Genomic DNA, 72,089 nt, shown 5'->3' with positions numbered 1-72,089 from the left:
AGCTTAGCTCTGTTTGGGAAAATTTCCATAGGATTTATGAGCCACTGATGTAATAATACAATGGGTGGTTTTATTAATGTTCTCATAACATTTACAGCAAAATTAGAAGCCTATTGCTAGGGCAGCCGCTTCTTGACCTCCACATTACAGATCAAGGTAAATCTCTCTTGAATGATGATGTGGACTATGCCAAGTTAAAATAGTGTAGTAGATAGGAGCAAAAGCCTGAGAACCGAAATGTTTAGACAGTATTATCACACTCTGAATAATCAAGCTGCCATGGGTCATAGTCTTTTGGAATGCCTGTCAAAGATTGGGCAAAAGGGGGGGGGGAACACTGCAAGAGATATTTGAATTTCAGTAGGCCAGAGCAAATGAAATGTCAGGATATATCTCTTAAAAGACCAGTCAGTCTTGTTCTCCCACGCAAGTTTCAAAGGGAACAGAGGCTTCATTTATCTACCCATATGCCCCATTCTTGAGATCCTAATATTATTCTAGATTAGATCCTCAAAATGTGACACTACTGCATGTGCTTTTTTATTTAATGGTATTATATCATAACAATACCAGGAGTGTGAAAGCAAACATAGGATGACCCCTAGGAATCATAGAAGTTGCAACACTAGTTGTGTAGTGAGCATTTTGAGCACCAAGGTTTGGGGATATGCCTATCCACCCCATCTTTTTGCATTTAATTAACATTTCAAAGCATTTCATTGGGTATGGACTTAGAATAATACTTGTTATGCAGAGCTTATACAATACCGCAATTTTTCTCAATCTGGTATCCGTCAGATGTGTTGTGATGGTAATTCACAGAAAATTCAGGCAGCATACTATCTGCAAATTCTGGGAATTGTTTTCCCAATGCAGCTGGATGGCTCCAGATTGAGGAAGACTAAAAAAACAATTTCATGTAAACTCTGTGTAGAAATTATAATTAAAATATGTATATTGGGCTGAGTCCAGTAGCTCTGTACCTGACTCTTATGCAATATGTTAATTGAGTTTACCAAAGCATCTGCTTGGGGTTATTGCTAGCATCTTGCTCAATTTAAATAGAAACTTGTATCTCCTGCAATGGCGTTTATACTTCTGCATGGAAGTTGGGTCTACTGTAAACCTAGTATTCTAGGGAAAGACATTATTCATACTTTTTCCTTCATACCGTTTATCTCCTGTGTCTTGATGAAGAGAGGACTTTTCTCCTAAGCTTGTGCCATCAATTCTAATTTCATGATTGTGGATTGGGACATTCAGTATTCCAGGCTTGAATAAACTGTAGTTGAGATCCCTTTCAAGCTCACTGGAATTATATGCTACATAAGTAAAATCAGGATTTTCTCCTTTGTTTGAAAGAACACTGCAATAGATATTTGAATTTCAGTAGGATAGAGGATATGTCCCTTAAAAGAAAGTAAGTAAGTCTTGTTCTTCCACCCAAATTTCAAGGGGACTCCAATTGTTGATAGATGCCTCATTACAGTACTCTAATTATATCTCCATATAGAAATGATCGACCACAATTATGAAAAAAAACTATAGTTTATTTCTTTTTTCTTCCAGACTGCAAGTGGAAGAATGGTATAGATTAGACAGATCTTATCAGCAAAATCAATATTTTATATTTCATTACACAAAAATTGTGGCTGATGTATAAGGTCAAAGACTCAGTGACATATAGAAGAATATCATGCATCTCAGTCTCGGTCTTTCAAGCGAAATGAGAAACTTGTCTAATAAACAGCAAATCAACCGAAAATCAAAAGATTTGGCACTTTCGAATGAGGGCAAATATACATGTCCCAGGATAATGTTGCAGGATCCAATCTGGTTTTTATCATGGGGACTGACCCAGAATGAATTTGGCACTTTACCTCCTGCTATGATAGGGCACTTCAAAATGCAATTCAATTTCTTGGAAAAGAAATTCATTCTCAAGAAAGAAATATGTTCAGGGATAACAACTATTATGCTAGGAAGAAATAATAACCCACTTGCAAATTTTGATAGGTGTCTACTGAATAAACTATTCCTTACCCTTACTCCAGAAACAATACTTCTTCCGTTGATCTGAATTATCCCTGCTATTTGTATGACCAAAAAGTTTCTTTAGACTAGAGTTTTTCAAACTTGAAAACTTTAAGGCATGTGCACTACAAGTCCCAGAAATCTCCAGTCAGCCATCCTGACTAGGGAATTCTGGGAGTTGAGGTCCATCTAGCTTAAAATTCCCAAGTTTGAGAAACACTGCTTTAGAGTAAAGGCAAGCAGACTTATACATTTCTTTTTCCTTCTTTGGGAAGGAATTGCTTTTGGTTAGATTGGCCATGGATTGTCACAGTGATATCTGGAAACAGGAATAGTACTGTTTATTTCCTTTTTGAAAAAAATATAAAGTTGCAGTGTTTTTTTTAAAAAAATAAAAAATATTTGTGTTAAACACCCTAGAGGCATAATGAACCTCTTTTACAACTTTTTTTTAATGTGGAAAAACACACCACTGTAATTTGGCAGTTTGCCATTTATTCTTGGCAGTGCCTCAGCTTAAGACCCATGTGACTTACAGGGTGTTTTCCATACTTTTGCTTCAGGGTAATAGAAGTAGAATTGTCAGAAAGTTTTATTCCAGTCAGATATCTGCTCTAGACAGAGAAATATTATATAAAACCATCACTATAGCTGCATCAATTTTCATGCTATTTTTGTCCACTTTATGCCCTTGGATTGCTCTTGCTATTGTGTAAGCAAAATAATAAACGTAGTCCTAAATATGACAATGAAGACATGCTTAATGTATTTGTTATATGGCCAAGTAGAGTATGAGATCTTTTTAAGTAAGAAAGACAAAACTGTTTTTCTCCTTACCTCTCTATCTTGCTATCTTTGGAATATGGAAAAGCAACATCCAATATGTTTCAGCCAATAGCCTGGTTCAGCACCTCTATAGGTGCTGTGTGTTTTTAGACCCATTGCCATCTTCCACCTAGCCTGAGAGATAGCAGTTGCAGCAGAGATCCTTACAACATCGGTGTGGTTTCTCACTGTGGTTTTCTGCAGTTCTAAATAATCAGGAAGCAGTAAGTCTTCTTTCAGAGTGAATATAGCCAGGATGAGAATGTGCCATCAGTCACAGTAACACATTGGTCCCTCAGAAGTGGCAAAGCTCTCTCCATAAATGCACTTTGTTCTTTTTGTACTTTTTAGCCCGTTCTTCAGCCAAAACAGGCTCCCAAAGCAGTTCAACAACATCACGGAGGCAGTCCCCATCCTCAGGCTTATAATTTAAAAGATGTGACACAGAAGTTAAAGAAGAAAGGGAACAAAGGAAATTGAAGTGCTAATTCTTAAACTTTGGTGGCTTACAATGAGAGCTAGTGGCACCATCTAGCTAACCTTGGCTGACTTTGAAAAAAGCTAAACAGGATCAGACATGCTTAATACTTAGATGGGCAAGAACCAGGTAATCTTAGAGCCATGGGTCAAGTGGAAAGTTGAAGAAAACATCCTAGAAGGACAAAGTGGCAGGCCTTTTAATAATGTTTCCTGAAGCCTACATGGGCAAGTCAATGCCGTCAGCAGTGTCTTAGCTTGATGGAATGATTGTTGGCTGATTGCTAGTTGTGTGGAGTTCCCTCAGCAGCTGGTGGCTCAGCAGAAGCGATACTTCACTTCCTCTGCTGTGCTACCCCAGGTTGTTGGAAAGGCTGCAAAAGAGATTCAGGAGCAGCTGATCTCTCAGCAGAAGTGCTAGAATAGACCTACAGGTAGTCCTTGTTTATCAACCACAGTTGGGACTGACAACCTGGTTGTTCAGCAAAGTAGTTGCTAAGTACAATCACACCTGTTTTTATGGCCTTACTTCAGCTTTCCTTTGCTTTATAGACCTGCACAGGTCATAAATGTGAGGAATAGTCACAAAGTTACTTTTATCTCCTGGTCATAATTTAAAACAGCTTCTTATTTTTTGTCAAAATTTTTATCAAATTTAGATGCCACCTTTCTCTGACTCTGGGCAGTTAGTTGCTAAATGAGGCAGTTGATAAATCAAAACAATCTATTCAGTAGTCATTTTTCCCCCACTTTGCTTTGCAACTTGACACGATTCCATACACTTGGTTACCACCCTCACCATCATCTCAGATTATTCTCGTATGTTTAAAGATGAACATGCATATGGAGGGTGGCATCCTGGTGTCAAACTTTTCTCTCAAACCAAGTCTTTTGTCTGCGGCACATATGTAATGAAGAAGACAGGCAGGCTTACTGCCACAATGTCCTTCTCCATTTCACATAGTCATCATTTATAATAACATCTGTAAATGACCGGTTTATTTGATCTTATTATTTTATTTTACTTTGTTGTTTTATTTTACTTTTATTATTTTATTGCAAATATTTACGCCTAAAAGTATACATCATGAAAACATGCTGCACTAATTGCTATAGAGGCCAGTTCCAAGCATGTACACTTAGAATTATAGCCTAAAGGATGTCAGCTGGATTTCCTGTTTAATTTTTGTTTGATTGTTTGGTTTGCTCCCTGTTGGGCAATGAATCTATAGAGTGAGCAGGTAATGGGTCCTTTATAACCCCAGTAACTAATCTGTGTGTTCTCATTAGTGAGCTTTGGCAGAAATTTCTTTTCTGCAAATAAGGGAAGAAAATCAGAAAAGATTTGACTGCTGATAAACAGTTTGTCATAGAGACTTTGGTACACTGTGTACTAAGAACAGCACAGAGGGGAAAAACAGTCTAGACTAGTTTGAACATACAGACTTCTCAATATTTCTTTTAAGCTTCCTTGTCAGAGATTTAAGCATTGCAAAAGAGGATGGGTGTTTAGATTGCCGTCCTGGGGGTGTGAATTTGAAAGTATTTTTTTCAGTGAGAATAGTAAATCTTCTTAGGGAATCTAGCAGCAAGCTGACTTCTTTTGTCTCTAAGAGATCTGTGCAAATTGGTTTTTATTTTTACTTAAGAGTCAGCAATCCCCAGGAACAATAACAAAAACTAGGTAATCCTACAATTGGTCCTTGGCTCTGCTCCTTCACAACTTCAGTATCTCAGGGGCCATATTCTTATCTCTGTCTTGCAGTACATGTTGCCCTTGATGCTGTATAAGCTCTTCCAGGTACATGGTGCGGTGTTTTGGTTTATTCAGGATGACAGCTTAACCCATAAAGAACAATTTGGTCTTGTAAAAAGCAGGATAAACAAGAAGCTGAGGGGGAAGAAAGGACAGCAGGATACCAAGCATGTTGACTGATGTTTCATATCTCTAAAAATTGGGGTGTTCACAGAGTGTGGTAAAGAAAGTGAAGGTGGCAGCCACGATGTGTTTTTGGAAGCCCATCTATTTTTACATGTGCGATTCACATAAGAAAATATGCATGGCCTTGATTATGCCATCATGCCTTTTTTTTTTTTTTAATCATACCCTGCGGATACCCATGTACAGTATAGCACAGTTTCTTGGTGGCCTCAAGTATTAGCTTCCTTCAGAGATCTTTAAGCTCCTCTCAAATATAGTCTTAATGGAGTTGAATGGACATTCTATGCTCCTTTCCCAGGGAGCAGCTGATTAACACAAGCAAATGGCCAGTAGAAGCAAAATATTTACATATAGGACAATTATGAAGGATGGAAGAAAAAAGACCAAGAGATCACTTGTGGTCTTTGGTCTTAATATTTGAAGGTGCAGGAATGTTGCCCTTATTCATTGCAATAAAGACACCAATAAGCTAATGAAGCCCTTTGAAAGTTAATTTTTCTAGAGTCAAGAACATAAACTGAGGCCTCAGGATCTCCTGAGGGTTTTATATGGCACTCAGAATCCTCCTATAACCATTTTTTCCCCTCTTTTAACACTGAACGGAAAAATTATGACACACATGGATTTGCATAACTATGTTTAAAGTTAATAAGTGTCAATGAGATGAATTTTAGTCTTTAGCCTGACCTCAACCATTATATTTTGAATGGTAACCCCAAGCATTCCACTCAAAATGAAATGCTGTCTTGCATTGTGATGCTTAGATTAGCAACAGCAACACTTTACAATTAAACAAGTGTACTCAGGTGATCCAAATCAATGGCTCTTACTTTTCTGGCCAGTGGGATATTTTATATCTTATTTTCTCAGCCTTTGAAACATCATATGGAGTGTGCCTGGTGATCCAGCAAAAATTGCCAGGATACTTTGTGCATCTAGTTTCCATCGTGTGTGTGTGTGTGTGTGTGTACCTTTAAACCAATGTTGACTCCTGGTGACTGCCTGAACAAGTGCCTGCAGTTCTCTTGGCAAGGTTTGCCATTGTCTGTTCCTAAGGCTGAGACAGACTGATTGACTTAAGGGCACCCATCTGGCTTCTTACTTAAGGCAAGACTAGAACTCACAATCTCTGTACAAAATTGATAGATTTACAACTAAATTACCATGTACAGTCTTTGAGTGCTCAGAGAAACCAGCCATGAGAAAAGTACAGATTCATGAGCAAAATTATTTATATCTCTTTTTTTTCTTTTTCTCTTTACAAAAAACAAAATACAAAGTACATTTTTCTTTTTTCTTAACACCTATGAGATAATTTATGAGATGATCTTGTAGCTTGGCAATGTCAAGGTTCCAACAGATGAAACTCTTCAAAAGAACTTTGAGGCATTGTTTACCTTAAAGAATCTTTTATTCGAGAAACAAAGTATTGGCACTACATAACTGAAACCAGAAACTAAATTCCCTTTCCATGGATACAAAGTAACAAAGTGCAATTCTCTCCTCCAATAAACAGTCATAAATCACATTCCCCAATTAGCTTGAAGGGTGAGCTTTCCCCCAGCTCTCCAGCCAGCCAAAACATTATCAGCTCTGGGCCCAATGTCCTTGGGTTCCCACAACTAAGTTATTATTGTTATGACTAGCTGGACTCTCATCTCTATTCTCTATTCCCCCTCCCAGCAGCAACTAATTCTAAAAGCAATAGAGAAAATGGCTGCATTTCCATCTGGATGTTAGCAGCATTAACATCCAAAGTGTATAGTTGGCTTTAGGCTTCTGATGTAAACTATTAGGGAACTGCAGGGAGGCTGTCTGATCTCTATTTCTATCTCTGTTTCTGAATAAGTTGCATTAAAAATAAAAAGATAAGCAGTATTAACTAATCCATACACTTGATACAAGACCTAAAATCCAATTCCTTGCACCAAATGTATTATTTTTCATCCCAGCTTCTACTATGGAAGAAAACAAGTTTCCCAAAGATAGCAGTTTTTCTTCTTGTTATGGTCCTATATGTAGTCCCTTAATTCAGAGTTGGGGCAACTGAATGGAATTGAGTGTTTACTGACCAGATGCCCTTCCTGACGCCTACATAGAGTTTGCAGCAGATATTTTTTCTTTGCGCCCTAAGAAAGAAACATCTGCCACTACCTAGGATTGAACTCTCAACTTTCCAAGTGGAAGGCAAGCATCTTTACCATTAGCCATCATGCCACTGTAACTATTATAAAACATTTTGTCCCAAAACAGATTGGGACAAAATATCGCTTCTACATCAATAAATAATAAATAATTAAGGTGAGATCCCTAATATGGAGACTGATGAAAGTTACGATTGAAGTTAGAAAAAAATTGCTCCTTATATCACAAACTTACAAACAGAACTGGTTCATGGATTATAATACAATTTGTTTGGGTGTGACTTAACAGATTCAGCCAGCATGGTTTATTAATTAGGATTAATGGCTTAATATACTGCAAATCCAGCCAATCAATAAGCAAACTCCATCTTAGTGCAGTATGTGAACCCAAATACAAAATAAAACATAAAACCACCCATGTAGCTTTTACAAAATCTCACTATCAGGCCACGGTTCCAGATAAAGGGCTGGCACTGAAGATGCTGGGAGCCCTTCAGCATCAAACAGTTGAATCGAAGCCAACAACAACAGCCCTGCGCCAGAAAGCAGGCATTGCATCAGTGTTTATTCAGTTCTTTTAAAAGAGAGGTGGAGAGAGAGGGGGGGGAGGGAGGGAGGGAGGGAGAGAGAGAGAGAGGGAGAGAGGGAGAGAGAGAGAGAGATTGGGTCAAAGCCCATGCTGTAGGGAAGGTGGCTGAATTTTAGGGATTTTCAAATGGAACTTTGCTGCTCCAGGACCTCTTTCACCATTAATGCATGAAGTCTGTTGATTTGCATGTAAAATAATAGCCAGATTTAAATTTATTTGCATGCTAGCATCTCAATTTACATGGATGGTAATAGGCATGAATCAAGACAAGAATCTGTAATTTTGAAAATATCTGAAAGGACAATAAAACTCAAAAAGAACACATTTCTTTGAACGTACCAAGGCCATTGAGAATGGTGCAAAATACAAGTGCAATTGTATTTTGAAATATCACCAACCACCAAATGTTTCACAGAGTCACCAAAAACCTAGGTAGTGTAAATCACATTCCAAATACTGGGAAACTGAATAATTTCCCTTTTACAATTCTGTCTTTAGCCTTTAGCAACTAATCCTTGCACAACTTGGGTTGAGAAACCATGAGATCTAGATTTGTGTTTTAGGGGAAATACTTTATTTGTTTATTTAAAGCAAAGCTGTCATTGCAAAAGATATAATACCAATAAGTGGACAAAAAAAATCACTAAAGTTATACAATTAATGTGCAGTATAACATATAAAAAAGATGGACGTATACCAGACAAAGTACATTGAATTATTTTTATGGCTACCAAGGATTACAGAGGAACAGAGACAGATGATGAATAGAACTATAACAATAAGGGAAGTTTCTAAAGTTTCTAAGAAAAGTTAAATCAAGAAAGGTACCTTGACTAGATCAGTGTTTCTCAACCTTGACAATTTTAAGGCATGTGGGCTTCAACTCCCAGAAGTCCACAGCCAGCATTGGGGGAAAGATGCCAGAGAGTTGGAAAGAGCCCAATATAGCATTACCATCTAAAGAAAGACAAGGTTTTACTTTGACAAGAAGCTGTAAGCCAAAATTATTATTGAATAATGACTACAAGTTGTTCACAACAATTCTAGAATGATAGAATGACAATAATTTTGCAAGAATTTATTCATGCAGATTTTATCTAAAAGTTAAAGGACAATGTTAGAAATTGTGTTGGACATTTAGGAATGTTTGGAGCAACATGATGAAAAACAAGCCACACTGATTTTCTTAGATGCAGAGAAGCCTCTGACAATTTGAACTGGGCTTTCTTGTGCAACGTTTTAGAAGATATGCATTTTGAAGAGAACTTTATGAAATGGATAATATTGATTTACACTTCACAGAAGCACAAATAAGTGTTAATGGAGTTCTTAAAAAACCCTGTGTGATACAAAAGGAACAAGACAGGAATGTCTGCTCTGTCCTCTCTTGTTTATTTTGGTTCTTGAAATACTGAATAGACATATACAGCAAGATAAGAGGAGAGAGGATTTTGGAGTAAAAAGTAAAATAGAAACTTATAAGTTAAAGGTTTTTGTAGATGACTTGGTACTGGCTTTGGAAGATCCTCTAGAGCAGAGGTCCCCAACACCTGGGCCACGGATTGGCACCAGTCCACTGCTTGCTAGGAACCGGGTCGTGCAAGCGAGCAAAGCCCAATCCACTCATACATGGGATCCAGGCAACATGCAAAACCAAGCCTTCTCTAGTCCACGGAAAAACCACCAGCACTGGAACCAGTCCCTGATACCCAAAAGTTGGGGGCCGCTGCTTTAAAGAGAATTGAAATATTGCTGATGAAATAAAAAGAACATGGTGCATTAGTAATTTTCAAGATTAATAAACAAGATGGAAATGTTAACAAAAATATGAATATAGGCGATCAAACATAATTGATGAATAAGATGGGTTTTAAGATTGAGAATATACAGTAAAATATCTGGGTATCATTATGACAAATATAAACTTTATGTTGATTCAAAATAAGTACATTAAGACATGGAATAAAGTTTAAAAAAACACATTAATATGGGAGAAACCACAACTGTCAATGCCGGGGAAAATGTGTGTGATAAAAAAGGAATGTCTTGCCTAGAATGATGTTTTTATTTCAGACAATACCTATTTTGAGAATTGATGCACCATTTAAGCAGTGGCGGGAAGAATATGTCTAAACTTATGTGGCATGGAAAAAAACTTGAATTAAACATAAGATGTAACAAGATGCAAAAAAAAAAAAAAAAGAGGATTGGGGTTACCTGGTTTAAAATTGTATTTTGCAGTTCGGTGCTTAGTTTGCCCGAAAGAGTGGGTGCTATGAGAAAGAGGAGATTTTTGAAGTTAGAAGGACACAATTCGAGATTTGTGTGGCTTGGACATCTGTAGTGTGACAAAGTCAAGTTTAATATGTGGGCCCCAAAACCAGACCCATTCAGTCTTGCCTGGGGTCAGCTGAAGCTTGTTGTGCCCCATCTAGACCCTCATAGCCTCATAGACACTAGACTTGATGAATAGACAGAACAGATTATAGAAAGAAGAGAGTCATGTTGAAACCAGATAGTAAGAAATATATTTATAATTATAACTTATAACTGCAGTGAATAACATTGAAAGCTAGTTCTGCGTATCTTTTTTCTTTCTTTTCTATTTTTTTTACTTTTTAAACTTCTTTGTGCTTTTACCTTTCTCTTATTTTATATTAATTTGTATTAATTTTTATCTTCCATTTAAAAATCTTTAATAAAAATTATATACTAAAAAGAATTATTGTTATGATATAAACAAGAATACGATTTTCAAGCTTAGTGCCAAAATCTCTGTTGTACTGTTATTTGTAAATTCTAAAAAAAGAAGAAAAGGAAGAAAAAAATTAAGTAGAGCAAGAGAAAAAACTACTAAAAATAGTATAGATAAATATTTGGTTTCTGAGCTCTCTTCTTTGAACTCCAATTGGTTTACAGTGTTTATAAATATAAACTTTAGAAATCGTACTCTAAATATCTGTATTTGCCTTGTTTCATGAATCTGAAAGACATTCTAACTTCAATTTAGTTAAACTTTAACTTTAATATATCGTTTGTACTGTATCCTTTTTCCAATATTGTGCAAAGTTTGATCTGTTTGTTAGTGTTCTAATCCTTTCCCTTCAGTCTGCTGTTGCATGGAAGCAAACTATCTATTGCACTCACTACTCATTTTGTTCAAAACTATTTTCAAAACTTTCCTTCAAACAATAAATTGTAGAAACTTTGCACTGAGAATTCCTGTATAAAACCAAAAATTAAAAGGAACTGTGAGCACAAAGCACTTAATCTGGCACAACAATAAAGTAGGACAAGACGTATATTTTCCCAATTACATAAATGCATGTTTGTTTATTTCAGGGAAGGGGAATCTGCATTGCCCCTCCAAATTATTCTGAGTTATAATTTGCAGTAACTTCAATCCTTGGGAACATAGTATGTTGCTGTTAGGAGTTGTATAGTAGCAATAGTAGCTAGTAGAAGTTATTCTTACTGCGGCATTCAGGGCAGGTTATCTTTCTCTAATTAATATGAGTGTTTTAATCTTGTTCTTCATCTGAAAATTCTGCTAAAGTAGACTTTCTATTGGTAATGAAAATCAGATATTCTGAGCCATGCTTCCTACTTCTTCTGGGGCAGTCTCTACAAATAATACCTACTAGGTAGACGTGGAAGAGGGGAGAAGCCCAATGGAGCAATTTCAACACATCCATTGGCTGCTGGTAAAGTATTTAGCACTCTTTAGGTAAACATGTACCATGCTTAATAGTAACCATGTACCATGCTTAAAAGTTTGGGGGGTTTCAAGAAGTACAGACCATGCTGTGATGGAAAATGGGCAAGATTGCATCATATTCACAGGCATGGTTAGGAATTTTTTACTTTTTAATTCAATTTGGCAGATCTTTCTAAAATTTAAGGCACACTCTGCAATGTTCATGTGCTTTCTGCTTCCAAGTGGGAAATTGAACATTCAATGTTTTGGACTCTCCCTAATGAAATTTGGGGTATAGTTGGATAGGATTGAGGGTGGGGCTGAAAAAGAAGATTCAGGGGCTACATGTGGCTGAGTCACTGTAGGTTTCCCACCCCTTCTTAAGAATTTTAACTTTGCATGGTTCTATGATGGTGGGTGAATCAGTGACAGGGGTATAAAGAAACTCCTGGCCTGTTCTCTAAACAAGACAAATGGTTAGATTATAGGAATACGAAAGGCCTATTATTTAAGAGCTATACACAAACCTTATAGAATTAGTACTTTCTTGATTTCAATTTTTCCTTCTAAGAACAATAACATACCAAGAGTGAAAAAGAATGTGGTAAACCACATAAGTTAAAAACAAGTTTCAAAAACCTAAATGATAGCTTTGTCACAATGAGTCATGTGCACTGCTATTGCAAATGATGCATGTCTTTAGTTAATGCATTCATAACTGTTTTACAAGGTAGATCACTGGAAATTTTTATGATGTTATTAATTAAGGAAACTAAGAGTTACCATAAAGGCACAGAGACAACTCTAGAACAATAAGAATTGAAAGCAAAGAATATTTTGCTCTATATTACATATTTACACAAACAATATTGTTTAGTTTACTAACGTAGGCCTTGTTGTTACATAAAACAAATTGTCAATGAATTTCTCCACACTGAGAGACTCTTCGGAAAAATATTTTTTACCCTTTCTTCCCAGTCTAGCGTGATCAGCTTGAGTATGTTTTCAAAATGGGTACGGAAAGGTTGGGTGATGGAAAGTATTTACAACCTCTCATTTGTCATGCAAATTCTTATCATGCAGACCTACTATTGATTTATCAGACATGTGATCTGTTCTGGGAGAGAATTTGCTGAGTGTTGGGATAGTTGCTTTTCTTTGAGGAGCAGATAGTTGTTTCATGAAAAACAAGTGATTGGGGAAAAAAAACTAAGGACGGGGAAAGAGGATAGGAGTAGATGAAATTTTTAGGTAAAATAATCATGTACCTCTCTTGATATGGCTTTATTGAACCAATAAATATTTAGTTATGAATGAAGATACAATATTGGCCTTGATTCTGAGACTCTGCATCTGGTTTTTCTGCTTTTTTGAAATAAAGCAATGAGTGAAGATAGCTTTTTTTGTAAACAATAACATTCAGCTCTAGGCCGAACATGTCAACATTGTCTAGCATTTTGCTGTAAAGTTCCAGCCTTAGGGATGGAGGGGGAAAAAAAGAGGACCTGGAAATATGTCGAGAATTAAGGAGGGGTAGGAAAACTTCTTTCTTGGAATGATCTGTGTTCAAATGACATGCTCTTAATTCTTAACTAACAAATATCATTGAAAAAATAAGGAAATGCTTATATTTAAAAGTTTGGGGAATTCGTAATTCCAGACCATTTTAAGCATATGATGGTCTGATAGTAGATTGAAAAGACAACTCTTAGTCACTTATGTGTGAGTACAACTTCAGGTTTAAAGTGAAAAGCAGCTTGCTTCAAAATCCTTCTATATAAATATTGTGCTCATTGTCCAAACTTACCACCATGTAGCAAAAGCTAACTTTCAAGTGGTTTTTAAAAAATTTCTGATAGAAGCAGAACACATGCAATATATTGATGTTTTGCTTTGATTCTACATATATAAGTTATCGTGAGAGGACTGTACCTCTTTAGCTAGTCAGTGTTGAATTAGCTTAGTTGAGACTCTGCGACTCTGCTTTCCTTCCATCATCACATACCAGAATAATGAACTTAGAGACTCCTGGGCAGATGAAGGTTCATAAGATATTTCATGAGTTGTCAGGCAATCTGTCAGAACTTGGCACAAACTTCAATGCTGCCATTGAATGTCTCTGGGAAATATTTCATCCACTCTCAAATAATCCAAAGCTGTAATATTGCCAGCCTGTTATAAATAAAAGGTTCCAACTGTACAGAGCATCAAAAGTAAGAGCATCTCTCTGGTCTGCTCTCCATGGTGTGGAGAAAAAAGGTTCTATAGATGTTCCTTTTCCTGCTGCTGCTTGGAAATGGTGATTAATAATGTCCCATAGATTGGAATTCGTGGTTATGTTTCTGGAGAAAGAATGCATAGTACTCATAATGTAGCAGCTGAGAAAAAAGGCATGATAGATAAATAAAAGAGTGGTTGATGATTGTATGATTGTATAGAAACTAAGCCAAAGTTATGTAAAGAATGCTGCTGTAGCATTGCAACAGTTTGAAAGGGCCTCTCCCAATTGTCGAGTTAAAATAGCATCCACCCATCCTTAAGTGAGCACAACACAGTGCCAGCATTTCCTGTTCCCATTGCCAATCCCTACCATAATCCAAATCCAAATTATATTGTGTTTTCTTGATTTGTTATGGGGAGGTGAACTCAAAAACAATGGAAAGATCAAACTCTGGGAGGAGGGATGCCTATGGTAGAGATTGACTAATGACAAAGCTTTATAGATTTTGCATGCTTAAAGCTACCGTGTGTTGGCTTAAGGAGAAAAATGCCACTTCAAAACTGCTACACTTAGTGATGACTAAAGGTTGTTTACTCATGGGCTGTTTATGAAATGAGGGCAATGTTGGGGAGTCAAGGGAAAAGGCTTGCATTGTCAGGGCCTACTTGGCTGTTGTAAAGTGCAGGTGGAAACAGGGTCTCAGGGCAGGTATCAAAGAGAAGGAGTGAAAATAAGACAGTGAATGTATAAACAGATTCCCTAAAACACTTTGCTTTCTTCTATGAAAAAGGGTATTATCTAGTTATTCATTTATCAGACTTTATCCAAAGCAGTACCCAAAACTGAAACCTAGCAGATATTCAAGGACATAGTTCTTGATACATCATTTTTATTAATGATATTAGATAAATTATAATTAGAGCAGAACCAGCTACTGCAAAGGATAAATTCGTGTAGGCTGTACCTGGGTGTTCAAATCTCATGACTCTTCCCACTTTCCTCTATACTCCCCTACAAACTGAGGGCTAGCAGCAGAAAAGGCGGTTGACCTTTGCATTATTAAAAATGCAGTAGAAAATGGAAAGCTAATGAGAGCTACACAAGTGCACCAGAATGCATGTTTGTATGTTGTAGGCAGAGTGGGAGGATAAATATTGTTATCAGTTCTAATACAGACAGTGATTATTTGAATTTGTTTTTCATCTTTTGATTGCATTAATTCTTAACTTTCTGGATTTATGTAATTTAGTAGTGAAAATTGAAAATTTCTAATATTCCCAAAAATATGAAGAGATTTTTAAAGAAAAAAATTATAGGAGTCAAAAAAGCTGCAAATTAGGCTGGGGATTCTGTAGCCATTTGTTTTGTTTTACTTTCAGTTCTTAAATTTGGACAGTGTGGCCTTTCATTTCAAAACATTTCTAACCCTTAGTTTTTCTATGAACATTTTAAGAATTCAGAGGAACTTCTGAATGGGTCAGTATAAGAATGTGCTCTAAACATGCCAAGTGAAGTGGGCTTAAATTGTTGAATGCAACCAATGTTGGAAGGGCATTGTACTGTGTCAAGGCACCACAGATCTCTCTTTTTTTCTCACAAGTAGCAGAAAGCAGCTAAACAAATACATATATACATCTTTGTGTGAGGTGTCCCTTTTGTGCAGTTCTTTTTTCTTGGGGCAAAGGGTAATCCTGGCTAAAGTTTTCTTCTTCTTTTTTTTTCTTACTGCAGAACTTGAGCTGTCTTTGGTTATTGAGGGTCCCCTCCATAAAAGAAGTGCCCTAAATTTAAGTCTCTTTCTCTTTGTGTGTATGTATTTTAAATAGTGATGATCTTGCTGGTTTTTCAGTCAGGCTTTCTAAACTCAGCTTTACCAAGATTCTCTTCCTGTGATTGAGAACTGACAGCATGCCAGCACGCAGCTTTCTTGATAAGAAGAGAAATACAATAAATAAGAGGATTTGATTGCTCTCCTTGCCTCTTTTCTTCTCTGCCTCATCATTCTGGTATGAATCACTTTGAATTGGCAGCATGTCTGAGACCAAGAGCCTGCTAAAATTACATTAGTCGCTTTGCTTGCCCACAAGCATGATTAAATACTATAATATTAGATTCATATTTGGAGCAGTCATTCTTCCCCTGCTACCACTCAAAGGAGAAAGAAAAGGGAAGGAAAAGGATGCTGTGACATCTTGGAACTAATCCTGGGTCTAGGCAGCAGATGCTCAGCCACTCGCAGAGTGTAGATGATTTCAGATATGAGGTGAGTTTATTCCCCAAGCACGCTGCTTCCTCCCCAGTACCAAGCACTGAGTCATCATTCCTTGACTCTGTTCTTGCCCCAAAAGTGGAATATTACAGATGTGACCTTTTCTGTTTTCAGCTAAATGATTGTTCTGTGCATCTGTTGTTCCAAGCAAACTCTCTTGACCTTTTTCAAAGCCAGGTTTACCTGGAACTTGTTTTGCTACCATCGAAAGAGACTTTATAGCATTAGCATTAATATGGTTTGTTGTCAATGTAAAATTCCCCTCCCAATGGGATCTTACTGTTTAAACCAAAAATTATCAAGATGGTAAAAACAAATAAATATGGGTTTGAATAGGGAAAAAAAAGACATTCTTTTGCTGTTGCCACTGAGGAGAAATTATTTTAAGTACACTGTAAGATTGGCAGGCTAAGCATTGGCAGGCTAGAAGATTTATCAGTCCAGGATAACTTTGATTTGTTTATTCCCAGATACTGTGAGTACACAACTGCAGCCTTAAATAATTTTTTTTTAGTCTAAATGAAACAGTGGGAACTATTTTTACTAAGCCTATAAACAGCTATTAAAACATAAAAACTAGTCATTTGACATTATAAAGTCACTGAAGAGAAAATTATTAATTTATTTATGTGTTATTTATATGACTATTAACTTTGGGCAGCTGACAACATTACAATTTAAAAATACAAGTAAAAACCTGCCCCCCAAAAGCATATAAGGCAAACATTTTCTAAATTATGCAGAACATTTATTTTGCTTTCTTGTATCTTAGATTGAAATGTTGATAACTTAGAGTAGGATATCCTGGTTCTTCATGCCTGAAGGGAAACAAAACATTAGAAATTACAAGACAATTCAGATTCTTTCTTTACCTGAAATGGGACAATGGAACCAGAACAATATGACACATAGATATGAATCACAATTCACAATTGCCGTAAATGCTGTGTATTGTTTTACTTCTGTACTTGCTGTGGGTATCCTATGATCTGGTCAAAGGATTTAATCAAACTTGATTGACAAGTGAAGGACACTGCCTTGGGCCTTAGTGACTTATTAACTTTAACCTTATGAGTTTATTTTTTTTGTACAAATATTTCTCAACTTACAACTAGTATCATCTGCAAATTTAATGAGTTCCCCTTCTACTCCTTCATCTAAATCATTTATGAGGATATTGAAGAGTATTGGGCCTAGAACAGAACCTTGAGGTAGGTACCCCACTGCTTACTTCCTCCATATATATGTAATTCCATTAAGGACTACACGATGAGTGTAATTTGTCAGCCAGTTACAAATCCATCTGGTAGTGATGCTGTCTATTCCACATTTTTGTAGTTTACCAAGCAGTAGGTTGTGGTTTACTTTGCTTTACTGAAATCTAAGTATACTATGTCCACTGCATTTTGCTGGTCCACTGGTCCACTACTCAGGTAGATTAGCACTCTAGATCATTATCAAGTCAGAAGGCTACAAGAATTTATGGACTAACTCCAGTGGTGGATTCAAATATGTGAACAATTGGTTTTCTGTGTGGATGCCGTTTCCGGAAGTCCGTTCTGGGCCTGGGCAACAAAAAATTAGCTACTGGTTCTGCCGAACTGGTGCAAACTGGCTGAATCCCACCACTGACTAACTGGAGATATATGGCAAGCAACAGAAAATAATTAATCTATGCCAGCAAATCTGGAGAACGGCACAGTGGCCAACAAATTGACAGGAATATGTAATCGGGGAGAGGCAGTCTTTCGAATTATCTGGTGCCATGTTAACTAGCTCTTTAAAAGTCAAAACCATAAGCTTGAATTGCAAATTAATAACCTAATGCAACTCACAGAGCAGAGGTATAATGTGTGTCCTCCTAGGGGTATACACAACTGTAGGTGGCACTGCATTTTGCACTAGCTGAAACTTTTAGAGATTCTTCAAGGGCAGTTCCAGTGTTAACAGTAGTCCATTTGAAAGTAGAGTGTAAGTAACTGTGAGCAGATTCTCATACTCCTAGTCACAATTGCCACCTACTTCATGACCAGAAGTCATGAGTCCAGAAGGACATCTCAATTGTCCACTGGGTTTGTTTGGGGCAGTGCCAATTCATCCAGCATAAAAAATGGTGAAGTCTCATATCCACGAAACCCTAAGATCCAAAGCCACTCAGTCTTGCCAGGATTCAGCTGAAATCTGTTGTTCTCCATCTCTACCCCCACAACTTCCAGGTACTGGGACAAGACATCAACTGCATTGCTTAATTCACCAGAAGTGTAAATGTATAAATGGATATCATCAGTGGACACCTTGCCTCATGGTGATGAATGATCTCATCCAGCAGTTTTATATAGTTATTAAACAGGAGAGGAGAGAGTACCAAACCCTGAAGAACCCCACATAGTAGGGGCTGCAGGTAGTAGGAAGGAAGAGAACCACCTGACCACTCTCAACCTTGTCAGAGATCATCTAACAGAGGTCCCCAATCTGTGGGCCATGGCCCACTACTGGGCCGTGGGCTGTTGGCCACTGGGCTGCCTGAGTGGCTGGCCAGTGCATGTGTGTGCATGCACACGTCCCCTCCATTGGTGCTAGCATTGCGGCGGCACACGGGTGCTAGCAATACTGTGAGCGTCATACAGGTGCTAGCTAGCATCATCATGAGCGCACCTCCCCTCGCACTAGCATCGCGGCAGTACGTGGGCTCTATCATCGCTGTGAGCACACACACACCGCTTGTGCTAGCATTGCAGCAGTGTATGGGTGGTAATGTCGCTCGAGCGCTTGTGGCCCCATTTGCATTGTGCACGCATTCATGTGTGCATGCTTGCAGTTCTGTTTGTGCACGGATGCGCACACGCGTAAAGGCATCTCTAACCCCCCTGCACCGAATCGCCAAGCAAGAAAGGTTGGGGACCCCTGATCTAAAAGCATGGCCAATGCTGTTTCTGTCACATGTCCAGGCCTGAATCTTGACTGTTGGTACTCTCACCACAGAATCACTTCTCTTGCTCTGAAAATGCACAACATCTGCATGGTTGATGTCATATTACTTCACATTGTGCATGTTCAAATATTAATGCATTTCTGCTGTTAAGAATAGTCTGTTCAACATTTATAGTATGGAATAATATACCCTCAAGAGTAAATATCAGAATGTTATATTTTGCTATAGCAAAGATTGTTTATCAATAGAACACAGCACCTGTTCTCCAGAAGGCATATCTGCAAGATCATATTGATGAATTAATTGTGTTTCTAAGTATATTAAAAGACAAGTATTTTCTTGCAACAATATTATTTGGTTTTTACATCCAGCAGGGTCAGGCAGTGTCTTCTTGGTAGTGGCCCCTGGTCTTTGGACACCCTTCCCTCTGCATTTTGCCATACTCATTATTTACTGGCCTTCAAAAGACTGAGCGTTCTGAGCTTGGTTGTTTTGTTGCAGATGTTTCATACCCAAACTAGGTAACATCATCAAGGACCCCTCATTTCAACCTTGAGCTACAAATATTCTCCTTTTGAAGCCAATAAAGGAGAATATTTGTAAAGGCTATAAAGATGTGGCTTTTCCTATAGCCTTTAGGGCAGTGGTTCTCAACCTGTGGGTCGGGACCCCATTTGGGGTCGAACAACCATTTCACGGGGGTCGCCAAACAAGACTGTCCACCATTTTTTCCTCCTTTTCTTTGGCCACGCCCCTGGCACCCGGTGATGTATAAGTGGTTGGGGGTCACCACAACATGGGGAACTGTATTATGGGGTCGCGGCATTAGAAAGGTTGAGAACCACTGCTTTAGGGAGATATGAGATGACACGACGCTGGAGCCCAGGGAAACTCTACAGTTGTTACGAAATATCTATGAATATGCAATGTTTGGGGCACTGAGTATATCCTGTTTTTGAAAAACTGATTTTAAAAAACCGGATCTGAAAGATACCCTGCGCAAAATATATATTTTTAATTCTCAGTGATCAAAGTGAAAGTAAAATTCTTCCTTTGGAAAAAATATCAATTAAATGTGTTGCTATTTCGTTTCCTACCTTTTTAATTCTATGAAGTTTACTTTTGCAATCCATCATTTATCACCCAAACTTTAGCTTCCTCTGCTTCTTATTTCAGGCTTATTACTGCCAGGTAATAAACCTAGGTATACTTCATTTTAAAGATTTTTTTAGGACAATTTTGAGCTAATTCTTTCTCACTGCCTATAAATGCACACGCTTGTTCATCTATGCCCTTCAATTGTCTGTGTTTAAATGAGCATTTGGGTAATTATTCCACAAGTTAGGTGTTAAAAATAGCTATTGCCTTGATTAGTAAAGCAGCCATTTCCTTGACAGGAAAATAGTTCAGAACAGCAATTCTTATTTTGATCTTAGGACCCCTTTGCCTTCTTAAAAATGATTGAGGATCTCAAAGAATTTTGGTTTATGTGGATTCTTATCTTATTCTATCTATCAGTATTTACTATATTAGAAAGTAAAATTGAGAAATTTAAAAATATTGATTATTTGACTTTGCAGACCATCTGAAAGTTTCCCAGAGCACATTTTGAGAACTGCTGGTTTAGGGCAGCCTTTCTCAACTAAGGTTCTGTGAGAGGCCACTAACCATTTTGCGAGTGATTGTGATTTTAAAAAGTAAATATTATTTATTAAACGTTGTGTGCAACACAACATTAGCATTCGCAGTGGTGGGAATTTTCAGATGCCACAAATCAGCGGTTGGCCGGTTTCTTGACTGCTGTTCTTAAAATTGTGAAACATGGATTGTTTAAGCTAGAAATGAATTGTGTTTTGAAGTTTTTGTATTTTGTGTGATTTTATGCAGGGATGTGTGATCAAGAAATTATTTCAATTGTTCCTCCAGCATGTTGAGAAAATAACATCAATGACCTATTTTGACCGTCAAGATAAAATGGCAAGAGCTGGATAAGTGTCTTCCCATAAGGGCCAGCATATGTTTCTTGCCTGGGCTATTACTAGTTCAATGAGTCTCTGCACTGAAAAGGCAAAGGTAAATCTCTCTCTGTCTCTGTCTGTCTCTGTCTCTGTCTCTCTCTTTCTCTCTTCTTTTTATTGAGAATTTCTACTTGATTACTCAGTAGTCTTTTAGCATTCTACACATCATCTGACAAGGAGTATTTTAAATTCAAAGCTCCAATGCCCTTGACCACCAAAGTTCAGTGGTGGAATGATTGAAAAAATGTTGCCATCGTAATTTCCAACTTTCAGATTTGTTATATAAACTGTACCAGCAGACCTAGCACATTTTAAAAAAACACAGCAAAATAGCATTAACCTCAGAAGACAGAAAATTCACGCATGTATGATTCAGATCCACTGGCTCTCCTTTACTGTTTCACTCTGCATCATCGTTTTGCAATGTTTCACATCTCTTCACACTCAAATTTAGTCTGATTGTGGCTATCACAAGTTGCCATCTGGCCTCTGATTTACATGTATATTTGTCCTAAGCAGCCTGAAGAGGAGAAAATGAAAATCTTTCTTATTTAGAGCATCAGGAACAGTTGAAAGATTTCACAAAACAATGAAATTTGTTAGTACTGTATTCCTTTATACAGTATACAGGGTACCACAATCTTGTTAAAAATCTGTTGATAATGGAAACTTGTGGCAATTTAGAAGAATTCATTTTTCTTTAAAGAAAAACTAATAGGTGTTGATGAACATCTGGTTCAGAAAGATCCATCCATTACAAATGAATTTTAAAATGGTCTATATTCTCTGGCAATAAGCACAACCAAAGGAAACTAAACTGTTAGAGGGAATTATGTGTGTGTGTGTGATTCTATATTAGGACTCTTGATATTTATATACAAATGTCAAAACCTTGAAAGAAAAGTGTGCTTAGAATGCTGCATACTAGAGGAAAATTATTGGCTACTAAAACTATTATTTGAACTAAGGTATCTTCTTCCCTGGACATAAAAGCCATAGACAATGAAGTAAATGGATTTAATATTTGATATGCTTAACATACACTTATTAAAATTAATGTTATTTGTATTTAGCCATGCCTGAATTACATTGCACTGATTTTATTTTTCTGTTCCAAGTATAGTTAGACCTAAATTGAATCCTCTGATTCCAAAAAGTTGGAAATATTAAAAAAAATATGCATAACAAAATAGAAAATAACGGTCCTCAATTCACGCCTGTTGAAAACCAAAAGGTCTAAATACACATTAATTTTATAAGCCTTACTCAAAATGGCTATTTCAGGTGATAATATTAAATGAACAGTGTTCTTGATGCTGTCTCAGCTTGGTTGTTTGCTGGCAGACATTTCTTTACCCAATTCAGCGCAGATGAGCCTGAGGTTTGCTGCCTGTTTAAATGAAAAGTCCTATTAAAAGGACTGTTACTTAATAAAGTAACAGTCCTTTTAATAGAGCTTATTAAAAGGCTTCTTAAACATTATAGAAATTGGGTAGGAAAACTTAGTTATCTTTTGAGCAATTGTTTGGAACATCATTGAATCAATGAAGATTGCTTGTATGGAAGAAGATTGAATGAAGTACATCAATAATTTTCACCAATATTTGAAAGAAATAAATTATTTGTCTTGAAAATTGAATAAGAATTGTACAAATTACAATTTAGGATGGTAAGCCACCCTGAGCCACTTTGTTGAGTTGGGCTGTTTTATAAATTGAATGAATGAATAAATGAACAAACAAACAAACAAACATGTATATTTGTTGACTGATGTTCTATGACATTGTATCAGACCTCTAACTTATGACTTTACCTTAACAAATATATTAGTCTGTACAATTTAATAAATGATTTAAGTTCAATAAGCAACAGTATGTGCAGCCTTATAATGGTAGTACTTTGAAATGGGGGAAATTCCCCTCTATTACAGAGCCATTTCTGTATCTCTATATACCACAAAAAGATAAAGAATTGTTTGTTGCACTTGATGACATGACTTAAATGACAGTTTTATGCAGCTGAGGACTTCCCATCTGCCTGAGACAAATAGCACAGTTTATAATAATAGTAATAATCAAAATGGGCTTACATATTGCTACTTCACTCACTGCAGCAATTATTTTTAGTCTAAATTTTGCCATTCGACATGATTTTGAACACACTGGCACTGTTACCATAAATGCATTTACTTGGATGTATAAGTAGGACTTAAAGGTTCTCTGTCGAGAGGAGTGGGTTATTTTATTTTCAATATTTCCTCTAAATTAACAATCTTTCAAAAAGGTTTTGGTCCAAATCCCATACTGCTTTTTGTCCTTTATTTTCTGTAAATGTTTGAACACTTCATATATACACCATATTCATACAGCATCTCTGACTCACTCTTGACATCCTCCCCAAAGATTCTCAAGTGACGCACATAAAACAAATAAAAACAAGATTGTCTTTATTCACAGCATGCATTTGTATAAAACATCATAAAATGCTTAAAATCTAAGCATTTTTTTAAAAAAAACATTGTAATAATTAGGATAGTGCTCATAGGGGAAATTCCATTATATTTTTAGAGGCTTTGTTTTGGAGACATAATACAAATCCAGATGTATTCTAAAACCAGCCACAAAGGTCTTAAATTTCAAATTTCACAATAGCTATTTTTTTTTAAAAAAAAAAGAAGGCAAAAAGTCAGTCTGACATTATTCAATTTGCTTTATTTGTCTTCTAGAAAGAGGGCTATCCCTTCATCATCATCATCATCATTTTTTGTGGGATTAATTGCACAAATATGTCCATGGACATGCTCCCACAAAGGCCTTGAGATAACAAACGGACTGCTCCAGACACAGGATACATTCATCAGCCATTTGGACAGAGTCTGATAAGAACACCTGCAGTAGCCTTGCATCTGGAGAGTGTCTGTTATTTGATACATTGTAACCACCCCTATATACGTCTTTTGATTACGCTGTGTGATGTAAAAACGTTAGTAACAATAAAATAGGGTGTTGGAGTCAGCTCTGGGCTCCCATCCCGAGATACCTGCATGCGTGTCTCATTTTCCATGGGAGACCAACACAATTTTTCAACAGTTTTCTATTTGCATCAGTCTGGATTTTTGAAGAAATATATCTATTGCCCAAACAAATAGAAATATTTATGTTCCCTATAAGCCGCAGATGAAATAAAATGATGTCGCTACATTACCAGTACTATAGAGACTTTTTTAAAGGGTAAATAAATCAGTTCTGACAAACAAAGGAAAGAGACAAAATGTATCCGACTTTTTCTTCATCAAATGAAGCCCCTTTCAATTTTGGAATAGGAGTACTGTAGTTTTCCCATCTGTTTTAGGAAGAGCTCTCATAGAAAAAAACTGTCCTAGGCAGGTTAGTCATACATTATTTATTTTTTCACTAGGATCTGACTTGTCTTAGCCCGTGCATTTTTATTCTGTCACCTTTATTTCATTTGCCAACTATAAGGTCATTTGTTCTGGTCCCATACAGTAAACTATCAAGCAGGCTACTGGTGTGAAATAAAAAGTGTAGGGAGACAAATGCTGTGTTTCATTTCTCAATAACCGAGCATTATATCCAGAAGTTATGCCCACTGTCACAAAATAAGGTTTCCCTAATTGTAATTGTGTGAGGTTGATGGGTATTCAATTCATAAATTACAGGAAATAAGAACAAATCTGTAATTTATCAGTGGTTTTCACTTTCAAAACTTCATTCTGAGCATAGAAAAGAAAGTTTCCAGAACAGGCTCACTGAAAATGTTGTCTGGGCATTACATTCAATAACCAGGACATCCAATAAAGTTTGTCACATCCTACTCCACTGTTACTTCAAATAGAATCAGAATACTTAATACTAGCCCATTTATATCAGCTAGTATTATAAACTAGCATTATAAACTATATAAATCTATAGATTTAAAATATGGGGTGAGATAGAGTAGAATCCATTAACCCTTCCTTTGACTAGGGACAGAAGGTATGAGTACTTCACCCTTATCCTGTTGAAAAGTGCATAAGCCATTTGCCTCCTCTTCCATTCATTCAAGGCCTCTTAATAAAGCCACTGACTTGGGGGAAAAAAGAGATAAAATTGCATTAATAGCCAACAGCAGAAGGGGAAGTTGAGAATCATGTGTAGTATATTTTTTATAATATACCAATGCCAGTTTAGAATATTTATGCACAAATGATTAGGAATGTGAGCTATAACCTTCTTTATTGATTTCATTCTTGGTAACCTTATCCAGGCGGCTTGCATATTCTAACCTTTTAGTTACAGTATTAAGATGCTATTTATATATTCCTATAAATATATATTTTCAGAAGGGAAGGAAAAATGTGCCTGTATGAACTAGCCTCGCCACAGCACATATTTTATGGGAGATGAGAAATTTTGTAGGGATGGTGGATAAATAACTTTATATTCAAATGTGAACTAAATATATTGCACTTTACATTTTCAGCAAATACACAAATAAAACTTAATTATTATTTGAAATATGCATTTTAAATATTGTACTGCAACTTGCTAAGAATTTTAAACTAAAAAAATAGAAGAATTGAATTTTCAAACCTTTTTTTCCCAAAAATCCTCCATCCCCTGCCCCATGAAGTAGATAATTTTTGCCGTGAACCTTTCTCTTCCAGAAAATGTGTCACCTGGCATCTTCTCTTGAACTGTACTTGTGTATCAGAGATAGGGGTTCCACATTCTGCCTTACTCTCTGGCAGTTATATTGCAAAACTGAAAAATAAAATAAAATTCAATAATTGCAAATGTTTCATCTTTGCATAGCATTATGTCAGCCTTGTGGTAATCCAGACAAAACAAAATACTTAATGAATTAATTCTACTACTACTTTATGTTATTACATTAACATAATCTTACAAGTCTGAAAGTACATTTCTTACAGCCCCAAAACTAGAAAGGTTCTCTTCTGAGATGTTTGTCACACCCACATTCCTGCTGGGGGCTAAGCTGCCTGTTGCTCTGATCACGGCTCTGCCCCCAACCTCCAAAGGTCATTCCCACATACCATCACACATGAAGGTATGTGGCCTTATTGCTATATTAGCCCCTCCCCGGCTTGGAAATAAAACAGTCTCATAGGATATATACAAAATTAAACTTTGCTAAAAAGGAAGATAACATTTTAACCCCACTACCTCCTCTAACCTTAAATATTAGAATGCAGGGAATCAATTTTGGAAAAAAGTAAAATACAGTGCTGCTTAGGAACCCAGGAAACTTACAAATGGAAATGAGTGGAATCAGAAAAAGGACATAACAGAATATAAAAAGTAAGTATAAAATTGCTGCCAAGCCACAAGATGGTGCTGATTCCCCGATCAGCTTTTTTATTTTTGAGAGGTTAATAGCATAGCTTTTTTGAAGATTTGGTTCACATTGACATGCAATGTGATGTCTTTAAATTATAGCATGAAAATAAAGATGGTTGAAACACACATGGAAAACAAAGAAGCTAAGTATAGTCCTAAGTAGACATTTATTTACCATATTTGTACGTTGCTTTTTCCTAAAGCTCTATTTCCACTAAAGTGGCCCCCTTTAATCAATTATTCTTTTCTAATTCAATTTATCTGGATTTCCTTTCCATCTTTCTGATCATTTCAACCTTTAAACTAGGGCTGAAGGAGACTGATCTCAGTTTTCTGCTCCTTCTCACTCTGGCACATCACTTCTTGTCCATCTTCCTTTTCCTAGAGTTTCCCAAAGGAAAAAAAGAGGAGAAAGGATGGGGGATTTGATTCTATATATAACAAAGTCTATGTAGCTCAGAGTCTATGTTGACTGAAATTCTTGTTGTCTGATTATCATTTAAATTGATTGTGAAGTCAGTCAACATGAAGTCATGTTGTCAATGTTCTTTTATAACAAAGGTATGTTAAGAAAGAATATATAGAAATACATAGATTATTTGCAAAATATTAAATGAAGAAAAAACTACAACTGCATTAGACAAAATTGTAAAAAAAAAAAAAAGTATGAAAGTCCCCATATGTAGGAACTCTTTACTACCCCACCTCATCCTAGACATCTGTGAAGCAACTTCCCTCATGGTTTTTACAGATCTTTAAAGAGCAGTTTATATCTCTGGGCTAAGTTATTGGTATCCATCTTGTGGAAGTTGATTTATTAGTACTGCTTGCTTTTTAAAACGATGTTGATATATTTGTATTATTGCTTTTATAACTATAATGTTCAAGAGTCTTTTGAATTGGGTGAGATAGAAAAACTTAAATAAATAAATAAGTGCATAAAAGCATACATGTTAGCAAAAAAAAAGAGATGAAAACTTGACATATTTGCAAAACTGAAGAACTAATGAAAGTGACAGATTCATTATCTTTAATGCAAATAACCTTGATTTATAGTATAAACTGCATGCACATAATTTTCATCCATCAGTGAGCCATGGTCAGGATAAAGCACTTTTTGATTCACATTAAAGGATTCCATAGAAGTCAATAAAGACACGCAACGTACAGTAGCTAATATTGAATATTAGTGAAGTTACTGCCAATGATCAAATACCTAAAACTATGGAACATCTTTTAAAAATCCTGCTATTACAAAATTTCAAACAAATGTATTTCAATGCATTGGAAAGGAATACTGGAAGAGAGTGACTTATGGCATCAATGCAGCATAGTCTACTGCAGTGATGGCGAACATTTTAGAGACCGAGTGCCCAAAAACTGGCCCACCCCCCGGCCCAGCCCCACTCTGCCCCCTGCTCCACCCCGCTCTGCCACCCACAGGGCCACTTACCACAGATCGCCCAGGCAGCCTCGCAGCACCATGGCAGCCACGCCCTCCACCCACACCCTGCAGTATCATCTGCATGTCATGGGGCGTGAGGGCGGAGTCTTGCCCCTGCTGCCCAGCTGCCATGTGCTTGGCTGTGCTGCTCTGCATGGGTTGCACTTGGGGGAGCCTCTCCGGGCAGGCTGCTGGTGAGGAGGGGGTTGCGGGCGGAGGCGGGGCTGGGGCAATGGTGCGTGTGCCCACAGAGAGGGCCTCTGGCACATGTGCCATAGGTTCGCCACTACTGGTCTACTGTGAATGCATATGACTTTAGAAAATTGCAACTCTAAACATGGAAATAGTTTAAAACAACCTTGCATTACTCACTGTTGCTAGTACTTATGTGTTACAGTTTGGACACAGACACACAGAACTACAATTCAACATTATTCATGTTAATACTCTACTGCAAGTTTTAAACCTAAACTGAGAGGAAGTAACTATAAGCTACTGTGCAATCTAGTTCAATATTTAATTTTAGCCTAGAGGTGGGGCAGATTATTTTGTTCTACTCTCAAACAAAATATTTAGATGCATGCATAAGTCTTACGTTCTGCAAATTTGGACAGACATCAGTCAAACGTTCAAATGTTTCCAAATGAAAATAAATACATCTGCATATAATGTGAGCAGCTTATGTTAAGGGTAGAGATTCTTGAATGGGATTCTAGTTCTTAACTGTAGAAACTTTGGTCACAAATGAGTGGTTTTGTTGGAGGGCAGTTCTTATATCTACAAATGAGCAGTTCTCAAATTCAAATCCTTATAGCAGGAGCATCTTTGAATAAACAGAGGACCTAGGTGAACTCCAATGTGACAAACAAAATCAATATCCCTCTTTCCTCAATATATATTTGACAAGAAAACTTTGTCACAGTTGCCTAGACCCAATCAATCTTCTACAGGTATGCAAAACCTGTTTTACTACAGTTCAAGGCTGATTTCCCCATGACACTTCCTTTTACAATATGATTGAGAAACTGTGCCCCTGCTTCTCACCAATTACGTGAATTGCAATTCCTGGCATAATTTCACTATTATCAGGTTAAGTGGCTAAGGTTACTGGGATCTGTAGTTCAGTGATATATTTGAACCGTAACATATTTCCTGCTTCTGCTTTAGCAATTATATTATGGAACCATTACAGGTTGCAAATTAAAGTCCAATCTCAAATTGGGGATTGCCCAAAGCCTGTAGAAATAGCTTTGTGAAATTTTCCTTTAATCTTTGACCAGCTAACAAAGAATCGAAATTGAGCTCTCTTCTGTCCCTGAATCTGAGGTAAGAATGTAGAGAATTGCTTCCCAGTCCTACCAGAGAACACCAAAGTAGAGACAGCTGAACCCTGAAATGTTGCTTTGGAGGATTTGCTTCTATACCGTGCTTCTATTTTTTCCCCCCTTTTCATTCAAATGTATCCATTTCTCAAAGACTGGAATGGTTTGCCGTTGCCTCATTCCTAGAACTGAGAGAAAGTGACTGGCCCAAGGTCACCCAACCAGCTTCATGCTCACAGCGGGACTAGAACTCACAAACTTGGTTTCTAGTCTCATGCCTTAACCCAGGGTTCTCCAGCCTGCAGTCTGTGGACCGGCACCATTCTGCAGCATGCCAGAAACCTGGCCTTGCAAACAAGCATGCGAAACCACACACCCTCCGATCCACGGAAAAATCCCTCTCCACAGAACCAGTCCCTGGTGCCCAAAAGGTTGTGGGCCACTGCCTTAACCAATACCCCAAATTAGCTTTATAAAGGGGGATTTCCTGCTGTATTGTTCTTGTAGCTTTCAGCAAATGATTCATCACCTATTTGCTTTTTCTTCTTTTAAATGACTTCTGAAGAAACTCTACATGTAACTGCATCTTAAACATTACTCTTCAGATGTATCATTAGGTAATTTGTGGTCAGTAATGACTATAGTTAAAATACTTCGGTGGGAATTCAAAAGCACCACAGTTGAGAACTGTAAAACTTTGCTCATATGAATAATAATTTACAAATCCAAAACAATTATTCATATGAATAAGATCTGTGTGGCTTACAGGAGTGGGTCAAATGCAGGAAAAAAGCAAACATAACTCTATTGAATCTGAAAATTAATGGCTGCCATAATAAATCCTGAATTATAACAAGCTTCTCAAACTAGAATCTGTACATAGTCCTTTCCAGGTCTGAAGCATTCTTTCTGATACTTTTCCAAAAATAACTGTCAAAAGGCATGTGATAAATAACATAGCACACCTATGTATTTATAACATGAAAATGAGGCATGTACCTAGCAATCAGCAGAGTGGTAGGAGGCACTAAAAATATGTTGGTACTGCAGGTGCTATTTTTTAAAAAGTCCAATTTTCTATTTGTGAATGTATACAGTTTTGAATCATTGCCTTAAACATGGGGCAAAATAAATGGGAGACAAAGTAAGATAGTGGTAAGCTAGCAGGGCTGCTCAGTTTTGTTCTGCCCTAGATAACATTTTGCTTATCTATATAATTTAGGGTTTTGCATAAACTGTCCACAGCTCCTTGGTTGTCTGAGTGTTGCTTTACTGCAGTGTTTCTCAACCTTGGCAACTTTAAGTTGGTTGAATTCCAGTTCCCAGAATATCCAAGCCAGCCATGCAGGGAACCATTCCCCATGCTTGTTGAGGAATTCTGGGAGTTGAAGTCCATACATCTTAAACTTGCCAAGATTAACATTGCAGTAAGTATACAGTAAGTATAATCAAAATAGAACAGTCCTGGGATGGGAAAGTAGAAAAGACCAAAACTAAGCCCTGGATCTCTGAAATCCTGAAGTGTCAAACATTGATAAAATAGATCACAAGCTACTATTTGATCAGATAGAAAAATGTGGATTAGACAGCATCACGACCAGATGGATTCATAGCTGGCTGACCGGCCGTACTCAGCATGTGGTCCTCAAAGGAACCGCATCTACATGGAGGGAAGTGTGTAGTGGGGTGCCCTAGGGCTCTGTTCTGGGCCCAGTGCTCTTCAACATCTTCATCAATGATTTGGATGAGGGGATAGATGGGGAACTCATCAAATTTGCAGATGACACCAAGCTGGCAGGAATAGCCAACACTCCAGAAGATAGGTTTAAGATACAGATGGATCTTGACAGACTTGAATATTGGGCGCTGTCTAACAAAATGAAATTCAGTGGTGAAAAAAGTAAGGTTTTACATTTAGGCAAGAAAAACCAAATGCACAGGTAGAGTAAAGCTGGTACCTTGCTCAATAGTAGCAACTATGAGAGGGATCTCGGAGTCCTAGTGGACAATCACTTAAATATGAGCCAGCAGTATGCTGCAGCTGCCAAAAAAGCCAACACAGTGTTATGCTGTATTAATAGAGGGATAGAATCAAGATCACATGAAGTGTTAATACCACTCTTCAATGCCTTGGTAAGGCCACACTTGGAATACTGCATCCAGTTTTGGTCACCACGATGTAAAAAAGATGCTGAGACTCTAGAAAGAGTACAGAGGAGAGCAACAAAGATGATTAGGGAACTGAAGGCTAAAACATATAAGGAACGGTTGCTAGAATTGGGTATGTCTAGTTTAATGAAGAGAAGAATGAGGGGTGACATGATAGCAGTGTTCCAGTGTTCAGGGGCTACCACAAAGAAGAGGGAGTCAAGCTATTCTCCAAAGCACCTGAAGGCAGGGCAAGAAGCAACAGATAGAAACTAACCAAAGAGGGAGAGGTAACCTAGAACTAAGGAGAAATTTTCTGACAGTTAGAACAATTAATCAGTGGAACAAGCTGCCTCCAGAAGCTGTGAATGCTCCAACACTGGAAGTTTTTATGAAGAGACTGGACAGCCATTTGTCTGAAATGGTATAGGGTTTCCTGCCTGAGCAGGAGGTTGGACCAGATGACCTCCAAACTCCCTTCCAACTTTATTATTATTATTATTATTATTATTATTATTATTGTTGTTGTTGTTGTTGTTGTTGTGGTGGTTGTTGTTGTTGTTGTTGTTGTAAAATGTGTAACCCATACAGCTAAATGATATAGTGACTGATTTATACTCAATCTTATTTCTTCCTGTTATATATTTGCAGTGGGTTGCCAGCTCTTCAATCAATTTAAAAACTGATCTTGATCTCTTCTAGTTATTTTCAAAAGCTGCTATGCAATGGCACAAATGAAACTGTAATGTAACTTTATACCCAGCAGCTCAGCAGCCCTGCAAAAGGATCATAACAGTATTGGGCCAGGAGAAAAGGGGGGGGCAGATTTTTGAAAGATAATCGCTTTAAGAGGATGAGTCATCTATTCCAGGAGTTGACACACTGATGAGATATAGCAAGCCTGCAGATCTGGTCATGGTATATTCCAGATGGACTAGACTATATTTTTGACATCTTCAAATAACATACTTGATGGACAGCACTGAAGTTAAGCCAGATATTCAAAAGCCCCTAACAGCCTTAAAAAAAATCTCCAACCACAAAAAAAATCAGATGTAATTCTCTACTTCTCTATGCATAAAAGATTAGTTTCTTCTTAAAAAGTGAACTACTAGTCTGAGCAAACAATCAATAGATTAGTCAGCTAAGGTTTGAGTCAAGCAACTGGGACGGAACAAATAGAATGTTTGGAGGTAAATAGAATGGAATGAAACAGATGATACTTTCCTTCTAACAAGGGAAACAATTTTGTCTTTAAACCTATAAGTTTACTTCTACTTTGATGTCTCAGTTGATCTCCTCACATGCATACAAACATATTTCTTGGAAAATCACTCAGCAGAGCAAAGAAACAGTTGTTCTTCTCTATGATTGCTCTCTAGCAGCTGTTTCTCCTTGTGTGTGCCTTCGAGTCAGTTGTTATTCCTGAAGACTGCCTTCATAACTTTATGTACCTTCCTTGGCAACATTTTTAGAAGTGGCTTGTGGCAGCCTCCATCCTAGGGCTGAGAAAGAGTGATTGGCCCACAGTCACACACAACAGGCTTCATGCTTAAAGTAGGACCGGACTTAAAAGTCTCACTGATTAAAGGTCAGTGCCTTTAATTGTTACACCAAAATGGATCTCACTAACTGGTTCAGCTGCCCTAGACTTTGTATTTGCATAATACATCATGGTAATGCCACTGATAGATCCTTATTAAAATCCATGGAAGATATTGGTCATCCCCACATCTTAATTCCACTAATTAATCATCTAATGGGTCATATATTTTCTCTAATCCTATCTTTCATGATATAGTGCTCTTCAGATATGTTAGACTTCTAGTATATTCTTTGATCATGCCGGCTTAGAATTTTTACAACTGAAATTGAACATATCTGAAGAGATACAGATTAGGGAAAGTTGCTTTAGCCTATTCTAAATCTCTTGCAAATCAGTTGAAATAGGATAACAAATATTCTCTTGCCAGTTCACATTTAATTGAGCTGTATTTCTCATTTTATTCCCTAAACTTGCACTGCTGTACATAAATGCTTGGAGAGTTCCAAATTATCAGCAAGATTACAGGATACAGCTATACTTTGTTTTTCTTCTATTATTTAAATATCTGTATGTTTACTATATTTAAGGTTTGGAGCCTCAGTTATCTGGAACTGAATGTATCTCATTTGTTTGTTTGCTCTTGTTTGTCATATAAACAGTATGAAGTGGGCCTCCGCAGAGCACATACATAATTGCTTCTATCTGACCATCTCTTTCTCTTGATCACTTCATGATGTCAATTGACATAAATATCTGAAGGGTAATTTTGTAAGCAGCCTAGTAAGTTTATTAATCATGGCACATTCAGCATGTCAGGATTTCAGAAAGAAGGTAGAGGAAAAAAGGATGAGATGCAAAGTATATAGCAGGGAAGAAAAATGTTCTGGAGAAGAGCTTTGAGTGCAAACTGGATATTGATTGATTGTTATTGAGAATCAATTGTACTTTGCAAATTTGTTTTTTTAGACTGGAACACAGGCTTTACTAATGTTTTGGATTCACTACTGTGCTGACTTCTTCACATCTAATAGCTGCTCTGTAGTTGCATATCAACATATGTGTTATAGTATCCACTGTGCTTATAATACAAATAACCATCACACTTCATTGCCTCATGCTGCAATTATAGAAAATGAAAGGGGACTTTGAAAGATCAGATAAGCTTTATATTTGATGTTTCTAGTGGATGTATTCAAGCCACAAGTGTAATGCTATAACAGCAGTTATCTGGGAAATAATGCAGAGCATTTAAGGTTCCTTTATTTAAAAAAAATGTTCAGTAGATGCGTGTGTACTTTCAGGTTTGTAAGAGTGCATAATAAAGCCTTGTTATTCATAATTGCATAACTCTGATGGTGCACACTGAATATTAGCCCAAAACATGCTTTCTCCCAGGCTTGATTCAAAGGTGAAGATGGGGGGGGGGGAGGAAGAATGTGGAAACACTGGCCCAACATGTTTGAGGATGCTCCCCATATGACTTATATTTGATTTGAATACTCATATCTTGGGAAATGCTTAGAAGAGCCAGTAAGAAACAAAAAAGAGGTCTGGAAAATAATGTTTTGATGCCACATTTGTGAGCCAGACATCACATTACCAACATAGAAAAATAAAAAAACCTAATTGATTTTGTTTTAATGTTTCCCTCTGTGTATATTTTTAACTAGAGTAAATAGGAAATTTATAATTTTAGAGAAAGTGAGAGATTGTAACAAAACAAACACATTTTCCTTTTGCATTCTATGTGGTTATTGCACAATATTTGATGTTTCTTCAGTCAGCAGCACCAGTAAACATTGCCTCATATTCATTGGTCTCAGTTATAATGTAACTATAGTTTCTTTTGGTTCACTTTTGGTAAATGTCCATTAAAGTACAAGTAGTACTCAGTTTTGGAAGTGAAAATTAAAATGGTATTTCCACATAGGCATTTCCTGATTTTATGTAACAGGAAAAAATAAAGGAAAATACTCATCAAAGACCCCCTCCCTTTGCTGTAACGATCACCCTAATCTGGCACTTATCATCCATGCGTGGCTGGGGCTGGGTGCAGTCTCTCTCTCAGAAATATACCTGACTGGAAATGGTCAACCTATCCTTGATCCTTCTGTCACGATCATGAACTGACAGCTATGAGCTTCTCCTGGACTATATCCCTCACAGGAAAGAAAGACATATTAACAGAATAACAGAATGATAGAGTTGGAAGGGACTATTTTAGACAAATGGTTGTCCAATCTCTTCCTAAAAACTTTCTGTGTTGGAGCATTAACAACTTCTAGAGACAAGTTGTTCCACTGATTAATTGTTCTCACTGTTAGGAAATTTTTCCTTAGTTCTAGGTTGTTTCTCTCCTTGATTAGTTTCCATCTATTGCTTCTTATCCTGCCTTCAGATGTTTTGGAGAACAGGTTGACCCCCTCTTGTCTATGGCAACCCCTTAGATATTGGAACACGGCTATCATGCCACCCCTAGTCCTTTTCATTAAACTAGACATACCGAATTCCAGCAACTGTTCTTTATATGTTTTAGCCTCCAGACCCCTAATCATCTTTGTTGCTCTTCTCTGCACCTATTAGATCATTCTGCCCCTGGTGATTGATGGATCCTGATGAGTTTCAGAGACAGCTAGAAATTATAACGAATGACCTGCTGTATAGCTCTACCAAGATAATAGTCGCTACTTGGAATAGGAGGGTGACTGTGATTTTAGATAGGATTGTGCCCAAGCAGTGTCTTTCCCCATGGTATACAGAAGAACTGAGAATGATGAAAGAGACCATGATATTAATATCTGGCAGTAGCATTATAGGGATAGTGCATCCATTCTCAATTTTCTTACCTCTCAGCGACTTTCAATAACATCAACCATGGTATCCTTCTTGAGCAACTCCAGTGGTTGGAAGAGGGCACACTCCTGTTTCACTTCCTTCCTCTGAGACCATTTTCAGTTCGTGTTGATTGGTAGTGAGAGGTCAGATCAAGGGTCCCACAGGGGTCAGTGCTTTCTCTGCTCCTGTTTAACATCTACATGAAACTGCTGGATAAGATCATCTATCATCATGGGGTGAAATAGTGTTTTATGGGTTTTGTATTGTGGATTTGTTGTATTGTAAGATGCGGAGGTTCACTGTGTGTCAACTGAATGGTTGTATATGTTTCTAAAATAAAGAAATATATTTGGGGAGTTGAAGCCCACATCTTAAAGTTGCAAGGTCAAGAACCATTGCCCTAAACAATACCAAAATTCTGAGTTTTCAAGCAGGAAGATTTTACTTATTAGTGTAGGAATCCTGAAAAGCTTCAATATACTTTGCTTTTCTAACCTGCACCAAGTGGTATTACAACAGCATAAAATGATACTTACATTCATACATAAAGATACAGATCAGATTTTTAAAAGCCATAAGACCAACAGCAAAACAATTTTGTTATCTGGATTCTGTATAAAGATAGCAATTTCAAAGGAAAACTACAGAGTGCTGTAAAAGCAACTTTAAACTGCTTATATAATAAGGACTTTTCATTTTTGTTTTTGCAAAATGAATTGCTTAGAACACAAATTCTTATTTCATAAGAAAGAGGGCAACACTATTTTACAATTATTTTAAAACCTTGCTCAACAATGCCAAATAGTCACTGATTTTCAAGGAGTTTGGGAAGCATTCACTCTTGCTAGTCTGATTCTACAAAATGAAGAACAGTGTATGGTTATAGCTTAATTTTATTAGTCAACTGTTGCCACAAGATTTTTGGAACTATGCAAAGTTGCAAAATCAGCCATGCAGTGGAAGTATATAATATATTCATAAAACTATATCCAGATTACTAACATAATCCAGCAGCAAAAGTGTTTACTGAACCAATATATATACATATACATACATACACCACACACACACACACACACATATATATATATATATACACACACACATACATATATCACTAAGATTTTGATGCAAAGATCATCAGAAAGAACTCTGTCTTTTGATATCTATTGCACTAAGACCACAGAGAATACTGTAAGTCAAGCAAACAGCAAAAACAAAGTACAAGAACTATCCACCTCTAATGAAGCATTCCTGGAAATGCATTTGCCCTTTTTAAAGGAAGAAATAAAAATGTTAAAATTAGCAGTATGAATTGATTTGCCAGCTGAAAATGTGATTTAAGAATATAATTTCTAAATGGAAATTAGAAATTGCAAGTCAAAGTGGCAGAAGCCTGTGTCCTGGAGGTTCACTAAATGAAGTTACTAGCCCTGCAGTATAATGAGTCAATCTGTCTTCAGAAGGGTCTTATTTGGTTACTAAAGTGAATATAATTCAATGGAGGAGTATTGATTACACTGATATCCTGACCGGGTGGCAGGTTAATTGAGAAATGTAGGCGATACCATTTTCCAAAGCAGCATTAAAAGATCTACTTAGTGGACACAGAATATACAACCCGTCTCATTTAAGTGTTGAATCAGGTTATCATTTGAGATAGCGAGCAACTTTTGCAACAATAACGATAATGTTAATGATCATTTTATTTCTGCTGTCAGGGCCGATCGGAGGAAAAAATGACCCAGGAGCTCCCGCCTCAATCTTGTTTTGATCTATCCCTGTCCCAGGCAAACTTTTCCTCCCCACGATGCAAAACCGAGCAGGTTCTCTTGCACGAAAGACAACACCCCAGGCTACCTCGACCGCCATACCCACGCTCGGCGACTGCCCATTGCAAGCGGTTCATGTAGCAGATGAAGGCGTGTATGATTCTCCTCCCGCCGCCCCTATTTGGAGGCGGGAGTGAGACCAGAGGGGCGCGAGCGGCCGCCAGGGATATTTTCAGCTCCCGTTCCAACCCTCCCTTCCCCCCACCCCACCCCACCCCCGCTTCGCTCCCCTGTGATGTCAGGTCTACAATATGACTACACATCGCCCGGCGTGTTTTTGAACAGTCTGGGAGCAGGGAAGAAAGAGGGAGGCTCACTCTCCGCTTCGGCCCCGGTCTCTCTCTGGCTCACCATTGGGCGATTACGTCAATGTCAGCTGCCTTCCCTTTCTTCCTCCTTCGGCCCCCTCCGCTCCGCCAAGTTATGCAATATCCAGCGCATACATCTTACTGTACCCCACACACCGCTCCAACAGGGCGGAGAAAGTGTAAAAGGGAGGGAAGGGAAGGCGGGGGAGCGGGGTTCGATTCAAGTCTGGTCCTGCCCTTGTCACTTCCCTGCGGGAGGCCTCCATTGGCTGCTCCCCGAGAAGCGCCGAGCTCTGATTGGCACCGCGCAACCGCCCGTCATTGCAAAGGCTGGCAGGAGAATTGTACGTTGTGAAGAGTGTACAGTATTGACCTACTAGCACAGATCTCTCTCTAGCAAGCGGCGGCGTTCGCAGAGTCGGCAAGAAGACCCAGTTACCGCTCCCTGACGTACTCGCTCGCGCTCCCTTCTCCGCCTCCTCCTCCTCCTCCCCCTCGTCCTCACCCGCGAACTGCTTCTGACTGCTTCCAGCAGAGGCAGCGGCGCTCCCATTGATCAGGGGTCTTCCAGATCTCCCCTGAGCCTTTCCAGCTCCTCACGCCTGGGCACCGAGTCAGCCCGCTCGTCCCCTCAAAGTGGCAACTTCTGAAGAACGCGGTCAGATGCCAGAAGGAGCTTCTAGGGTGACGGACAGCCTGTCCCACCGCGTTAAAGGAGACAGCTAAAATATAGATGTGCAGGTATCTATCTATCTATCTATCTATCTATCTATCTATCTATCTATCTATCTATCTATCTATCTATCTATCTATCTATCTATCTATCTATCTATCTATCATCTTTTCACTAAAACCTTCTCGGAGTGTACTTGCCATATTTCCCTACGAGGGAGTCTTCTTGTTTTATTGGGGCACTTCGCGTGCTTAGACCTTCCAGCCTAGCTCGATTATACACGTGCCTGTCGTTATCGGTAGGCAATAGCCAGCTCCGCTTTGTCCGCATCTGTCTCTATGGCTGCCCTACAACTTTTTTTACAGCCTTTGGCATGCCAGCGCGGGACTTCGCTACCTTAAGATGCTTGCAGGCGCCCCTGGGTTCACGGTCTCCGACCTGGAGCGTGGCTTTCTGGCCCGTGGGGCTTTTTCTCTTGTTATTTCTCTGTGGCGGTCTTGTAATGTTGCGTAATGTAGCTCTTGTGTGAGATAAATTGGTGGTTTGGAGGAGCGAAGACGTTAGGCAAGCTTGAGGCCGGCTGATACTGAGCAATCCCGGCAGAACTGGAGAAGGCTTCATGTTTGAATAGGGTTAGTGAAAGAATTGAACGTGAATGAGCTACTATTCGGGGATAGGGAGACGATAAGAAAAACAGCTCTCTGTAAGCTGCCTCTGTTTTATTGGACTTCTTTTCTAGGCGCATGTTTTAGCTGTATGAATGTCTTAACAGCCAAAGGGGAGGTTGGTGCGACTTGTTATTTCATACATTGCATAATCCGTCCATGGTGAACTATTGGCAAGCGAGGGGACGAGAACGTGCAGTGCTTAACGCTGTGGAATTCTGTCTCTCGTTACACATTTCATCTCTTCAGGATATTTTATAGAAAATGTGTGTAAGAAATGATACAGAAACTTTCAAGTAGGTGTCCACTGTGGTCCTCGAGAATCCTTTAAAAGAAAAATCCTTACGTTCCAGAATTCACTTTTAAAACAACTATAAAAGGAATACACGTAACAAATCGCTCTCTTCCAAGCGGTTCTTTTTTTAAGCTTGTGTGTGTATTGGCTGCTGCCGTTTGCTCTCTATTGGCAACTGGTTTTCAGGCAATGCGTTTCTTTGATCGTTCCTGGAAACGTTGCATTATGTAACCACAAAATTTGCTGGCAGTGAGGCTGGGAAGTTAATTACGTGATTTTGTAAATCTTCCCGTGAAGAAACTACAACAATTCACTCCGAGGTTTTGTTTTTTTTAAAGACGGCGTTAGACGAAGAGATGTCCAAATTCCTTCCACCCCACCCCACCCCACCCCCCAAGTCCCGCCTCGCCCCTTTGGAAAAGTAGATCAGTGGTTAAATGGAGCGACAACTCGGCTTGTTGAATATATGCCACGTCCCTTAAAATGAGAATTGCGCACGACTATATTTAGCTCCATCACACTGAAGCAATTGTAGCTTCCTGGGCTATTTCTGGTCTTTTCTCCAGAGCTGTGCAAATAGGCGTTCAAGGACATTTGCTCGCGTTTTGAACTCCACGCCTTCGGAGACGTTCTGATAAGACTGGTATTTTTAGGAAGGCATCTCGCACAGACATCAAGTGGTTTGGTAGGTGTCAGCTTTCGTCCATGATCTTCCACCCCTCCCCCGCCACCACCACCCCGGCAAAAACAGACCTATTAGGAGATCATTACGTGTTTCGGGAAAAGTGAATGTCTCGGATCTCATTGCCCCCCTGCAGCTTGTATTGAAGAAACGAGATCGTGCTGACAAGGGAGATGAGGGGGCAGTCGTTAGCTTCAGCCTGCTGTGATCTGTGTCACTTGGTCAGAAGCCTGCCGTGCAACCGCAACGTAAGATGCTCTCGCAGAATCTCCCTCTAGTTTTTTCCTTGGCAAGGGGGAAGGCTCCCGACTTTTTTTTTTTTTTTGCAGCAATTACATTTAAAAACGGCCCATTCCTTAAGAAACCCTTAAAATGTTCCGGGGGGGGGGGGGCGTGGAATCAAATTTTAACATCTTTTTAAAATGTTTCCTGCTGGTTCTTCTTAGCGCGCGAGAGAGAGAGTTAAGGAGGCGGGGGCGTTGCCGACATTCCCAGCTTTCTCCCGGGTTTTAAAACGAGGCTGCTCGGGGGGCCATTCGGGTCCGCTCTGGCCTTTGCCATGCAGGCTAGTGAAGAAAAGAGGAGCGAGGCGGCACTGGACTGGGGCCTCTCTTCCTGGGTGCCGGAATGGGCGCCCGGGTGAGCGTGGCTCTCGCGCCCCGGGGCGGAGGGCGACGGCGGCCGCGGCGACTGGAGAGCGAGCCGGAGGACTCGCAGCAGTCCTTAAGGCGTTGGTTGTTATGACTGGGCGAGAAGCGCGCGCGCTAGAAGGGGCTGGCTGGAGGGCGCTGCCTCGGCGCCTCGCATTCCTTTGTTCTGCGGAGGGGGCGGGGGGGGAGAAAGGCGGCAGGCAGCGCTCCAGCGAGGCGGAGAGGGGGGGAGAAGAGGAGAGCGCAAGCCCTGCTGGCTCGGGCAGGAGTAAATAAAGCTGGATAACAGTTGTTTTGTACCGACGGAGCGAGAGCAGAACAAGCTGGCCGGAGGGAGGGATGCGTCCCCAGTCACGTAGTGTGTGTACTCGCGCTGTTCAACGCGGGGAATGAAAGGCGGGAGAGAGGGTGGGCGGAGAGCTCCTCCCTCTCCCGGCTCCTTCTTGCCTTGGAAATGGAACTGGGTTAAGCCAGCCGAGAGCGCGCGCTTTTTCCTTCCCCAGCCGGCTTGAGGGACCCTGCCCCCTTTGTGCCTTTTGCCTTGCCGGAATGTCGCCCAGGCACTCAGCCGACTTGCCCTGGAGTCTGCGTCTCCTTGGATGTCCAATACCTCTGGAAATCTCCACGTTGGAGAAGTCTGTGCAAATCATTTGGAAGGGTGGGCTGGGCTAGGTCTTGCATATTTGATGCAGCGAAGCACGGTTTAAAAAGCCTGGGATATCCATTGCCTGAGCGGTGATGAAAGGATAATACAACAGACGTTTCCAGAATAGAATAAATCACCAATTTTAGTTATCTGCTCTGGCTTTTCCAGGTGCAGGATATACAAACATGCTGGGATTTTTTTTTTCTTTTGTTAATCATGAGTTAATTGTTGCCTTCCTCCTAATATTATCTACAAGGAAAATAAGATTTGCCAGTTAGTTTATTTTTGTTCAGAAGTAAATCAAACTGCAGTCCTATTTTATAAGTCAGTTTCTCCCACTTGCCAAAATTTGTGTGGGATCACAAGTCCTGCTTCCTGGATTTTGATGCCAAAGTCCAGGAAATTTGGATTGGCTTCCATTCTGCTGATGAACTTCTTGGATCTTATTATATGAATTTTTGGCAATTTTTTAACACTGAATTTCCCAGTTTTGTCAAAATCCGGTAGTGCTGGTAGATATTACATATTTCAGATATGGAGATATTTGCCTTTACCTGATCCACTGTTCACCTAAATTGAGAGGTTATCTTCACATGTACACTTGATTGTACATGTGTGAGTCCCAATCTAAACAAAATGTTAATTAAGCTTTTAGGACAAACTTTTTTGATGTTTTGGAATGGTAAAAATGTAAATTTCTCAGTATCATGATTAATGTTTGTATATTGTTCAAAGAATTGTTCTCTCCCCAGTTGCTCCTACCTGCCTTACTCAATCTGGCTTAGGACATGCTTTATGGGCACTGTTGACTAGGTAATGTTGGCTGACAACGTTCCACGCACATGCCCTTTGGAATATCATTTCCCAAGACTTGTTCTGGCCCTGTTAGTCTTTTATAAGGCCTAAAAACTTGACTTTGTGGACCAGGCCCTGGTCCTGGGTTAGAGCCCATCTTTTGTTTGTGTGGATGATGTCTGTGTCAGAAACCAGGCTGTGCAAACAAGTAAAACTCCATTCACGGGATGCAGGCAGCACACAAAACCATGTCCAGTCTCCACAGCGGGTCTCTGGTGTCCAAAAGGTTGGAGACCATTGGGTTAAATTATGCCAAGCTACTAGGTGTTCTATTTTTGATTTTTTTAATGTTGTATATTTTATGCATTTTTTATTATAAGCTGCCCAAAGTCACATAAAAGTGAGATTGGTAGCCATATTAATCAAATAAACAAAAAGATTGTAGAATAAACTCTCACATAGTTGTATTTCAAATATGTACAAAATATGGAATTTCCACAGTTAGCAAACATATATCATATAGGTTTGCTTCTATTGGTGCAAGAAAGCCTTGGCTTATAATTTTGTAATGCTTCATGGATTTTACAAAAGCAATATAGTTCAGAAAAAAAAATACCAGGATCTTAGACAAGGGGAGCTTAGGGCCCAAATGTGCCATAAATATTTTGGATGGAGAGGGAGCACATGAGCAGTTCTTTCCTATCTGCCTAGACTTTGACATATAAATGGCAGTATACATCTTAATCAGTACTTTTTGAACATTTTATAATAATAATAGGAACACCTCATCATAATCTCTTATTTTTCATTTATTTTTTGTTTCCACTGACATAATAGGTACAAAATTATAGTTTCCTCTTTGAAAATATCTTATACTGCCCTGTTTTCTTATGATGGACTAACTGATCAAGAAAACAATCTCCCACCAAAGTTGCTAAATTTTATTATGTAATTTAGAATCAACATAAAGGAATATCAGATGGAATTGGTCATCCTCACTATACTATCACTTGACAAATATGTATAGACAAATCTTAATCATTGACTTATCTAGCATTATGGGTCTGCTTATAGATTATGTAGTTAAATATATTTCTTAGTCATAACACTGCACAGTCCTACATACATCTACATGAAGTAAACCTCACTACTGCCTTAAATGGTTAGCAGATGGCAATTGTAGTCCCACATATGGAGAGGAAAAAATAACTGCTATTGTACTGCATTGAGTCAGCAAAATCAATTGCCTGGTTTGCTGATTGACATGGTTTGTTTAGGACGATGTATATAAAGTGTGTGGTAGTGTAGCAACATAACATAAGATTAAATAGCAAATTGAACTAAAGGACTTTGGATTTGAAAGTCTAAACTGAGAATAATGACACTGAAGTTGAGTGTGAAAAATGTGCCCATATATTTTATAGAGAAATTAAAACAATTCGCCCCATTGAAAATTTATGTAATTAAAATAGTTCAATGCTATATTTAATGATGTCAGATTTTAGGCATTAAAATAAATATAACTCTCCAATCAAAAACAAAACAAAGAGATATATCATTAAAAAATAAAAATCTAGCAATGCACGTTACAAAAATAGCTGCATTATTAGTATCACCAACTTAGTAAAATAATTTCAATTTAAATCATAATTTAAAATACTTATACAATTAACACTGATATGCATGAGCATAATTGTGTTTCCGAGGATTTGTTGAATATGCTTAATTATATTTCAGTCAGTGGGATTTATTCAGACTATTTAGTTCTATATATTACATTTGTGTTTTCTTCTATGATGAATTTGAGAAACATAATTCATGAACAAGTTATAGTCCTGTTATGTACACTTTTATAACCATATATATGCCTTTCATATTAGCTAGAAATCGGACATAGAACTTCATGGTAGCATATTTGTTCCAATCACTTTTCCCAACCTGTTGCTTTTCTAATGCGTTATATTGCAAGTATTATAACTCCCAATCAAACTGGCTGTAATGATGGGAATTATACCACAATACATTTGGAGGAATATGGGAACACATTATGTTGGGGAAAGGGTTGAATCATTCTTGAACCTCTTCTTTTCTGAGATGAAAAGCATACAGAGCTTTAACTTCTTTTCCTTTATAGAACAGAGCTATTGTTTACTTTTTCCCATTCCTAGCAATTTTATTAAAGAACTAATCAGAATATATCTGAACCCACTTCTCTGTTTCAGGGGCTCTGCTGCTACTCCGAAGTTCTCTATCTTTTAAAAAATGAACTTAAAATTACTGTTGTTTCATTGTTGGTGCATAACATTCTATTATCCAGCTCAAAAATCTCAGTATAGTCCTGAATACTTATATTTGGTCACAGTACCTGATTGTTGGTGAAATATGATTGTAAATATTTATTTTGCTCAAGAGGAATTGGTAGTTATGACATCAGGTATAAATAAATTATTTGCAAGCCTGAAACATTCTATTATATATTCCACCCTGATATTTTTTTATCATGTTTTTGCACATAGTACATGTGTGTAAGAAAAGTACCAGGCAATAAGGTATAATTCGAAAAAAAACCTTCAGTTCCAGGTTTAAGGGCAGCTTTACATCTATTACGAGATAGGAACAATAGCAGTCTTTGATTACCAGAGAGAAACAAATTATTGTTCAAAGTGATAGTGAGTTCCATAAGTTGACTAATCCGTCAACAGCTTTCTCAATAGTTATTCTATCTTTTCAATTTTAATTAATAAATATTTAACCATTCTTCAAGGAATTGGTTTTTACAATCTTCATTTGTTCTTACAGATTCAGTTTTTTATTATAATTTTTTTGAAGCAATAGTTTTGAGTTTACTATCTCCCTGTGTGTAATGTGAGGCTACTGTGGTAGCTTCTTGCTGTTTATGTTTGGCTGCGAAGAAAAACAGTTAATGTACAATCTCTATAAGATATCAATCACTTTCAGTTGCTCATATCTTGAAACAAACCATATAACTTTAGTTTGTTTCAAACTGGGCTAATTCTTCTTAAGATTGTTCAAACTTCGTTGATGTAATGAAATCCTTTTCCCGGATGATACTTGTTGCATTACTTTCTTGATCTCTGGTTATTATAACATCAGACTGATGCAATAATCTGAACATAAAACTGCTTTGCTTTAGGATTATTACATATTATTAAGCAACAGATGTACTCATAAGCACAGTAGATTCTTGTAGATCGTGTTTCTCAACCTTGACAATTTTAAGCAATGCTGGCTGTGGAATTCTGGGAGTTGAAGTCCACATGCCTTAAAATTGTCAAGGTCGAGAAACACTGTTGTAGATGATCTTGCTAGGATATGCAGCATTTTATGACAGACTAGCCCTGTGTGTTTATAGCAAAATTCAAACTTACTTTCAGTCTGTTTAAACCTTGAGGAGTCCTTGGTACTCTCTGAGCTTGGTTGTTTTCTTGCAGACATTTCATTACCAAACTAGGTAACATCATCAATGCCAGAAAAATGGGAGAAATCTGTGTGTAGGCATACTTTCACCAAGGAACAACTATTCTTTCTGCACAAATGCCTATGATAGCATGCCCTACTTACCAGTGTCAGATATATATCTCCCAATAAACTGCACAGACAACTAGCACTCATAATATTACCTAGTTTGGTAGTGAAACATCTACAAGAAAACAACCAAAGCTCAGAGAACACCAAAGACCCTGCAGTTCAACCTGGAGTTACAGATATTCTCTTCTATCAGTTGTTTGGCAGAAACATTTGACATTCTATGTTTGCTCATGAAATTATATTTATTCAAATTTGGAATAGATAAAAGATTCTTTATATATTTTTATTGCTCCATTTTATTGGGATTAATATACAGTCAGAAATCTCTATTTTTCTAAACTGTTGTGGTATTGGTGATTGACCAAATCAACAATATATTTATGGTTAATATGGCTGTTATATAACAGACCTTTGAACTGACCCTTTTACACAGTTTTACAGTATACTTTAAAGGATTTTTCATGCTAGAACAGTGGTTCTCAACCTGTGGGTCGGGACCCACAGGTTGGGGTCCCGACCCACAGGGTCGAATGACCATTTCACGGGGGTCACCAAACCATGCTGTCTGCCATTTTTTTCCTTTTTTCCTAGCTGTCCTACTCCCTCTTATTGGTGGCCACACCCACTTGGGGGTCACCACAACACGGGGAACTGTGTTATGGGGTCACGGCATTAGAAAGGTTGAGAATCACTGTGCTAGAAGTTCATTGTAATTAAAATTGGAATACATTCTTGCTTAATGTAGAATTTTTTAGTCTCTATAGCCTCAAACTGCATGAGAGAATTATTTCTGGAAATTTTAAATAATAAACGTGTAGATGATGTTACTTTATCATTTTTTCTCACTGATCTGTAATTGGACTTACTTTCCATCTCTGGACAGGACTTTAATCTCGACCATGACAAAGAAAAACAAATATGTCAAAGTGTGACTCACACTGCTGGGACTAATAATGTGTAAACCTTTGTGTGATTTCTGTTAGGATGTATGTCTCATCTATGCTAAAATAACTTTTAAAACAGGAAAGTGTATTGACTCGGACATGAATTCTTTTCATACAAGTTCAATCAGTTTCAGGCCTATTTAAAGGCAGGTACCATCAGAAAAATCAGCCATACAAGTTTTTCATTTACTGTAAATAATTCTTTGTTTTTTCAAAGCTACAAGTCCTGTCTAAATTAATTGCTTCCCATAAATAGCAGTCTGTAAACAGTGCAGGATAGGCTTTTTAAAGTTTTGTTCTAATGGCTTTCATTAGTAACTATTGTGCATTTTACTTTTATTATTCAGTATAGAAATATTGTTAAATATGATTTTTCCACTGTATTGTTATCACAAATGAACTTCATTAATCTTGATAAAATTAAGATTTTTGCTTAGAGACATTGGTGTTCTCACAAAAATTCATACAGCTGATGTCTTGGAACTGGAAGATGCATTTTGTAGGTATAATTCACCCCAAATAGTTCTAAATTAGACTTTGGCTAAAAGTAACATTGAATCAGCCAGATTTGCCACTTGCCTTATTCAATTTTATAGATCAGATCAGTAGATGATTTAAAAAATGCTGATGTGTATTTGTGTTATCAATAACCAAATTAGGGGATTGCATTATTTTAAATTGTTAAAAAGATACACAATTTTTTGTGAGCTAACTTAATAAGTTGCTTTTACTGACACAGGTGGCTATATAAATGTGGTTAGTAAAATTAAAAAATAGCAATAATAGAGCTTTTTGTCAAAGGAAGTTCTCAAAAAAGAATATCCTTACGTATTTAAATTGAACCAAAAATAGACACCTCAGTCTTATTACAGGCTTGTCATAAAGCATGTTTATGTGTTCACTAAGGAAGACTTCAGTTTTGAATATAGCAACACTGAAAGCAATGTAATTGTTTGGTTTATGCCAGATATTAGAAGGTAAGCAAGTTGGACCTGATTAGTAATTGGACCGAGACTACTTGAAAATTCCAGGGCCACTAGTTAGACTGAGAATTTGGAAAACATCCTGGAAAAATCAGAGGCAAACCATTTCTGTAACAAGGCCAATAAAACTTCATAGCTGCAGTCACCAAAGATCAATTTCAACTCAAGAGCATTTTTACTATTTAATTAAGAGAGATCATCAGTCACCAATTGTTACTTGTTTATATCATTTATGAGTACTTCATTTACTAGTTGTTACTTTTATATAACTGAAATTATGAGATAAGTGTCTAATATAGTATTTTAATCATAGTCTTGACAGAAATGTATTTAAATAAATACTCATTGTTAGTTTAATTAGTAATAAAATGTATTTGTAGATGAGATTCAGAACTCTATTATCCTTTTGCCTATCCTTGAGACAGGGGAGGTAAACAGAAGAGAAGTGTTTATTATTGAACATTTTATAAAATTTTGTGAAGGATATTTTATAAAATTCTATGTATAGTTAAATAATTGTAAATATTGGAAAATAATACCAAAAAAAACACTGATATCTGTGCATGTGTAAAGTAAATAATATATTTTTAATTCTAACCCTAATTCCATAAATGATATAAAATTGCCTTTTAAGCCAATACTAAACTTTACATTGTGATGTATTTGTGTTCCTTTTCTTTTTCTTTTGTTTTTAAAGACCTAACATCTAATTATGTACATTCACTTTAGATTAATTATGACCCAGTTTTCTAAATTAATGCACACATAGGTAGTTAGCACAATCTTATACATTATTACTCAGGAAAAAAAACTTTTAAAGCTGAATGGAATCTGTTCCTATGTACAGAATTACAGTATAAGCTGAAGACTTTTCAATTGAAGGGAAAAGATCAAAGGTGAACTTACTAATGTTAGCTGACAGTATAACATTGGCTATGCACACTATTAATCAAGCATGTTATCATTCACACAAGATTTTTCATTGTACTTCTGTTATACAGTAGTTTAAATCCATGATGGAGATTATTCAACATTTCAGAGCAGATTGGGAGGGAGTTAATGCCAATGAATTGAAGGAACAAGGTAAAGGCTGCTGATACAGTAGGGTGGACTACTGTAATGACACCCTTCAGTCCAATCCCATTACTAAAACAGGTTTAAGTGAATTAAGTGGTGCATACTCCCAGAAAACCTGGTTATTGAGTTGCAGCATTATAATTTGTGTTAGTTACCTTTGAGGAGGAGAACTCTTAATAACTAAGTAGTAGAATAGATTATAGCTTTGTATTTGAGTAAAACAGAAATACTGTACTGCAAAATTGCATGTAATCTTTTTTTAAAGACTGGAAATAGTTTTCTCCTTGTTTGCTTGTTAATGTAAATCTGTACCATTTTTTCCGTTGCAGCCTTATTTATTTATTTATATTTATATGGTCGTCCATCTCACAAAAACATGACTCTTCATTTTATGATACCAAGGCAGTATTTATTATAACATTTATATAGCCACCCATCTCATCGAAAAGTGGCATACAACAATAGATAAAAACAAAAAAAAATAAAAATAAAAAGAGTAAATACAAATATAAAAACAAGTAATAAATACAAACCATAGTTAAGAGAAAATTAAAAAATGCCCCCAGAACAGTGGAGCCATCTAGACAAGTCACCTTGAGAGTCCCAGAACTGACCAAATAACCAGATCTTGAGGGTCTTTCAGAATATCAAAATTCTTAGATAGCCTTATCCCATATCATGAAGGGCTTATCCTGTATCATGAAGGGTTTAAGGGTTAAAATCAGCACCCTGATTTGGACCAGAAGCAAACTAGCAATTAATGCAGTAGATATTAAGCACTATTTTAGGAGCACACATAACTGCCTGCACTGCTCCATTCTGAACCAGATGGAGTTTCTGAATAATCTTCAATGGCAATCCCATGTAGAGTGCATGGTAGTAGTCCAGTCTAGAGGTGACTAGGGCATTAGTGCCCTATATAAGATTTAACAACAAAAGCAATATACTGGACTGAACAAACAAAAAAACCTCACAGGTGCAATACATGTAAATAAATAATAAAATCAATTCTGAAATCAACCAGCAAGCAAATTGAATTTTAACTGAAGGCAATTTCATTTTCATGGGGAAGGTATGCAACCACAGGATAACACAATGAAGTAGCTCTATGCTGTTTGAGCAGATGGATATATGAAGAGGTATTTCTTCAGATATTTAAGACTCAGGCTATGCAAGTTCTTAAAAAGGTGGGGCTTCAGATGAATTGTTAAAGTAGCTGCAGCTTTCTCCAAGATTGCACAGCTAGTTTGGAAGCTGCTCCTGGCTGTGTCCTGATGCATCTGGGACTATATAGGTCATCCTTGACTTACAACAGTTCATTTAGTGACTGTTCAATGTTACAATGGCACTGAAAAAAGTGACTTATGACTGTTTTTTACAGTTACGACTTTTGCAGCATCCTATAGTTATGTGATCAAAATTCAGATGTTTGACAACTGGTTCATATTTATGACTATTGCTGTGTCCACTTACCCATCTCATTTGAGATCATGTGATCATCTTTTCTGACCTGACAAGCAAAGTCAATGGTTATCAACATCAACTCCAGTGATCCACTTAACAACTGTGGCAAGAAAGATTGTAAAAATGGGGGAAAAACTCACTTAACAAACATCTCACTTAACAACAGAAATTTTGGGTTCCATTGTGGTCGTAAGTCGAGGATTACCTGTATTTGAGATTATATTGTACTATTTTTCTAGTCCAGTCTCCCAGTTAGAAATGAAGAATAATCTCACATAGATGTGCTATAATTGCCTACAATTTAGAAGTTATACTTAAAATTTCTATAGGATTTGAATCTGTGGTCTATGAACACTTAGGATTACAATACAAGTTAATAAACAAATTTCTGTCCCCCGAATAAAATATTCCATTCTTCTTTTCTTTGCAAGACCCAATAGTAGTTCATACAGAACATACAGGAGAGGGGGTATATAGATATATTGGAAGGGGAAATTGTCCACTTCCCATTTATCTTTTCATCTTTTGTAGGGATATATAGTTGGGATTTTATTTCACATTTATTTGAAAATGAGAGATAATTGAGCAGATAATTGAGGCAGTGGTCAATGGTAAAAAGTGAGGTAAAACTGCATTCTGGCAGGTACAGTGTTACAAACTAAGTCTTATTCTTTTTGTACATGTGTCAGTGTGGTACACACATACAATAGAGGCAAGGCTAGGATCATAATATTGTGATTATATTATTACCTGCTCTTTTGCATTCTGACTCAACCCCCATGGATGCCTTATCAACATTGAACGATAATAAGATTAACATTTCATTTAATTACAAGCAATGATTATGTTGGGTTTCCAATCAGCAATCTTATTTATAAAGCAAGATATATTGTTTTGCTATCAAATAACTCATGGTAAGAGTAGGTCTGAAAGACATTAAAAATAAGAGGGCAGAAAATGTTTTTGGTTGGGTTTTTTTTTTTTTTTTTTTGCTAATTTATATACTTGCTTGTAGAGGCAAGTATTTTTATGCTTTACCTCTCCTTAATTTAACACAGCTATATAAATATGTCCATAGGAAGGAAAGCAAATGGCAATTTCCTTCTTGGAGGAGAAAGATTAGAGCACCATGGGAATTGTCCAGTGGGAGTATGTGATAGCCCACTATCTGGACTGAATAACTTGCAAGTTGTTGGCAAAGTATCATAGCTGAGATAGGGTTTTCTTAAGCTGTTTTAAGTCAAGCTGACAAAATGTTAAATGCAGATATGGCCATAATTTCATTTTATAGTTAATCAACTGAGACTTAACAGCAGAAACCTTACATAGAAATCAGACCCATTACATTTAAAGTTGTTTATTCCCAAATAGGATTGCAACTCTAGTTTTTTTAAAATCAAAATCAAATTTAAATTTTAATTCAGAGCCAATAACCAAAACAGTTGATAACATGATTGTTTTAGGTATTTGTTGTATTCAGTGTCTACTAACTTAATTTAATTTTAAATGAGATTGTGATTTATTTATAGCTCTGGTTCTAAATATAAATAATGTTATGCCTAGAAAGAATTCTTGAAACTTATATTGTTTTTAGAAAGTTGAGAACAATGAAAATATATTGTAAGAGCTAAATAATCATAAGCTCAAGGGTAAAAGTAAGATAATTAAATATATGCATACAACATTGCCCTTCAAGGAGTAGAACTTGCTATTAAAAATACCAAGAATTAGACAAGCCCTTTAGCTGAAATTGTTATGTTTAGAACTAACTACTGTATATATTTAGTTTGCCCCATGACTGAGCATTCTGTAGCCTTGCAAGTATGACTAAAGGTTACAAAGTTAATAGAAACATTCCAGGTATTTTTCTGACAATGTTGGTCTTTAACACTCTGATTATTGTTTTAGAATAATACCTATTCTAGTCTATAAATCTTTAACTAGAAAGTAACACAAAGCTAGGCAGTTTGATGATCAACTGCAGTTATATCATTGCAAATTTATATTTGTTTATATTTCATACTTTTGAACCACCCATCTCCCTCAGAGATTATATCACAGTGGTAAATAATTGGTTTGAATAAAAATATGATGCCACTGTTCATTTCAGCAGCGAGGGTTTTTGTAGTTAGTGGCCAAACCAGGTAAATACAGCTTTTAGTCTTTTCCCAACCTGACTGCATAGGCTTAGTTGAATACTAGCAGCTTTATTGTTTCATAGGCTTTCTTTTATCCTTCTGCAAATGAATACCTAAGTTTCATGATAGTGGTGCAAACTCCAGGTGTAGTAGGATAAAAATAGTAAATTGCATAACATTCCCCTTCATTTCCTCTTAACAAAAGATAATTTACCTTGAAAGCTCAGTCAGGCTGAATAGGAGTCTTTCAGAAATAGTATTTTTGAAGAAAATAGAAGCCATATCATTTATAACTATGGAATAGGTAAAAAGTAGGAATGAAGCATTATGAACCTTTTCAATATTAAACTAGTTATTGCTGATTATTACATTGTTAAAATGATTTATACTGTAAACAATTTTAGTAGCTCTTTGTCTTTCAAAATATTTTTCAAGAGATGCAAGGTAGCATTTATAATTGGGTAGTAAATGGTTGTTCTGGAAGGCATTTGGGGATTGATCATCGATTGAATGTAGTTGTTACTTTTAAACTCATTATCTAAATTTTTAAATGTAGAGTTTATTCTTATTTCTGTCTTAATATCTGTAAACTTGCAGGGTCAATGAGGATTGAGGTAGTGGATAAATTGCATAAACAAACAACTGTGAAATTAACCATAGAGGAAATGGTAGAATTTCAAATAAAATAATTGGTGGAATTATAGTATACACACACACACACATACATATACATACACACACACACACACACACACACACACACACACACATACATATGTATCATATTTTTCAGTAACATTACAAATGACAGTAGTAAAATTGACTTGATTTGCTATTATCATCAGATGAAGTTCTAGCTGATATACACACAAAGAAATTGAAAGAGATCCAAGGTTTGACTTTGATATTGTGCCATAACAAACTATACGGTATGGACGCCTATAAAGCTAATGGAATCTTGCAGAGTTTTAGTAGATTTTTAAAATAGTAACTCTTTGAAAATACACAATGTGAGAAAAAAAACCCACTTTAACTTTGTGGTTAGTGTAAATATTGAATTTGTTACCAGAAGATTTATCTTATTTTAACCACAAGAATGCTTTTCATATTGTCAGAGGAAATGGTACTTTGTTTACCATTTCCTTCATTCAGTTCAATTTTATTTATTCACTGTAACAAAAGGGAACCTCAGTTTTTGAAAGAAGTGGAATACATGTTTCTTTATTAGCATAATGCTGCTTATGAGATTGTGTTCATTCTAAATTACTAACTATTGCATACTTCCATACCTGACATTGAACTATTTTTTGCATTGGAAGGGATGCATAACTTGCCATACCGAATGCTAAAAATATGTAGGGCTGCCCTTGGAAGCACAGGCAGCTAGGTGTTTGTGTATAATGCCTCACCATAGCTATATATCATCTCTGTTAAAATAGCTATACTTTTCCATTGAACTAAGTTGGTGTTATTGGTGTTAACATATACTGCCTTAAAAACGTGAGGATACTTCAAAGAACTCTTCAGTGGAACCCCTCTTGGTTATTCCATATCAAGAATAACCAATGAGGAAGAATGCCTATTCTGCCATGGTCTCAATTCTGTGGAATGTTATATATTAGACCAGGCATGTCAAACTGCTGGCCCACAAGCTGAACGCATCACACCAAAACTCCATCCACCCCATTGCTAGCAATGGGGAAAAAGTCCCAATACGTCACGTGATGTCACATGATGTTGCGAGTTTGACATGCCTGTATTAGACCAATTAGTCTAACATCAATATCTGGGGAGATCCTGGAAAAGATAATCAAAAAACAGATCTGTGAACAAACTAGAAGCAAACAAAGTTATAATGGTAGCCAGCACAGGTTTGTTAAAAACAGATCATGCCAAATCAATCTTATTTCATTCTTTGATAAAGTGACCAAATCGGTAGACCAGCAAAATGTTGTAGACATAGTATATTTAGATTTCAGTAAGGCATTTGACAAAGTAGACCACAATCTACTGCTTGGTAAGCTAAAAAAAGGTGGAATAGACAACATCACCACCAGATGGACTTGTAGTTGGCTGACAAACAAGTAGGCCTCAATGGTACTACATACACATGGAAAGAAGTAAACAGTGGGGTACCACAAGGCTCCATCTTAGGTCCAATACTCTTCAATATCTTCATTAATGACTTAGATGAGGGAATAGAAGGGGAACTCATAAAATTTGCAGATGACACTAAACTGGCAGGAATAGCCAACACCCCAAAAAACAAGCTCAGGATCCAAAAAGATCTTGACAAACTTGAACAATGGGTCCTATCCAAGTTTTACATTTAGGCAGGAAAAATCAAAGATATAAGTACAGATTAGGTGAGACCTGGCTCAAAAACAGTAACTGTGAGAGGGACCTTGGAGTCCTAGTGGACGATCACTTAACTATGAACCAGCAGTATGCAGTAGCAGCCAAAAAAGCTAATACAATCTTGGGTTGTATAATCAGAGGCATAAAATCAAGATCACACGAAGTATTAATACCACTTCATAATACCCTAGTTAGACCACATGTGGAATACTGCAACTAATTTTGGTCACCATACTACAAAAAAGATGTTGAGACTTCAGAAAAAATTGAGAGAAGAGCTACTAAGTGGAGGGGGGACAAAGATGAGAATAGGTACAGGCAGCGAGTTCAGGACCTCCAAAGGACAGAAATGGAGGGAAATAGAAGCGTGGGCAGAATTGAAGCAAAAGTAAGAGTGATAGGAAAGGGGAAACATATGAGGTCCTTGCCTAGCGGTGGCATGGTTCTCACCTAATGACTGCAACCAGACTACTGGAACTGCTGTTGCTCAGTGATGTATTTGTATATTTCACCTAATGAGCTCTTTGCTTAATGATGGCAATTCTGGTCCTAATTAGGATTAAGCAAGGACTATCTGTACTCAAAATTTTTACTAGTTTGACAGATAACTCAGAAGTATACTGAGTCAATCATTAAGTGAACCCATTGTTTGTTTTGGGGTGTTTTTGCCAGAAATCAGAAGTAAATGCTGTTTCTTGGCAAAAAGGTCATGAACCATGGGGGTGGGGTAGGGTGGAGTGGTTGTTAGAAATGTTTTTGATGTACGGCATTTTGGAAACAGTAGAACACAGCTTCCAAGACCTGCAGGTTTTTAAACCTTACGCCTTGGTGTTTTTAATGACGTCCAACAGAAATGTTCCTGCAACCCTCCAAAATGGAGTAATTTGCTGCCCTTGGACAGAAAATGTTGCCCAATCTGCTTAATATATATGTCCATATATGTTCGGTTTTAATTCCTTCTGAGGAATGCAAGCAGTGTGTCTCTTTGGTATTAATGGTTTATTGGATTTTTAAAAATTGTTCAAAAGAAATATATTTATCGTTCTATCTACTATATATATTTAGACAAGTTGATTTCATTTAGTTATAGGAATGATGATTAATCTGGTTTGCTGTATAGATGCTGTTTGTGTTTATTAATTAGCTTTTTATAATGTGTTTCAGTTAGTTGGTTTTTAAACATGCACTTATTAATAGCTGATTGGCACTCTGTAAAAGACAGGAATATACTTGATAGATAATATAATGTATAAGGCAATATCTGTAAATGGGGAGGCCTTTTAGATTGTGGGTTTTTAATATTGTGAAGCTACTCGGAGTCACCATGTGTGAGTTGGGCAGCCCTATACATTTGCCTAATGAATAAATGAATATAAAGCTTGGGTCAGCACAGTGCCAGGTTATGTTAGGGATCGCTTTACTGAAACCAATCTATTCATCATGTAAAAATATCAAGAGAGCACTTCCTCAATGTTTTTTCACCGTAAGAAGCAAAAGAGAGCTGGTCAGAAGGAAGATCTTTTCTGTAGTTGCTTTAATATCGGGGGATGGATCAGTGAAGGTATGTGATTGGGTGTTAAAAAAGTCAACGTCACAGACACAACTGTGTAGTCAAAGAGCTGCCCTTTTGTGCATTAAGCACAAAAAAAAACCTAATAAAAAGCTGCCCTGAAAAAAGTTTCCTTTTTAAGCAGGCATTTAAGTTTTTAGAGAATTTTAGAGATTTTTTTTTTACCTATGTTATGTTAGTCTGAGGGTATTGTGGTTTTTACTGGTTTGTTTACTTATGCATTATAATTAACCACAGAATCAGTTTTTGTAAATGATAATTACATAAAATAAATACAATTATTAAAAGTGTTACAAATACTTTTTTTTAAAAAAAGGACTGAAATTAGTAACTAAACAATTATTATTCTTTTGTATGTCACAGGTTTTTAAAGCAGTTTCTCAGATGGATCACCTCAGAGGAACATTTCACCAAGATGCCTGAGACTATGGAATAAACAGAATAATACTTATGGAATTAAAATTACTGTATATATTAAATTGTTCTGGTTCAACAAGACCTGAAAGGTTACTTTATCATACTATTAATTTACATATTTACTGAAATTTGCTTCTGATGCAGCTAAGAAAAATGCAGTCCATTAAAACAGAAGAGGCATCTGCTGACACAAGTGGCAACATGGACAAAATTATGGTTCTTAATTCTACACTGACTGATGTATCGGATGACTTAGCTACTGGTGATGAAATGTTACTTGCAGAAGGATCCATTATAAAAAACAAGGCTTCAGCATGCAGGAGAAAGCGGGAATTCATTCCAGATGAAAAGAAAGATGCGATGTACTGGGAAAAACGGCGGAAAAATAACGAAGCTGCCAAAAGGTCTAGGGAAAAGCGGCGACTGAATGATCTTGTTTTAGAGAACAAGCTAATTGCACTGGGAGAAGAAAATGCCACTTTAAAAGCTGAGTTACTTTCACTGAAGTTAAAATTTGGTTTAATAAGCTCTTCTGCATATGCCCAAGAGATTCAGAAGGTCAACAATTCAACAGTTCTTTATTTTCAAGAATATCAGAATTCCAAATCAAGCGTTAATACTTTCATCGATGAACATGAGCCAACTATTGTAAGCAGTAGTTGCATATCTGTCATTAAGCACTCACCACAAAGCTCTTTATCTGATGTATCTGAAGTGTCATCAGTAGAGCATACTCAAGCAAGCCCCATACAAAACCATTGCAGAAATACTGATGATAAATTCCAAATCATAAAGCAGGAACCTATGGAATTAGAAAACTATGCAAGAGATTCACGAGATGAAAGAGGGTCCTTTACGACTTCAATATATCCAGGCTTCATGGGAAGCCATTTTAATGGCTATTCACATTCCCCTCCACTGTTGCAAGCAAACAGGTCCTCCAGCAATTCTCCAAGGACTTCAGAAACTGATGAGGGTGTTGTGGGAAAATCATCAGATGGAGAAGATGAGCAGCAGGTTCCTAAAGGTCCAATCCATTCTCCCGTTGAACTTAAAAATGCTAATGCCATAGTTAAGGTTCCAGAGGTAAGCTCTTCTGCACTTCCTCATAAACTGAGAATTAAGGCAAAGGCCATGCAAGTCAAAGTGGAAACATTGGACAATGAATACGATGCCACACAGAAACGACTGTCACCTATTGATATGTCATCTAAAAGACATTTTGATCTTGAAAAGCATAATGCACAAAATTTAGTACATAATACTCACACTCCTTTCTCAATTCAAGTGACTAATATCCAAGACTGGTCTCTGAAACCAGAACACTGGCACCATCAAAAAGAACTGACTGAAAAATCTCAGAGTGGTGGCAAAACTGCAGGGCTTGATGTTAAAGACAATTCCTACAAAGTCTCTGAGACAGAAAACTTGTACTTGAAACAGGGCGTAGCAAATTTGTCTGCAGAGGTTGCTTCACTTAAGAGACTTATAACTACACAACACATCTCTGCTTCAGACTCTAGCTAAATGACTACTGAGTAATTATTATTTTAAAGGATGTCATTTGCAGTAGATTGGTATGTTTTGTATTACGCTGAATTTTCACTGGACTTGGAATGTCATTTCACTGTAAGGTTCACATAATGTCTGATGGATGATGTGTTTTTGTGCACAGATGACTGTGGAGATGAGATTGTCAAGATCACTAGCCTTGTGTATGGTGAAGATGCCTATGTACATGCTGTATATATAGTGAACATTATTTTTCTGTCATTCTGTTACTATAAAGTGTGAAAGTTGCCAGTTCCAATAAAAAAATTGGTGACAAGCACAAACTGTAAATTGTCAAATTATTTTCAGTCAGGATTTTGTTTTAAGTTCACCACAGTTATGAGACATACTGTATCTCCATTTTCTTACAATATATTCATTATAGGGATGGGTGTCTTTCTCGTCCCCATCACTTCTTAGCCTTGTTTTTCATGCCAAGTTGCATGTCAAGAACAAAAATAAAAACCGGATGCTGGGAGACAATTGATAATCAGATATTATGACAATATCTAATGAATGAATCAGAAAACAAAAACACTTGCGAAAGACAATACATTTTTACTGACTTATGCCCCTTGCATTTTAGACTAATATTTATTTATTTATTTATTTATTTATTCTGGATGCCCATCTCATAATACTTAAAAACAAGATAAACTGAGAAAAACCAACCATCAACAACAATTAGCACATGATACAAATACAGTTACATCTGGGACCCCAGTCTCAGTAATAAAATCATGCTTTCAATGCATTACAAAAGGTAAGCAGGATCAGGGCAAGTCTGATGTCTAGCCTCTAGAATGATGTTCCAAAGGGAGGATGCCATGACAAGAAAGCTTAGGTCTTGCCAGATGACACTAGTAGATGATACCTGGAGCATGCAGCTTCTTCCTGATCCAACTGGACAGGTAGATACAACCAGGGAGAGACACTCCTGCCATAACCTGAAAGCATACTGACAAATAATACAGAGCAGAGGCATCACAGGCTCTAAAAGACAAGCACCCATAATTGCCTGTGCTGCTTCATTTTGCACTAGCTGAATATTCCAAATACTCTTCAATGGCAGCCCCACATAGAGCATATTGCAGTAGGCCAAATGAGAGGTGACGTAAGGCATGAGTGTCCATGAGCAAGTCATAATGGTCTGGGAATGGAGCAATTGATGCACAACATGTAATTGTAAAGGTCCTCCTAGAAAGCTTCTACCTGATCTAGCAGGAACTGGGAAGCCAGGAGAACCCCCAATTTGTAACCCCATCAATAACTACACATGGAAGGCCCCTAGAACAATAGGGTCCTAAAACCCAAACCCATCAGATCTTGCTAGGTTTTAGCTGATGATAGTTGTTCTACAGTCAAAACCCCCACAATCTCCAGACACCAAGACAAGATTTCAATCACATTATGTAGATAGTCTGGGCTGTATATATAAAGCTACTCATGATATTTCAACCTAAACTGTCAGATGACCTCACCTACATGCTTAATGTAGATTTGAACAAGAGTGGATAGAATTTGGAAGCCTGCTACGCTCCACAAAGCAGAGCCCATGGATTGGATCTTCCCCCATATCAATTTATATTTAATTAATACTAGAAAACATAAAGACTAAAGTGATATATAGATATGGGAAAACTATTGCATTTTCCTTTTTTCTTCACAGACTTGTGATATACAGGAAAAAGTCAAAAACTGTCTTAGCAAATTAGCGTAACAATGTATTGATTTGGATACTGCCAATTTGTTTTGATGTCTTTTAATCCCAACCTTTTCCCAAAGGATGTTATAAGTGCAATCTGTTGCAAAACAGACATTCAAAAACTTTAGAATAACAAAAAATAGATTAGATCATGTGGCACTCACAAATGATGATGTATAGGATAACATCATGATAACATCACACTTCCTATCTATGAGCTTCTCTGCCCCATAAAATGTATTCTATATTATTTCATTTAAAATATTGCAAATAAAAGTCTCAGTCCCAATATAAACTGTTTTTCCAATAGTCCTCTATATCATACTGGTACAAATACTTTTTTGATCTGTCCAGAAAAAAATAGAGAGTTAAGATGAAATGGTAGGAAACATCTTGGCATGTCAGAAGGAGGGCAAAAAATAATCTTGTAAATCTGATGAACTGGTATTCTATAACTGCCCATGCCCATCATGGCCTTCATTTTATGCCCAAGACCTCAGATTCAAAAAGTTTGGAAATTTTCCTGTACAAAGAAATTAGACATAAAATATTCTTATATGTACCATGATGAAACTTTGATTTAGCAGAATTTGTACAATGTACTTTGCGTGCAATGTAGAAAACCTTAGCTGTATTTAATCATTTGCATAATAACTTCACCGTATGATATAGTGGAGACAATTGTGAATAATGGATGTATTTTTTCAGTCTTCAGTGGATCTTAACAGCTTATTAAAATACTTTTTAATATTGCAAATAACTTTTCATCTGCCACTAAGAATTTTGCATTCATAGGACTCCAATAAAGCTTTGCATTCAGGATTCCAGTAAAGCTTAGTTAACACTTTAGCTTTCCTTTCTGGATGCGTTTATTGACAAATCTGTTGTCTCCTTTGTACAAATGATTGCCTTCTGGAACTACTCTTTGTTTTATGGTCTGTTGTCAGCAAGTGTCAGTAAGAACTTAATTTCTATACAAAATGGATTGTAACTTTAAAGGCCATTTTTTTCAATATAAGCCTAGAAGAAAATAATTTATATCCATACTAAGATCTCTTTCGAGTCCAGTTTGATTCTGGTAAGTTCATGGATAAGCCTATGAATTTTATTGGCAACAATATGGAAGTAATTTGTCACTGTCTTCTCCCAGGCTTTTTTTAAAAAAACTTTTCAATATAGTCTAGAGACAGGCATTTCCTGATGCTCTCCCATTCAAGTACTACCTGGGTCTGACACTGCTTAGCTTGAAATCATTCAAAGATGCCCAAATGTCATATGATCTATTCTTAGGTGATCTGCAATTATTTCTCCAATAGAGACCTCAATGCAGACAATCAACTTTGGAATGCCCTATCATAACTGCCTGAATTTTCAAATAATTTTGTCTAATACAGGAGATATGAAAAATTACTTTTCTAGTCAATCCTTTTTATTATATTAAAAGAACATGATTGCCAGTCAAGCATTCAATCTGATCAGTTAGTTGCAATTAATTGACCAGAAATACATATTCCTCAGAACCCAGTCTCTGTGAGGATATACATTATACTGTACATTAAAAAGTGACTTGTATTCATTGCTAATCATGTACTGTATATATATAGATGATCCTCAGATTACAATGGTAATTGGGACCAGAATTTTTGTCACTGAGTGATGGCACATTGTTTAGTAACAGCAATCCTGGCAGTCTCCATTGCTATCATTAAGTGAGAATCGTGGGTTACTAAGTAAGGGCTGAAGACTTTCTTCTGGCTTCCCGATTGATTTTGCTTGTTGGAAGCCAGAAAGAAATCACAAGGAGGACCTAGACTGGGGTGGCTGTTGCTGTGAGCGGTAGAGCGCCCAAGCCTCTGCCATGGCCCAATATGAAGCCCCAGCTAGCCCAGGAGCACAGACTGAAGCCAGAGCCTCCCTGTACTCCGAGACCTCTGTTACCCTAGCTGACCTTCACTGTCCTCTTGTCCCCTACTACTGACAAGGCATGCCTGGCCAGGCCTAGCACTTCACAAGGCAGCTACTGACCACCAAGGCCTTCTTTATGAGGTCTCATGAATCCACAGGGCCAAAAGGGCAGACATGAGGGGGAGATAGGCAGGTGGGGGTTGTTGAAGCACACCTTATGGTTGTAAATACAGACAAGCTGCCAAGAACCTGAATTTTGACCATAGAGCAGAGGTCCCCAATCTTTTGGGCACCAGGAACCAGTTACGTGGAGAGGTTTTTCCACGGACCAGAGGGGGCATGGTTTTGTGTGCTGCCTGCATCACACAGATGGGGCTTTGCTTGTTTGTGCAGCCCAGTTGCTGGCATACCGTGGCCTGGTACCGGTTCAGGGACTGGGGCTTGGGGACCTCTGCCATAGAGGTATCCAGTGGTCATAACTTTGAAGACCAGGCGCAAATATCATTCGTTCAGTGTCATAACTTCAAACACAAAATAAACAGTCATTAAGGACTACCTCTATTCTGTATCTGATACCCTGTGGAGCCTACTCTCTAGTTTTTATAAATTCTCTAGAGTACTATACTAAACTTTCAATTTTGTTACTACTAATGATGGTTATTGAACATTTTGAAACTTATTTTATCTTAACAACTTTCCCATTCTTTTCTCTTCATTTATATCAAATATAATATTCTTATTTGAAGATCTGTATATGAATAACCTTCACTAACAATTAAATTGTTCTTTCTTTCTTAAAAGCTTGCTTATTTCTGTGTTTCAAAAAATCACATTACAGCTGTTCCTCAATTTACATTTGCTGATGCAGTAATGATTATTTTCGGTACTGCATCCATGTTCACTATAACTATTATATCATGTACTTTTCATCAGTGAATGAATGAATGAATATGTGATACCTAACATCTATCTCCTCATATTCCTTCAGACTCAAGGAATTTAATCAAGTAAGCTTAATTTACGGATAAGACTCAAACCTTTTCTGAAATTCAGTTTTAGTTAATAATGAATTAAATTGGGTTACATCCTATTGATGTCTAAGAACAGAGAAACAATAAGGACAAAAATAGCTGCCAAAATGATGTTATTATAAATTACATCATCCTGGTTGCTGGATATTGTAGGTACCCTGGATTAGAGAAAAATCCTTTTGTCCAGGTTCTAATTATTGATATTTAAATAAGAGTACAATGAAATGGAGCAGCATAGGGGGATTTGTAATGGGTGGTTTTTAGATTTCACTGGGGTTTTTTTAGCTCTGGATATGTTAGCAAAAGGCTGAAAGAGCAGTCTTTTTTGTGGCAAGTTCTGTAAACATAACTGGGCATGCATTAGATCTGAACTATTAAACTATTTTAAGCTTGCATTAAAAATAATTATATAGCCCTCTGCTCAAATCAGTTCATTTTAGATAAGTCTATTCTAAACTCGGTTGAAGGAAGCTTGCAATGAAAATAGAGGAGCACAAGTATGAATAAATCATATTCTGCAAACCTCCAATCATATGATTAAACAGGTTTTATATTTAACAGAGATAAGCAGATATTACTGATTCATTCTCTTTAGTAGTATTCATATATCTATCTATGATGTCTAAAACAGTGTTCTAGAGATAAGAAAAGGATTGTTACAGATAATATAAACTGATATTTTAAATCTTCTTTTAGGACTTTTTAAATTAATTCAACCAGCCTCCCCCCACCCTAAAGCAGCAGTAATAGTTCAAAAGCCTTCCTGATATTTTAGAGTTTGCTGTTGAGTATTTTGAGAGAATAGCTTCAAAGAAGCAGCAAACAATTTTGAGCAGCTGCAGTGCAGAATTTTGATGAGGGGCCTCATTGAATGTTTTGCACAGTCCTGTTATATATGCATTCAGGGCTTTTTTTCCTCATAGAACGCCCAGAACAGAGTTCCGGCACCGTTTTTGGATGGAGCCTTATAGGGTAGGCAAGGCGGGTTATATCACGTGTGTGAGTTCCGGCACTTTTTTTTTGTTTTTAGAAAAAAAGCACTGTATACATATACATATAAACACATGCATACATATATACATGTATACATACATGCATGCATACATATTAAGGAGTCAATTAGTTGGAACTGACATCTGAAAGTACATGCATAGGGCTGTATGGACAATGGTAAATGTTTTGCTAAAGCAGAAGGCAATCACTCCACTGCATAGCTGGTTTTAATGTGCATTGAAAGTATCATGTCAAGGTTTGTATGAAGTGATATCTATAAAGGTTTTTCAAAAACATTACCAGGAACATCTTTTAAAGGGAGAACTGTAAATTAGAACACATATGGGCCATTTGTCCTGAAACAGCATGGCGCTGCACTTAGCCCAAACTATAGCATTTTGTGCTTGGTCTGGTTCTCTCCTTCCATTAAAAACATTAGTGTTCTATGTATGAATATAAAATAGATTCAACCACATTCTTCACAGGTACATATATATCAGCCTTCTTGATGTACAAATATTTTTACAATGATTTTATTTGACTGAAGTTTTTAAAAAACATCTTTGGGGTAATATATAAACATATGTTGAATTTATGGAGCACTAAGTAAAAATAAGGTTTTTGTTATTGCTGTATTGTTTTCAGAATAGTTTTTTACAAGTCATTGCACAACATAAGCTGAGCAACCACAAGATTATAACAAAAGAATTTTTATTGCAAAAGTTGAACTAGCATGAATGCCCTGGTACAGAACATAATGTCCAAGTGTAAAAGAGACAAGGCCAAGTGATGAGAGTCTTGTATGATGTATAATATATACCAAAAATGAATGAATCTGTAGTTGCAGGAAAACATGGTCCTTTCCAACACAGAACTAATAAAAATTGTGTGTGTTTATGCATGTACACAAGTAAGAGTGCACAAATTTGAAACTTTATTTTCTATTCTACAATTTTTTATAGATCTGACAATTAAGTGTAATACATAGGATTATATGGCATACTATGTTAATCTGAAAATAAATCCCCCTTTTTAATGTGACTTATTTCCAAACGAATAAACACTAGAAGCACTCCATTTCCTATTTCTGGAGAGCCACACTATATTTCACCAGAAATGGCTTTTGGGAACATAACAAAGTATAAGAATAGTTGTGGTATATTTGTGGAAGCTATGCCAGAAAAGGGTTAGTATAGTTGCCAAATACTTGATTTGAAATTAGGTTATTTAAACACTCTAAGGCTTACAGACTTCAACTGCTTAAAAGATATATTAGTCAAATGTCTGGAAAACATATTGATTCTCAGAAATTTTGAGTCAAAATGCTCCTGCAGTAGCTGTGATATAATTAGACCTATTGTACTTGTTCCAAGTCTTAATGACATGATGGATATCATGTCACCAGAATTGTCTGTCAATTGTTTTTTTGAATTTTTGAAAACTGATGCTTTTGTCATCAATGATAGTATCTACCTGGTTTGTTTTCAATCAGGCTTTTTAAACTGCTTTCATTTTTTTCCATGAATAAGGGTGTTCAACAGTGACTGTTTATTTGCATTATATCTTCAAAATATTTAAGATGAAACTTCATTATTAGTCTTTCCAATAAGCAGAACTCTATTGGAAGAGTTCTAATGATCCTACTTTCACAGCCATTGTACAACTGTAAAAATCATCTTTGTGAAAATGCATACTTTTAGTGTGAGTCCATGATCTCCATACTTTAGTATTGTATAGTTTTGTTATACTTTTTTCTCAAGAATAGGTGGTTTTCTATTTTACAGCTATAGTCACAATCCTTATGAATTCTGAGCCAAGGAAGATAAAGTTTATTACTACTATTACTACTCTGCACTGGATTGGCATTGCCTGTTAACCAAAATTTAGGGATTTTTTTTTTTACTATTGTAGATAGATTGATTTTTACACTGTTTTCTTTCACTTCAACAAGATATTTCTTAAATTTTCCTCACTTCCAGCAATTAGCATGGTATTGTCAGCAGATCTGAGGTTACTGATTTCCTCTCAGCAATTTTAATTGCTTTTCTTTCTACTACAGCATTTCTCATGATACATTATGTGTATGTTAAATAAATAAAGTGAGAGTATATAAACTTGATGGTCTTCTCTTCCAATTTTATACAATTTAGTTGCTTCATATTCTATTCTATGGTTTCTTAGCCAACATACAATTCTTCAGTAAGAATTGGTGTTTATAACAGCTATCCACAATTGGTTGTAGCCTACATAGTCAATGCCTTAGTATAATGGAATGTCTTTATCTTTTACATTATCCATCAGCTGATGACATGACTTTTGAGAGCCTCTGCCTCCAGCCTTTACATCAAGCAATTCTGTTCTACATAGGTAGTCCTCACTTAACAACCACTCATTCCAACTTACAATAATGCTGAACAAATTGTACTTATGACTGGTCCTCAGAGTTCTGTCCGTTGCAGCATCCTTGTGGTCACATGATTGCAATCCATCCACTTTATGCTTGGCGTGCAAATACAAACTTGCCAACTTCTGACACAAAGTCAGCGGGAAGTTGGCAGGAGGCTGAAAACAACAACCATCAGACGTTCTTGCTCAGTGACCCATGATGATTTGCTTAATAACAGCAACCAGGAGGGCTAGAATTGCCATCCTTAAGCAGTGGGATCATGAGATGTCATAATTTATGACTGCATTGCTTAGCAATGGCAATTTTAGTCTCAATTGCATTCATTATCCAGGGACTACATGTATATTGTTGAAGGCTGGACTGCAAATTCTTGAGCATATAAATGAATACGTAAAGCATATAAATTGGTCTTTTCCAGTCCCTATGTCATTGTTGTCCTTTGGCTTAACCACATCATTTTGCAAAGCTTTAAACAAGATATTCATCAACTCCTGCAACTTTGTCATTAGCAGATTTTTCTAGGGCTTGTTTAATTTCACTTTACAAAATGTTTTGTTCAGTGATCAAACCCTGTTATGAATCAAAAATTTGAGCATTCGTTCCCTCTCTTTTTTCTATCTTCTTTTTTCAGTATAACTTTCTCTTTAGCCTATCTTTGCCCGATATTTTCTCTTGATGTCTCCCTGTATTTGGTTAAATAAAATTTTCTCTCTGTCTCTCGTCTTGCTGCCTTTTTTGTTGTATCAGCAGATAAATATCTTGCTTTATTTTGCTCTTAGGATTCTGTTTATTTCATTTAATGATGTCATCAATTTCAATCCAGAATTTTTGGGTTGAGGGGTTGGATTGAGTATATTTATAGAATCTAATCAATCTAACCTTTTCTTTATTTTTACTTTTAATCACACGTAGTATTATTCAGGAATTGTAGCTCCTGAATATCAAGTAAGGAAAAGTAGGGTAGGATATGCTGAGCTAGATAACCTCTGATCTGACTTGATATCAGATCTGCCATTAGATATTTTTGTCATCGCCTATCTATTTTGAAACATCCTCTTTTGAACAATTAGAACTATCCTGAAAATTTGGCCTCAAATTACAGCATAACTTCAACTTTCTTGTTGAAAGGCAGTTTTCTATATTATTTATTGCGAGGCATTACAGCAACTGAATAATTGAATTACAATAAATTCACTAATACTGAATTAATATAGGACAGAGCAAGATATTTAGTCGCATTCCCTTGGACATGATGATACAATCCTGCCATCTCAATTTTGTTGACCGTAGACATGTTGGCAACTTGTATCTAATAAGGTAAATACAATTACATGTACCTAAAACTATACAGGTAGTCCTCAACTTATGACCACAATTGAACTCAATAGTTCCTGTTGCTAAGTGAGATGGGTATTAAGTGAATTTTGCCCCATTTTACGACCATTCTTGCCACAGCTGTTAAGTGAATCACTGAAGTTGTTAAGTTAGTAATTTGGGTTGTTAAGTGAATTGGGTTTCCCCATTGAGTTTGCTTGTCAGATGATTGCAAAAGGTGATCATGTGACCCCAGGACAATGCAACCATCATAAGTACGAATAAGTTGCCAAGCATCTAAGTTTTGATCATGTGACCACGGGGATGCTGCAATGGTTACTGTAAAAAACGGTCAGAAATCACTTTTTTCATTGCCTTTATAACTTTGAACGGTCACTAAATGAACTGTTGTAAGTGAAGGACTACCTGTACATCTTCTGATGTCATTTTTTTAAATTGCCAAGGGGCACAGTGAAAAGATGTTTTTTTCCCCCCAAGAAAAGTATTAGTTATGTTTCTCTGAAGTATTGATACAAACAATCATTATTTTCTGGGTCATTCTGTATAATTGCAATATATGAAGTAAATAAATATTTTAATCAAAATACTGCAAATATCTATACTTAATCTAAATCATTGCAAAATAAGGAAATCCTCACAAGAAGAATCCACACATATAACATTGGAATATATGTAAGAATTATTATGGACATTCTGAAAAAAGAAGAAGAGCTGATCTGTAAGTTTTCCTTCCTTCCTTCCTTCCTTCCTTCCTTCCTTCCTTCCTTCCTTCCTTCCTTCCTTCCTTCCTTCCTTCCCTCCTTCCTTTCTCCCTCCCTCCCCCCTCCCTTCCTTCCCAGCATACAGACAGGTGTCACTCCTTTATCACATAATATATATGAACTGTGCAGTAGGCTCACATATAAACAGTACAAATTCTATTCCAAATTACATTTCCGATTTGTAAAGAGGAGATGCTGTTCCTGTGTTTCTAGTCCTCTGTATCAGATAACAATTAAGACTGAGCTTATTCCATAGAGGGGGACACCCTTGTGTACCAGTATATGTTTCTTATAAATTTAGGGTCAATACAGGATTACAAAAAATTAATACCTCACAGAGGATTTCTACTATGTCTAAAGATAAAAATGCAATTTTGTGTAAGTCTAAACTTTATAATTAAAAACTAAATAATTACATGAATTTGATAGTTTCTCCATTGCTCAGATGGAAGAATTCAAGAGTCCGCTGTTAAGAAAAAGAGCATAAAACGTTAACTACTAGTTATTCCCTATTATATTTATTGGGCAGTAATACTACTACTGTGTAATGGAATATAGTGGAGACTATGGGTTGTGATCTTAGAATGAGATACTATATTTCCATTAAGCTGAGTACAGGATGAAAAATAAAAGAAGAATGCAGAGCTGGGATAATAAAAAAGATTTTAAGTCAGAAATGAGATTTCAGTTTTGTGAATTCTCCAGAGCCAACCAGCTTAAAGCCTTAATTAGATTCTGCTACGGAGAAATGAATATTGCTTTTATCATCTGGCTGTTTGCCAAGTAGTTTTGGAAAGATAAATTTTTAATAGACAAGCATCAATACCAGATAGGAGTGGGCAACTATGGTCCCATTATGACCTGTGGATTTCAATTTCCAAAATTTCTGAGCTAGCATGGATGGCTCAGGAATTTTGAGAGTTGAATTCCATAGGTCATAAAGAGACCATAGTTGGAAAGAGTCTGACAGGCATCAAATAAATTGTCATAAATAAAAGAATACTAAAGCTGACATAGACATAGCTATACTTTAAAAAGAAATCTGTTACATATACAACTGAAACATTACCTCTACGGTCAGATATTTAAGGGCAGAGATAGTTTTTGCCCTAATATTAGATAGAAATCCGATAAGTGCTGATTTTAGATGCCATGATATGATAAGTTTAATTTCTTAATTATTACTGAATTTTCACCAGCATTTTCTACATTACGTTGACAACATAACTTGATTATCCCTGGAGGAATAGTTTTTCAGCCTGTGGCAACAAAATGTTTTGAGTAAGGCATAGTTAAACAGAGAAAATTAAAAAAAATGAATTTTAGCAGGACTGTCACTATATGGAGTAACAACTGCTGTAAATATCGAAAAGTGACACAAAATTATAACTCTTACTAACGTTAATGATTAAATGTTAATGATTAAAAAATAATAACATACAATATCTAATGAAGAGAAATTCCATCATTTTTTTTAAAAAAAATGATGATTCACTTGGTTGCCAGCAGAATCATTAAAAACTATGATAACTGTTTCCCTTTTTCAAATGTTCCCCACATTTCTCCTTTCCCCTTTGGATACACACAGACACAGACGCAGAGAAAGACACACACACACACACACACACACACAGAGAGAGAGAGAGAGAGAGAGACAGAGAGAGACAGAGAGAGAGAGATGCAGACAGACACAAACACTCCCTTATCTGTCTAGCATCGCCTTCACCAAACCACTTAGGATCCTGGGAATTGTAGTCCCAACACAGTAGACTGGGGAATGCTGATCTGGTATGTTTATTCTAGTTTAAACTGATACATAAATCTTGGAGAGTACTTTGGCAAGTTTGCCAGCTGTCATTCGCTACCCCCAGCTTTCTTTCCAGTAATAGGAAACATACATTGGATGTTGAAAGTACTCTGTTGTTTGCTTTATGCCTAGCACGTTTCCCCAACTTGCAGTGCACTAGTGCAGTGGGAATTCTTCTGTTCTGGTGTTTGACTAATTCTGGCACTTAAAGGTTATGGGAACTAACATTATACTGGGGATAAATGACAACAAAAATGTAATGAAATCAAAAGAATTTCTCTCAGCATAGTTCATTAACTACAACATCAGGCTGAAACTTAAATAAACAAAAATTCATGGGAAAAACTGCACAAGGGAATAGCTAGATATAGCTGGTCTATTTTAACAACAACATTTTTTGCAGCTCTGAAAACAGTATTTGGAGCAAATCCTATCAAACTGAAAACCCAACCATTTGTAGCATGGGAAGAGGGGAAGCAACATAAGATAAGGGAAATTTGTATGGCAGAATTAGTGAACAGTGAGTGAAATTTGTTTCATGATTACAATGCTATCAATATATTAGAACTGACATTTTAAAATACTTTCCAACTTTCGCAGAAACATTGAATCAATTATATAGAGCAGGAACTCTATGTATCCCCCAAAATCTCGTAGCAAAATTATTTGTATTTTACATTACATAAATGTTTCTGCAAGACTAAAAACTAAAAAAGGGATGAATAAGAATGCTATAGAATAGATTTATAAGAATTTTTTCCTCACTGTTTAGTCAAATAATGAAATCTGCTTTTTCCACTGCCAATCTCTATCTGGTCATTGTTGCCTCCATTTCAAATCATTGCTTTAATCAACTTCTCTCCATATTAATAGAGAACAAAGCCTAATAGATTTTATACCTCTTGAAAAATGTTGAAGGAACCATAAAGAGACTGCTTGACCATAGTATTCTATCTCACTCATGAAGTTGCCAAGGCATGCTTATATTGAAAAGTATGACTTGGGAATTATGTATTTTTTTTGTAGTTTTCAGTTAATTTGACTACAAGAGTTAGTCACAAGCAGTTCTACCGCCGGTGGAAACAAGGTTTCAGTAATTGTGATGGAGGGGTTATGAGAAAAGGTTCTTTAAATTGACACTCACCAAGTCTTTTATCATCAAGACCTCAGTTTTATTTTATTCCCTCTTGGCCCACTTATTTAGAAAGTGATAAACATGTCTATACACTAGGGTTGAGTTCCTCCTGGTTATTTTAACACCCTAATACAGGTAGTACTTGACTTATGACTGCAATTGAACCTGGAATTAGTCAGGTTGTTGTTGTTGTTGTTAGTTGCGAAGTCGTGTCCGACCCATCGCGACCCCATGGACAACGTTCTTCCAGGCCTTTCTGTCCTCTACCATCTTCTGGAGTCATTTAAGCTCACGCCTACTGCTTCAGTGACTCCGTCCAGCCACTTCATTCTGTGTCAGGTTGTTAGAGATTGTTAAATGGGTCATCAAGTAACTGCATGTTCTTGGATGAAGCTGATTTTAGGTTCATTTTGACTTTATGTAAAAGTTTTAAATAAAAACTGCCTAATTAGTCTGGAAGATAATATTGGTTGAAGAAGAGACAAAAGAAGTTCAGTTCTGCTGATTTTTTTTATATTTTTTCAATAACATTTACCTTCCAAGTCCAACTCTCTAAATTAGGGACACTATAAAGCCTTCCTATTTTTATTCTTTCACATTATTTTAAGTA

The 72,089-nt window shown here is 36.9% G+C and overlaps 1 protein-coding gene and 1 long non-coding RNA gene across 6 annotated transcripts; one reads left to right on the top strand and one right to left on the bottom strand.

The window, feature by feature from the left end:
- Positions 1-24,070: 24,070 nt before the first annotated feature.
- On the bottom strand, positions 24,071-38,144 carry LOC120318637. Its single transcript, XR_005559552.1, has 3 exons — positions 37,987-38,144; positions 35,815-36,133; positions 24,071-25,911 (listed from the first exon to the last, which is right to left on the bottom strand). It is a non-coding gene; the product is annotated as an uncharacterized LOC120318637 (long non-coding RNA).
- Positions 38,145-38,346: 202 nt separating this feature from the next.
- On the top strand, positions 38,347-58,684 carry NFIL3 (nuclear factor, interleukin 3 regulated). 5 transcript variants are annotated; one of them, XM_039366501.1, is made up of 2 exons: positions 38,347-38,684; positions 56,796-58,684. In XM_039366501.1, the coding sequence occupies exon 2, from the start codon at positions 56,988-56,990 to the stop codon at positions 58,374-58,376; it is 1,389 nt and encodes a 462-aa protein (XP_039222435.1). In that variant the 5' UTR covers positions 38,347-38,684; positions 56,796-56,987; the 3' UTR covers positions 58,377-58,684. The 5 variants fall into 5 exon arrangements, with proteins under 5 accessions (XP_039222435.1, XP_039222437.1, XP_039222436.1 ...); XM_039366503.1 differs by lacking the exon at positions 38,347-38,684 and adding an exon at positions 40,062-40,261; XM_039366502.1 differs by lacking the exon at positions 38,347-38,684 and adding an exon at positions 40,324-40,506.
- Positions 58,685-72,089: the final 13,405 nt, after the last annotated feature.

The sequence above is a fragment of the Crotalus tigris genome, unplaced genomic scaffold (assembly GCF_016545835.1).
Source record: "Crotalus tigris isolate CLP2741 ecotype Arizona unplaced genomic scaffold, ASM1654583v1 scf7180000020342.816771, whole genome shotgun sequence".
NCBI classification, from domain to species: Eukaryota; Metazoa; Chordata; class Lepidosauria; order Squamata; family Viperidae; genus Crotalus; species Crotalus tigris.
The sequence above is the reverse complement of the archived record's forward strand: the minus strand, read 5'-3'. Positions and strand labels throughout refer to the sequence as shown.

Excerpts from the sequence above, each read along its gene's own strand:
- NFIL3 (XM_039366501.1), top strand. The coding sequence starts at position 56,988 with ATGCAGCTAAGAAAAATGCAGTCCATTAAAACAGAAGAGGCATCTGCT.